This window comes from Melitaea cinxia, chromosome 27, assembly GCF_905220565.1.
Source record: "Melitaea cinxia chromosome 27, ilMelCinx1.1, whole genome shotgun sequence".
NCBI classification, from domain to species: domain Eukaryota; kingdom Metazoa; phylum Arthropoda; class Insecta; order Lepidoptera; family Nymphalidae; genus Melitaea; species Melitaea cinxia.
Genome location: NC_059420.1, coordinates 6,919,056 through 6,991,144, shown reverse-complemented (window position 1 = coordinate 6,991,144; position 72,089 = coordinate 6,919,056). Strand labels below are relative to the sequence as shown.

The 72,089-nt window shown below is 38.2% G+C and overlaps 1 protein-coding gene across 1 annotated transcript; it reads right to left on the bottom strand.

Moving 5' to 3' along the window:
* Window positions 1-12,355: 12,355 nt before the first annotated feature.
* Window positions 12,356-70,615, bottom strand: LOC123666932. Its single transcript, XM_045600945.1, has 29 exons — window positions 70,545-70,615; window positions 70,007-70,050; window positions 69,464-69,654; window positions 66,603-66,695; window positions 64,169-64,291; window positions 63,088-63,231; window positions 62,163-62,284; window positions 61,173-61,329; window positions 60,490-60,584; window positions 55,438-55,606; window positions 54,286-54,532; window positions 51,127-51,290; window positions 50,315-50,535; window positions 49,428-49,614; window positions 48,844-48,981; window positions 48,054-48,147; window positions 47,697-47,798; window positions 41,187-41,301; window positions 28,416-28,562; window positions 26,955-27,075; window positions 26,296-26,387; window positions 25,398-25,592; window positions 25,034-25,178; window positions 21,570-21,806; window positions 21,150-21,254; window positions 17,233-17,359; window positions 14,897-15,011; window positions 13,915-14,013; window positions 12,356-12,542 (listed from the first exon to the last, which is right to left on the bottom strand). The coding sequence occupies exons 2-29, from the start codon at window positions 70,035-70,037 to the stop codon at window positions 12,386-12,388; spliced, it is 3,933 nt and encodes a 1,310-aa protein (XP_045456901.1). The 5' UTR covers window positions 70,038-70,050; window positions 70,545-70,615; the 3' UTR covers window positions 12,356-12,385.
* Between the last annotated feature and the right edge of the window lie 1,474 nt (window positions 70,616-72,089).

Sequence of the window (72,089 nt, the reverse complement as noted above, 5' to 3'; positions counted from 1 at the left end):
AATCAATCTTTTCGGATTTTATCGAGGTAGGATTATCCTCCCGTGACCATGGTTGCTGTAAAGTATCCGAAACAACGGGCGTGTAAAAAACCTAATAAACCGCGATAAAATCCAAAAAAGTTGTTTTCATTTTTATATCACTAGGTCGGCAAACAAGCGTACGGCTCACCTGATGGTAAGCGATTACCGTAGCTTATGACGCCTGCAACACCAGAAGCATCGCAAACGCGTTGCCTACCCAATCCCCAATCCCCCCAGGAGCTCTGGTCACCTTACTCACCAACAGGAACACAATACTGCTTGAAAACAGTATTATTTAGCTGTGATCTTTTGTAAGGTCGAGGTACTACCCCAGTCGGGCTGCTCCAGATTTTGAGCAGGAAATTCCTGCTGTGCCCTACCTCAGTTGTTTCATTATAATTAATGAAAACTTTTATGTCTTAATCTCCAGTCTCGGTTGACGTCGCTTATTGCTTTGCCCAACAGGGATAGTATTTTGGGGAGCTGAGGATCAGGGTGTGATCACGTCGGGGTCACCAATTTGAGGGGTACGAAGAATAGGTCGTGAAGTTCCTCATCCGCCATCGCAAAAGGAGGATCCTCCAACCAGACGGGTGTTGAGTCTCGTGGGCTACTGCCCCGACGGTTGTTGTCGGGTTCTTGTATATATACTCAATCGGTCTGATAATTTTGATATCGCTATGTAGGATAAATCAGTTATTCTAGTTCCGTAGTTCGTATGTTGCTCGATGGATGTCGCTACAATATAATTATGAGTGTATCTACTCATAGCTTAGAGGATTTAGTTCAGAATAAAATAGATCCATTAAACTATGAGTAGGTAGATTTGCTGATAATTTTGTTTGCTGGCAAACGAAAAAAACCGACTTCAACTACATCGACAAGTAATACAATGTAAGTAGACAAAAAAAGTTAACAAACGCACTAGTCGTCACTACGATTTTCGAGAGCTTCCCTCGATTCCTCTGGAATTCCATCATCAGACCATGGTTTCCTTATCATGGTACCACACTTGGGATATCTCCTTTCCAACAAAAAATTATTATCAAAATCGGTTCATAAACGACGAGTTTATCGAATCGGTCGAATTGAGTAACCTCCTCCTTTTTTGAAGTCGTTTAAAAAAATATTTAGAAATTGAATTTAGTTCCATTTTGTACCGTAAAAGGATTAACAGGTCGATTGATTGAATTTTCGTTTTTCCGTATAAAATAAAGTCGAACTTTTCGAAACGAAATGAACTATTTTAAATATTTTCAAATGTTCAGAGCTTTTTGTTCTGAGGGTCTGTGATTTTCGTTCTATTAGATATTTATTGGAACTTTATTGGTAACCAATCTGAAAATGTAAAGCCAGTAACTATGTAAAACTTAACACTGGAGATGTTTTCATCGCTATTTCTTCATCATTACCGAATCGGTGGTAGCTTCACTTCAAAAATAAACACGTGAACTAAACCCTGGTTAATATCTCAGAGACCTTTGAGTCATCGTCGGAAGAATATATATGAAGCTGTATTAGAGCAGCGTGTTGGATCAACAACCAACCAATCTTCAACCGTTTTATTATTTGGAAAAAAAGCCTTCCGCGACCGAACTTCTCGAAACACTGCACTAAAAAAGCCGGTCTTGGCTGTTTCTCTCCCGTTAAAATATAGCCTATGTCACTTATTGATTCATCACATTTTCCTAGTTTTTTATCCACATTCGTGTTACTTGGCTGTGTTGACACATGAGCCAGATGGGATTTTCAAAATTTTTGGACTTAAGCAGGAGGAATTTCCAGTTACTAGTCGGCCAGTGGTCGAAATTCAGCCATAATTAATTTAATTTATAAGTTTGATCATTATTAAGGTTCTGTTGTCAAAGACTATACTTCTATAACAATAAACAAAAGAGTATATATGCGTGTGTGTGTCAAATGCAAGGTAGTGTGTGTAATGTTCTTATGCATAATTAAAAAAAAATTAGCATTCTGCACTCCATCTCTATATAAACTATAAGTGTACGAAATTTCATACTCCTCCGTCCGCGTAACTTTCGTAAAAAGAGGTACAAAGCTTAGGCTTCACGTATGAAAGGTTCTTCGAAATGACTCCATTATTTGATGGGTTTCTTCGTTACAAGCATCAATTCACAATATTAATTTATATAATTCAAAGCAGGAACATTAATAAGAAAAATCATATTCATTTGAAACAAACATAAAAGCGCTAATAATGGACCCACGTCACGTTGTCATAACGGGAACGCTTTGTCGGCCATAATGACATTTTCTGCAGTCTCCTGGGCACTGGTTATCTGATTTTTAAACATAAAGCCATATGTGTTATGTGCATCTGAACATGTTTCGACATGCTGTGTACATATTTTTCGTTGTATAATCCCGCTGTCGCTTATTTGTATCGCTTATTTTACGCTTTTTTTACAACTAGGTTGACAAACTGATGGTAAGCGATTACTGTAGCTTATAGACGCCTGCAATACCAGAAGCATCGCTAGCACGTTGCCGACCCTACCCCTCATCCCACCCAGGAGCTCTGGTCACCTTACTCACCACACGAACAACACTGCTTGAAAGCAGTATTATTTCGACACCAGCAATTTATACTAAGCTAACTCTTAAAAGTGAACTTTACAATAGAGGCTTATAAAAGGGAAAAACGTGATACCTTTTATATTAATTAAGAAACCTTTTTGAAATTTTGGTATCTTTAATGGTTAATTTATTCATTGCAATTTCACATTTTTTTATTACATATAAAAACACATTTTATCAATTTCGCATTAAAAAAACAAACTTATCGAAAAGTCGAATTGGCGTAGTATAAATTGTTGGTGTCGATTTAGCTGTGATCTTCTGTAAGCATGAGGTCTCAAGGCCGACTGCTTCAGGTTTTGAGCAGGATTACTGCTGCAGATTTCCTGCTGTCCCCTACCTCAGTTTGCATATCAGGTTTATTAAACTCTGTGACGTGAAATATTAAATTTTCAAGTTTTTTTTTCTGCCAAACCTTTATTGGATTTAAAAGCCATAATGGCTATTAAGGCTAGTGGCTACTATATTTAACTACGGAGATTGATTATTATTATGATATGATTAGATTATATTATTATTATGATTATTATTTGACTAGCCCGTTGGCGCAGTTTGTAGTGACCCTGCTTTCTGCTCCGGGAGTTGTATGTTCGATACCCACCCCGATTCTGGGCGTTATATATATATTTATTTATATATTTATATATGTATTATTTATAAGTATGTTTATCGAAAAAAAATGTAGCTATACCAGTCGGCTGTTATCTATGACACAAGCATTAAGTTGCTTACTTTAGGAACAGACGACCGTGTGTGTGTTGTGTTGATATTATTTATTTAACTGGAGGATTAAGTATGGCTTTCAATAGACTTAAACAACGATTCTTAATTATATGACGTAAACGCTATGGAGCTTGCAACTCTCATTCATTCTGGTGTAATGGTGCGAGTAGTCATCTAAAACTCTGACGGTTTGTTGGTTCGATTCCCGCTCGGGATGCATGTTTGTATTTGTACAAATATTTCTTTCCGATTTCGATGTCTGTCCTTGTGGGTCTCCCCACTGTGCCTCGGAGAGCACGTTAAGCCGTCGGTCCCGGTTGTTATCATAAATACCAGATAGCGATCAATTACTTATTTTAGGGAACATATCCGCCAACCCGAAGAGGAGCTGCGTGGTGGATTATGCTGCTAATTTTTTCAAATGGAAAAAAGGCTTATGACCAATAGTGGAATGTTACTGTGGAGTTTAGTGACCCTTCGGCGTAGTAGCAGTGTTTTTATTTTCACTCAAAGATTATGGGTTCATTTCATACTCCAAGTTTAGGTGTAAAATAATAAATAATAAATGATAATAAATAAATAAATATCTTATAACATACACACACAATAACATAAAAATAATACATATATAAATATAGGAATACACATATTTTACCCAGACTTAGGCGGGAATCGAATTTGCAACCCGAGGAACGGAAAGCAGGGCCACAACAAACTGTGCCAACGGGATATATAGAATAAGATTCATAGAATAAGCAAGAAACGCAAACTCAGCGTCTGGTCGGACTGTAGAAGTTAAGTCAGCGACATTAAAGCCTCCAAATCGTTACGTGTCTTTCATTTTGTTTTTAATTTCAATTCAGTAGCTTATATGTTAGTATATATAAATAGTTTTCAAAACGCTCCGAAACCAAAAGTGGCTAGTGAATATATTTAATAAGTATGTATTTATTTAAACCATTGGTTGCCCTGTGGTCGAAATTCGGCCATAATTAATTTAAATTATAAGTTTGAAAATTATTAAGGTTCTGTTGTCACAGACTATACTTCTATAACAATAAACAAAAGAGTATATATATGCTTGTGTGTGTATGCGTGTGTATTTTTATTGATTTTATGTATTTTTGTGCATAATTAAAACATATTAGCATTCTGTACTCCTTCTCTATCATCATCATCATATCAGTACTTTTTAAGTTACCTTTAATAATACGTATTTACTTGACCATTTTTTCGTCTACCCACGTCGTATTACTGGTATTTAAAGTTCTTTTTTTTTTTGTTTGTGAGCGTGTCAATTACCTCTGTCTATCAGATTCATAATTTATAATAACTGTTTAAAAAAAATTGAAATTAATTAAGCTGTGGGTGTCTCACCGACACGCTTGATGCAACGGTAAGGTTCTTATATAAATATATACTATTCACCTGCGGATGTCTCACCGTTGTTAAGACTCGCTTGATGCTGCGCTAAGATTCTTATATAAATATATACTATCCGTATGAAAGTCAATAGTAAATACCGATGTTATAAATACGTTTGCTCGCAAACGAAGGAAACTGACTTCAATTCCATCGACAAGTATCACAACGTAAGTAAATACGCGCTATTAGAGGGTAGTCATCAGATCTCAATCAAAATACAAAAAAAGCATCAGCTTTCGATTAAAATAATAATTATCAAAATCGGTACCCCCAGTGAAAAGTTGTGCGTTATAATATGACATGTTGTATGTGTTGTGATTTTTATTTAAAAAGATTGTATTATTTCATTAAAACTTATAATTATTTTTATTTAGTATTAAATATTGTAAGAATCTGGCAACTAAATTAATTTTCGTTTTAACCAATTGGAATCGATTACAGTGTATGTTAAGTGGGGATAATTTGTTGGCAAGCTAGAAGAAGGAACGAAGGATTCATTCTGGTTGCTGGATTTGAAGCGAGCACTAGTTCTATCATCGGTTACTTAATCGTAAACTGTATATCCAATCAATTGAATTAAAAAACCAGTCAGTCAGAAAATGTGTTTAATTTCTTCACGATAATAACTAAAAAATAGTCAAATAAATACAATTATTAAATATAGCTCGAAAAGTAGTCGTTAGATCTCAAATAAATTTAAATTGCACCACGACACGCATTACCTTTCGATTAAAAAAATCATCGAAATCGGTCCACCCAGTCAAAAGTTCTGAAGTAGCATACATAAAAAAAAAAATTACAATCGAAGAAGTCGATGAACAGACCTGAAGAGTTTCTTCGTTTGTTTAAACGCGCTAATATCAGGATCAACTGATTCGAATTAAAAAATCGTTTTGTTTTAAATATAGCCTATAGGCTATATAGAATTTTACCACGTTTTTTTCTCAAACTAACGCGTATGAAACCGCGGAGCTCGTGTAGTTTGTAAATAATCAAAACCAATCGAACAATTATCACAAATCGTTGGATATCAAAGTGGAAGGGGGTCGGGAGATAATCCTATTTAATTTACAAGGAACATTTCAGTCGTGAAATTTGTGTGGATTCGATCCGATTAGCCCTTAGCCTGGTGTTGTGATGTCATTTCTACTCGGTCACCGTTACGATTCTTTACTAAATAAATAGTAAATAAATAAATACGTTCCATGGTGGAAAACGGAAAAGAGGACGGCAACATCTCAGATGGGTAGATGACATCGAATCCTTGGCAGGAACTACATGGCAGCGAAAGGCCATAGACAGGAAAATATGGAAGGGAATGGAGGAGGCCTATGTCAGAAGACACACTGGGGATTGAGAACGGCTACCGACGACGGGTGCTTATATTATCCTTCAGTAAATAAAGGCTTATTATTATTATTATTATAAATAAATACGTTAAAAATATATACATGGTTATTTATTTTCCAATAAAGACGTTATGTTTGACACGAATAACAGCCAACTGGTACAGGTACATTTTTGGAGTAAACTTTTAGGCACGCTTGATTTGGGAGCTGGTGAATTCGTGACGAGGTCGTTACGAAAAGTGTGATCGGGCGAGCCGAACGGAAGTTGAGAGGGAGATATAAGTTAATGAAGATAGAAAGACAGAGAGTTACGTTTCGTAAGTTTTACTTCAGTCGTGTGGTCTAAAGCACACTCGTTTTTTTTTTTATAAATATAAATTATAAACCAATAAATAATTATACATTGAGCCTCTTAATGTCAAAATAAGTTGTCATCTAATATATACATATGGCTAGTTCAAACGGAAATCGAACCTGACTACTGATAATGTAAAATTTATAAAAATAATAAAACCAAAAAAAAACTTATAATTAAACTATAGCTATATCAATACTTTTTTATTCTCACTTAATTTCCCGGTAAAAATATCACATCAAAAACACATTAACCCATTGTCCATAAAAATTATAATATAAACCAACCGTAAATGAACAAGCCTTTGTAAGAAAAGCCTAACGAACCGTAAGAATGATCAAAGTCTACGGCCGGGGAATTACCTGACCGATCGGTTACGCCCACCGCGTTCCATATTTAAAATAAACATCCAATCGACCGTTCTACGTCGTGCGGAGCGGACCTCTCTTTTGATCACTGAAGTGTCGCTCCGTTTAAAAATAATATTTAAAATCCTTTATCGTGTAGCGTTAATATTCCGACCTGATTAGTTACTGTAGCGTTTTCTTTGTTCAGTGGCTTATAGAAGTTTAGTTATTATATTTTCTTTATGTATAGAATTTTTATTGTACATTAGCTATATTCTATATTAATGTTATAAAAAGGAAAGGATTTCTGTTTAAATAAAACTTAAAAACTACTGAACTACTATTAGGAACTCTTTTGCCATTAGAATGACGTACGTGATTACATTTTGAATGCTTAGATACGAGTATATACTGTATTTGAATTAAAAATTAGCACTCATAATAATTCTTGTTAAAAGTATATATATATTGCGATTCTAAAGAAGATATTTTAAAATATCTACAGAAAAAAAATATGTTTTTTCTATAGTCCATACATTTTTGTAACTGTTTTTTTTTTTTTTTAAATTTTAAAAATAAACAGGGTCATCTATCTAAGGTCAACTTAATACCTGTCATTTAGGTAATAAGCCTCTTATATAATATTGTTTTCTTTAGTATACAATGTATAATCGTTATATTTATTGGTTCACAAAAAATAAAAAATAGGTAAAAAAGCTTTTTAAGTTAAACGGTTTTATGTTAAACATACATTGCAATGTTTAAGATAAATGTACTAAAAACCAAAAAATAATAAAATAGATACAGTCGTGGGAATTATAAACATATGCATAGACTAGACTAAAATAAAACCATGGGGCACGTCAATTGTCTACAATCGTTGATTAAAATGTTTGTTTTGTAATGTTACACTATAATTAGGCAGTTGTTCAACCGACAACGATGGACGTGTGATAAGTAGGGCTAGAATGTGGAAACAAGCTAGCAAGCTCGATTATAAGCGAGTTTTAGGGTTTCATAGTGGTGAGCGAGTAGTACTTTTATCATATGTTTTGTCTATCAAAGACAAACTACGAGCAGTGAAACGATTCCTCGCCAGCCAGCAGTGTGAATGTCCAACGATAAACTAGTTGAAACATCTCTTTTATTTACATGGAGTGTATAACTATTGGAATTTCCATGAGCAAGAAAATAGTAAGTAATTTCCTCACCGTCTGCGGGCCAACTGCCTATTTTAACGACGAATTAAACGATTCTTCTATCGCACATTAAGTCGATAATTTGTAGACAATTGACGTGCCCCACGGTTTTATTTTAGTCTAGTCTATGCATATGTTTATAATTCCCACGACTGTATCTATTTTATTATTTTTTGGTTTTTAGTACATTTATCTTAAACATTGCAATGTGTGTTTAACATAAAACCGTTTAACTTAAAAAGTTTTTTTACCTATTTTTATTTTCTAGTTTTTAGTTTTTATTTCGCATTCTGTTTAATTCATTTAGTGCTTCATTATTGCAAGGCCCATCTTAAATATTGAGGTTGTATAGTGCACTGTATTCTTCTTGTCAAGCCCTTTTATTTGATACCCATATTGGTGGGATTGATAAAAAATTGTTATCAGACATTTGGTAGCGGCGGCCAGCTTAGATTTCAATTTTGCATAGTAAATTGTATTCTACTTGTTGAGACCTTTCATTTGATACCCATGTTGATGGGATTGATAAAACCTAAGTTATCCGCCATTTTGTAGAGGCCGCCATCTTGGATTTTAATTTTATATAGTACATTGATTATACTGGTTGAGCACTTTCATTTGATACCCATATTGATGGGATCGATAAAACCTACGTTATCCGCCATTTTGTAGCGGCCGCCATCTTGTATTTCAATTTTTTATAGTATATTGTATTCTGCTTGTTGAGCCCTTTCATTTGATACCCATATTGATGGGATTGATAAAACCTACGTTATCCGCCATTTTGTAGCGGCCGCCATCTTGGATTTCAATTTTTTATAGTATATTGTATTCTGCTTGTTGAGCCCTTTCATTTGATACCCATATTGATGGGATTAATAAAACATAAATTATCCGCCATTTTGTAGCTGCGGCCATCTTGAATTTATAATGATAATGAATAAACATAATTGTATTGTCACCAAAATCCAAAGTGTATACAAAATTTCAGATTAATCGGTTGACAGGAAGAGGGTGAAATTTGAATTACTAAATTTGACCCAAGAATAATAAATAAAACAAACGGGGTGAGCTAAATAAAACCGTTTAAAAATAAATAAAAAAGTAAAGCTTACCATTCATATTCACCACTATCGGCGTCAGCTCCGAACACTTATTGCTTTCTTTTCATCTACATAACGAGGCGTTTTGAAATGTTGTTTTGATTTAAAAACACACGTAAAAGATTTAGTTTTAGTACCTACAAAATTTTTGCGTAAGTGCAATTTCAGGACGTGGTGGCTCCATAGCTTTCACCTCGACGCGCATTTCAAGTCTTTTCACTTCAATACAAAATACACTGTATTGTTTCATTTTTAACACAAAATGTCGCGCACAAACGTTTTTAAATACTTATTTAAAAGAATAATTGTATTTGCTCGCAAACGAAAAAGCCTACTTCAATTACATCGACACGTTATACAACGTAGGTAGACGAAAAAATAGTCAAGTATATACGCGTTATCAAAGATTATCTACTTGAAGAGTTGTAATTAAATCTCGATGAAATTTAAATGTGTTAATGTGTTTTGATGAAATTTTAATGACCACATGATAAACATCAGCTTTTGATTAAATCATCAAAATCGGTACACCCAGGAAAAAGTTATGCGGTATAATACACCATAGGTCGACGAAAAAATAGTCAAGTAAAAACGCATTATTAGATATAACTCAAAAGTAATTGTTCGATCTCAAATAAATTTAAATTGGACCAAATGACACGTACCGCCTTTCGATTATTTATTTTTTTTATCGAAATCGGTCCACTCACTCAAAAGTTCTGAAGTAATATATATAAAAAAATTACAGTCGATTTGAGAACCTCCTCCTTTTTTGGAAGTCGGTTAAAAAGAATACCATACCAAATGGTAAATAAACTACTCAAATAACGCCATCTATTTATCTAATATGGCATTAAAAGTAAACGTTACGCAATCAATCAGAACCTATCTGATTTCGATAGATGGCGTTTCAAGCAACCGAATGAGGTCAATCGTTCGTATATTTTACTACTTGTATTTTTTTCATACCGGGGTCCAACTACTCCAAAAGATCAAAATCGGTACACCCAGTAAAAAGTTATATGGTGTAATACAACGTAGGGTGACGAAAATAACTTTGTTTGTCAGCTCCCACGCGTGACTGGAGTTAACTCCTTCAGATCGACTATCTAAATAGGCACAAAAAATGCTTAATAACTAGTAAGCCTTTTTTAAGAAAAATATTAATACTGTATCAAACGGTAAATGTATCCAATAACACCATCTATCGGAACTGGATGGCGTTATTAGAAAACGTCTGAACGCCATAACGCTAACAAGAACGTAACGAGATCATTCGTTCAGTAGATTTTACTGTTCACATTTTCTTATTCCTTATATAAAGAACGATTCTTTGGGAGTGAACTTCAAAAACAGTCAAGTACAATTTTCTCAATAAATGTGCTATCTAACACTGAAAGATTTTTTCAAATCCGACCAGTAGTTCCTAAGATTAGCGCGTTCAAACAAACAAACTCTTCCGTTTTTTTTTTGTGTATGTTCTCAGTATTTTAGCCGACTTAAAAAAAGAGGTTACTCTCACCTCGACTGTTTATTTTTCTTTCATTTTTGTATGTTTTTACTCGTAACTTTATACTGGTGAACAGATTGCCTAGTGCGAGTTTTGGTTAATCCGCCTCGCAATAACGGGCGTAAATTTTAACTTCACTTTGTATGGGAAATTCGGCATTTCAACCTAGTTCTCGCGTTCGCCGCTAGATGGCTCTGTATCGATTGTATCGTATACTATTCTTTATCGTCTAGATTGCAGTGTTAAATTCCCATGCAAAATAATATTCACGTATAAACGCGTTTCTCTCATGTTTCTGTGAATAAAACTCGCACTAAGCACTGAGATTCGTTTCGTGATGTAGTCTCATTTAAATATCAGTGACACATGACGAGTAGTTTTTGAGTTATTCCCAACAATGCGTGTCTATTTGACAAGTTTTTTGACCACCTACGTTCATTATGTTTTCATTTATTACTTGTCGATGTGAAATGAAGTTAGTTTTCATTGCTAGTCTTTAGATTAAGACCCGTCGTATTCATTTTGTAATAATGTAATAAATTATGTCAATAAACGGTAAAATTTTGAGCTTAAATAGGTTAGCTTCATTTTTTTTTTAATTCGACAGGGTTAATCTAAAGACACCGTATTATTATTTAACATAATAATAATAATAATTGTTTATTTGCAAGGACATGGAGTTGAAGTTGTACAAGGTTAACATTAGTATAGTCCAAACATGTTCTACCTTACGGTGTGCAAATATTAAACATCAATGTGGTTTGATACAATATTTTTAACATTAACTGTAGATTATTTATCATTGAAATATTTATACATTATTAAATTATTTATAGTAATATAATGTAATATAATATATAATGTAATATATAACAACAGTATTATTTAACAACAATTATTATAAATAACTTCTTTTTACACCTACTCTTTTTCAGTTAAAGCTGTGCTTCTTTGGAACGCTCTGCTCCTTCTACAAGACGTGCCCAATCCTTTACTTCAAAAAATACCTCAAGGCGCACTATTTGTCATTTATTACGTCATAATTGTTTTTAATATCTCTGCATATTAACATTTATGTATATTATCCATATTACACTAGCATTTATCCATATTACACTAGCTGACCCCACAAGCGTTGTTTTGTAATATCACTATCACTACATAGTATAAAACAAAGTTGCTCTCTCTGTCCCTATGTATGCTTAAATCTTTAAAACTACGCAACGGATTTTGATGCGGTTTTTTTAATTGATAGAGTTATTGAAGAGGAAGGTTTATATGTATAATACATGCATAATATAATAGAGGAACACTGATAGTTCTTGCAACCGTGCGAAGCCTCGCGGGTCGCTAGTAACGTATAAATAATTAATCCTCTTGCCAAGTAATGTTGTATGTACTAAAACTATTTAGTATGTAGATAATTAAAAATTAATCACGAAAATATATATTTTATGGTTGATGTTAGGTTTGTATAGAATAAAATAAAAAAAAGTGTGTCTGCTATTCACAGACAGCAGAACTGAAACTTCTGAAAAGTCGTAGGAAGTGCAAAACTCGTCGATTACGCGTTTTATATGTCCTTTCTCTATCGTGACGCACTTTCGTTTCATCGAATTTCAAATCACAATAATTCTTTAGAAGTTTCACTTCAAATAAAAAAAAAATCTTTATTATCACAAAAAAAATGGCGGACCGAAGTTTCGAAAACCAAATAAAACAGCGTTTTTACTTATAAGTATATATTTTTATATATCAACAGTTATTGTAATCCCCACTACCCGCGCACTCCCCGCACACAGATGGCAGGTAGGAAGACGGGATCAGTATTACCGTTTCATTGTAACGTCTGTATATAATAACGCCTGTTGAGTTTGATATCACCTTAGCGCCGTCGTCCGTTGGTATCAGACTGGAAGTAATTATATGTTTTATTAATAATTAATAGTAATAAACACTTAACACTCAACGGATCCCCCATTAGGATGTTGGGGGTCCGGAAACAAACACAACGCCCAGACTACGATTAACATCTATATGGTCGATATAAATGTCTGTCGTGAGAAGGAAACGAACCCGCGACCGCCAGCGCAACATGGCATATTTCTTTTCACTTCACTTTTTCTCTTTCTTCTTCTATTGTTGCTCAGAAAGTTAGTGCATATAAATAGCTAATAACTATAAATTACACACGGTCGTCTGTTCCTACGGTAAGCGACTTAATGCTTGTGTTATAGCTAACAGCCGACTGTTATAGCTAAATAGTTTTTATTTTGATAAATGTACACAGAAATGATACATAAATTATTAATAAATACAAATATTACACCCAGATTTAGACGGGAACCTGCAACCCGCGGAGCAGAAAGCAGGCCACTACAAACTGCGCCAATGGGCTAGTCAAATATAATATATACTAGCTGACCTGGCAAACTTCGTATCGCCTTATTTTTTTTCTTAAATATAATAATAACATAATATATCAAAACAAAATATAACCTATCTTTCAAGTTGGATCAAACTGCACACGGTGTGCAAATTTGATTAAAATCGGTTAAGTAGTTTAAGAATTCATCGCGGACAAACATTGTGACACGAGATTTATATATATTAAGATTTTTTGTTACAATGCTTATCTGTAAGTAATGTAGGAGAGAATACTGCCTATCAGCAATTAATTTGCCACATTTGAGTTATTATATAAAAAGCTTAATTATAAGCTCTTAACGCCCCCTAAGCTTTGTCTTAACTTATAACAAGAACTCCGTCGTTTATGAACCGATTTTGGTAATTCTTTTTTTGTTGGAAAGGAGATATCCATAGTTTGGTACCATGATAAGGAAACCAGGATCTGATGATGGGATCCCAGAGAAATTGAAGGAAACTCACGAAAATACGCATAACTTTTTACTGGGTGTATGGATATCCACTAGTGCCTGGATGACTGGATGATTTTTAATTTAATCGAAAGCCGATGTTTATCATGTGGTTACATTTAAATTTCATCGAGATCTGATTACAACTTTTGGAGTAATCTTTGATAACGCGTATTCACTTGACTATTATTTCGTCTACCTACGTTGTATTACTTGTCGATATAATCGAAGTCGATTTTTCTTCGTTTACCTGCAAACACAATTATACAAAATATCTTATGAATATTACGTAGTTTGAGATTTAATTCAACGCCTCTGGGTTTCATTCGCTCTTAATAGTCACATACATAATAGGTACATAATTACATATATATAATAATTTATTTAATCATACAATAATAAACTTACGCCGTATTTTTGTTGGCTTTCGAAGCGTCGCTGTTGTAGGACGCGTGTTCGCCGTCATACATGATGATACCGCCATCTTGTTTACGCAATATTACAAAACTGTAACAAAAATAAATAATTATTAAAGCAAAACTGCCCGAACGATTGACTTGGGGAGTAATGCGTGACGAGAGCGTTACGAAAAGTGTGAGAGCACACGTTTTCTTTCCCTCTTTCTCTTATAGCCAGTTACGTCTCGTGTATCCCCCGCCGGCGGGGGCGGTGTGTGTGTGTCCTTTGTGTGGTGGTGTGTATGGCGTTAAGCGCCGTGATCCTATCGTCAGGGTTGGTTAACACATTACACTTTCAAAGTTATAGAGCAGGGATTTCTTGATTAGATATCAAGAAATATGTTTACTACCGCGTTGGCGCAACGGTCACAGCCATGGATTATACCTATTGTGCTAATGGTTGCGGGTTAGATCCACGCACATGACAAACATTTGTATTGGCCATACGGGCGTTTGCCGTGGTCTGGGTGTTTGTGCAGTCCTTGTGGGTCTCCCCACCGTGCCTCGGAGAGCACGTTAAGCCGTCGGTCCCGGTTGTTATCATGTACACCTGATAGCGATCGTTACTCATAGTAGGGAATATATCCGCCAACCCGCATTGGAGCAGCGTGGTGGATTAAGCTCTGATCCTTCTCCTACATGGGGAAAGAGGCCTATGCCCAGTTGTGGGATATAACAGGCTGAAGCAGATGTTTATCGCGCTTATCTCAAAACCACCATTTGCAAGTACTGGGTTTGCAATGAAGAGGGCAGCCCTATTGATGGTGATTATTGTAGGTACTATACTTGTCAATATAAATTGAAGTAATTTTTTTCTTGATTGATAGCAAGCACAATTATACCACGCCAACGGGTCAATCAAGTATTAAAATAGCCTTAGAAAATAGCCTTAAAATGGTATAGCCTTAATTCTAGCCTAGCCTAAATCTTACCTAGGTGTCTCAGAGCAGTCAGCAAGTACCAGGCTCTCAGAACACTGCAGGAGCTGTAGCTGGTCCACGTTACCGGAGAGTGTCTGAACGGTTGACTCTTGAAGACGACATTCGCCTAGAAAAAAATGTTTGTTATTAATTAGTTTACTTACTACGAAACTATATAAGAACCGCGGTATAAGAAAATATGGATAGTAATATTGTCTGAAACAGCTGACGCTAGCACTCAGTGACGCTGAGATTGACGGTTTTGCAGCGCGAGGACGGCAAGCGTCAGTTTGCGTTTCGATTTTAGTGTTTTTTTATTAAACGGTTTTATTTAGCTCACCCCGTTTGTTTTATTTTTTATTCTTGGGTCAAATTTAGTAATTCAAATTTCACCCTCTTCCTGTCAACCAATTAATCTGAAATTGTGTATACACTTTGGATTTTGGTGACAATACAATTATGTTTATTCATTATCATTATAAATTCAAGATGGCCGCCGCTACAAAATGGCGGATAATTTATGTTTTATTAATCCCATCAATATGGGTATCAAATGAAAGGGCTCAACAAGCAGAATACAATATACTATAAAAAATTGAAATCCAAGATGGCGGCCGCTACAAAATGGCGGATAACGTAGGTTTTATCAATCCCATCAATATGGGTATCAAATGAAAGGGCTCAACAAGCAGAATACAATATACTATAAAAAATTGAAATACAAGATGGCGGCCGCTACAAAATGGCGGATAACGTAGGTTTTATCGATCCCATCAATATGGGTATCAAATGAAAGTGCTCAACAAGTAGAATACAATTTACTATGCAAAATTGAAATCTAAGCTGGCCGCCGCTACCAAATGTCTGATAACAATTTTTTATCAATCCCACCAATATGGGTATCAAATAAAAGGGCTTGACAAGAAGAATACAGTGCACTAAACAACCTCAATATTTAAGATGGGCCTTGCAATAATGAAGCACTAAATGAATTAAACAGAATGCGAAATAAAAACTAAAAACTAGAAAATAAAAATAGGTAAAAAAACTTTTTAAGTTAAACGGTTTTATGTTAAACATACATTGCAATGTTTAAGATAAATGTACTAAAAACCAAAAAATAATAAAATAGATACAGTCGTGGGAATTATAAGCATATGCATAGACTAGACTAAAATAAAACCGTGGGGCACGTCAATTGTCTACAAATTATCGACTTAATGTGCGATAGAAGAATCGTTTAATTCGTCGTTAAAATAGGCAATTGGCCCGCAGACGGTGAGAAAATTACTTACTATTTTCTTGCTCATGGAAATTCCAATAGTTATACACTCCATGTAAATAAAAGAGATGTTTCAACTAGTTTATCGTTGGACATTCACACTGCTGGCTGGCGAGGAATCGTTTCACTGCTCGTAGTTTGTCTTTAATCGACAAAACATATGATAAAAGTACTACTCGCTCACCACTACGAAACCCTAAAACTCGCTTATAATCGAGCTTGCTAGCTTGTTTCCACATTCTAGCCCTACTTATCACACGTCCATCGTTGTCGGTTGAACAACTGCCTAATTATAGTGTAACATTACAAAACAAACATTTTAATCAACGATTGTAGACAATTGACGTGCCCCACGGTTTTATTTTAGTCTAGTCTATGCATATGTTTATAAATCCCACGACTGTATCTATTTTATTATTTTTTGGTTTTTAGTACATTTATCTTAAACATTGCAATGTATGTTTAACATAAAACCGTTTAACTTAAAAAGTTTTTTTACCTATTTTTATCTTATTTTAGTAAGTTATAATTTAATTTATTTAATAAAATATTTTAATTTTTAAATATCACGACCCAACGACAGTATAAACGTCGTTTTTTTTTGGTCAACCTTCCATAAATTGCATTAATTGTGTGGTGAGGAAGGTGAGCTTCTGGGGTGTGGGGGTTAGGATCAGCAACGCAATTGCGACGTTTCTAGCGCTGCTGCCCATCTTCGGCCTGTGTATTTCAATCCAGCAGTTGGATGGTTATCCCGCCACCGCTCGCCTTTATAAGTTCCAATGTGGTAGTGGAACTGTGTTATCCCTTTGTCGCCTCTTACGACACCCACGGCGAAAGAGGGGGCAGCTCCCTTAATGCCCTAACCACACAGCTTAGGGTAGTTAAATACCTGTCTGTAATGCACCAAATGTTACTCACCAACAGGAACACAACACTGCTTGGAAGTAGTATTATTTAGCTATGATCTTCTGTAAGGTACTTCTCCAGTCGAGCCGCTGCAGATTTTGAGCAGAAAATTTCTTGCTATGTCCTACCTCAGTAGTTGTAAATAAAACCTACTCACGGTATACGCCAAATCTTTTCATCAGCTGCATAGCTGTCCAGCTGTCAAGGAGCCAAGCGAAACTGTCTGATTCAAATTGGATCTCCGCGCCTTTATTCACAGCTACCGACGCTATACCATCTTTTTCCTGGAATAACATATAAATAAATAAACTCCTCACGCCTGGGGCTCACACAGGGGCTGTTGAGCCCCCAGTAAGACTTTTCCTCTGTGTCGGGGGTCCGAAAACACAATACACAAGCACAAACGTCCAGACCACAGCTAACATCTGTATGGCCAATACAAATGTTTGTCATTTGCGGGGATCGAACCCGCAACTGCTGGCACAACAACCAGTGCTGTGACCGCTGAGTAATAATTAAGTATTTGTTACTAAAGCAACAATATTTGCCGAGAATGAGTGCAGAAAAATAGATATTGGCCCTACTAGATCGTTCAATAAGTCCCGAGACTAACCTGGAAATGGCGCATATATTAAAAACTCTTTTGATTTTTAAAAAGTACTGGCTATCAATACAAGAATATGTGTCAAATTTTTAAAAATGGAACAATAAAATTATTGATTTTGAAACATTTAAGTGACGCTACGGTTGTAATTTCGATACAATGGAAAAAAACGAGTTTCGCGTGTTGATAAAACATAGTTTCTTAATGGGAAAAAATACCGTTGACGCACAGCAATGGCTTATAAAATGTTATGCAGGATCAGCTCCCTCTAAAGCAACCATTTGTCGGTGGTATGCCACTTCAAACGCGGTCGCATGGACACCAATGATGGGGAACGCTCAGGTCGTCCAAATGAAGCAGTGACTCAACAAAATATTAACCAAGTCCTCAAAATCGTATTGGAAGATCGGAAGGTAAAAGTGCGAGAGATAGCCGAGATAGGGAAGATTTCAGCTGGTAGTGTTTTCACTATTTTACATAAAAATTTGGCCATGAAAAAGCTTTTTTCTAAGTGGGTGCCGCGTTTGCTTACAACTAATCAAAAGGATCAACGTATCAATGATTCAGAGCGATGTTTGGCGCTGATGAATCATAATAAAAAGGATTTTTTACGTCGGTATGTAACAATGGATGAAACCTGGATATACCATTTCACTCCGGAATCCAATCGGCAGGCAGCGGAGTGGAGAGCGGCTGGTGAAAGCCGCCCGAAGCGTCCAAAGACTCAGAAATCGGCTGGTAAGGTTATGGCGTCTATATTTTGGGATGCGCATGGAATACTTTTCATCGACTACCTTGAAAAGGGGCAAAATATAAATAGTGACTATTACATGTGCTTATTGGAGCGATTGAAGTACGAAATTGCGGATAAACGGCCTCACATGAACAAAAATAAAGTGGTGTTTCACAGGGACAACGCGCCTTGTCACAAGTCCGTGAGAACGATGGCCAAAATTAACGAATTGGGCTTCGAATTGCTTCCTCATCCCCCTTATTCGCCAGACTTGGCCCCCAGCGATTACTGGCTGTTTGCAGACCTCAAAAAAATGCTTCAGGGTAAGAAATTTGACTCAAATAGTGAAGTTATCGCAGCAACGGAGGCTTATTTTGAAGCCAAAGACAAATCGTTCTACACACATGGGATAGAAAAGTTAGAAAAGCGTTGGAGGGACTGTATCGCTCTTGGAGGAGACTATGTTGATGAATAAAAATTAATTTTATAAAAAAGACCTTTTTTTAGTACTTAGTCTCGGGACTTATTGAACCACGTGTTATAGTTATCGCTTGGACACAAAATGGGAATCGCTTTGTACATCGTACATCGTGGGTCGCAAATAGAAAATATTTTTGAATAGTACAGATATTAAATTAAATAAAATGTAAAAGAACTGTATTTATCAAATAACTATATCCATAAAATTATGAAGTAAGTAAAATTAATTTTGGTACCTAATCTTTTTTTTGAGTTTAAAGTGAACGTCTAAATTATAAATATTTTTTTATGATTTTCCACAAAAGCAGCGCCATCTATTACTTTACTCTAAAGTTACGAAGTCGCCTTCGTAAAATTCAAATGTTTGTACTAACGCCATCTAGTAGTGAATACTAAAACCACGTTATGTTTTTAAAGTTATACTTCTAGATACTGTTTTTGTTGCTTATCACTAGCTAGCGCCAATTCTGATTCTAGTCTTTATTTTTATTTTTCTTATTTTTTTTATTATTATTGTAGTTCTATCTACAAATATATATTTTTTTATTTAAAAAATATTTAATTAAATGACAGTTAGCCGTTTATAAATAATTACAATAAGTCTACTAATTGTAAGTTATTAATTCTGTATCTCCTGTGATGAGTTGTACAAGTTGAGTTATAATTATAACCCTTTTTATGATTTTACCATGGGTATTATCAGAAAAAAAAATATTGGTTTAATTCACGTTGTTCTATATGCTATAGGTTACGAAAATAAATTAATTGCAATGTGATATAACTTTCTTTTTTACTCAAAAGAGATTTCGAACCAAGTCTATTTAGTTCACGAACAATAATTTATTGAAACCTTGTTTTTTCTTTCCTATTAAATTATAATTTTCGACTTTGACTGGAGCCACAGAACTAAGGACTTTTCGTTCGATAAAATATACGTGATAGCGCCATCTTGTCAAAAAAACCTAAGACTATCTTATACTTGTACATTACACTCTAGATGGCGCTTTCACCATTCAACACTAGATGAAGCTTATTTAACATTTAAACCTCAAAATCAAAGCTTATTTTTAGTTTACTGCCCTACTAACTGTAATGCTATTTTTTAAAGTTTTGTATAGGTATGTAATATACTATATCTGCTTATGATACTATATATATATATTTCTATAATAAAGTTAATTACTCGTTTAGTTAACATTGTTAAATTACTCGGATAAGCCCAAGCGCTTTAATTTTGAGACACTATGCGTGAGACGTCAAGTTAGTGACCTTCTGATGTTATAAAAATTGGTTAATTCCAAAATCGACATCACTATTTTGAACCATTTTTCGCTGAAGTTCACTAGTAGGTCTAATCGAAAGCAACTCCTCTTTATTGTACCTTCTGCAAAAAATAATTTGTCATATAACGATCCTCTAGTGCGCTTTTGTAGGCAATATAGGTAATTTGTTATCTAAAAAACTAGATATATTCGACAGAGTCCCAACTCATTTGCAAGAACATGGATTAAGGGGCTACCCTACCTCAGCTCGAATTCAGATTTCACCCATACTAAAAACACATGAGAATTGAGAGCGCTTGGTTGTTCATCGCGCGAATTACATGTATTTTCTCCCCACAAACATTATCAATAGTTATTTTTTAAAAATCGCAACATATAAAATGTTCGTCATACTTATTTCAATTACCATGCTTAATCTCAAGTCCATAACTTCTATATTTACTGAGATATTAAGGTTTTAATACAAAAATAGAGGTAACTTTGCGATTTTTTTCTATCGAGAAAATTTTCTGGAATCGTGTTTTCGAAACATATGAAAGATAGTTTATGTCCTGAACTTTACCATACATAAATTTCAAACTTAAATATTCAGTACTTTGGAAGATATGGACATCCTGCCGAGTGGAAAATAAGCAATTTGAGGTAGCATACACTCTTAATGGTTTGCAACACTTTCATACAATATAACATTATTGTTTTGTGTCTCGATTTATTTTTATTTTGTATAATATTTAATTAGCTATATATATTCTTTAAATTTAAATTTTTATTTGCATGTTGTGCATAGTTGTTATAGAGATGCAAATTTATATATTTTCTTTTGTAATTTATTCTTATAACAAATGTCACGATTTATATCGTGTAACTGTGCCAAATAATAAATAAATAAATAAAATTTATTTAATGATATTAATATAAAATAAAAAGCTACCGCCACCTAGTAGTGATTTGAGTGTGTAAAACTCAGAACATACCCTGATAATCGCTGAAGTGTTAATAACATCCACCGTTCCGAGGAGTTGCGCGATAGGTGTACCTGGACCTAAGCCCAGCAGTGGGAGGAGATCGAATTCGTGAAGCTGAAAGAAATGGCAAAAAATATATACATTTTAATTCATAGAAGCATATTTTTAGTTACACTAGTTTTTTTATTAATTTGTCATTTCATTCAAAATTTTTATTATTCTTGAAATTTTTAATGAAGATTATTTTTTTGAGGTTTTCGAAGTACAAACTGTAGTTATACATTCTGATATCTTTAAAAAAGGTCAATAATTTTCTGAAAACCTTTAACGTACGTTGAAAAACACGCTTACAAAATGTGAAATATCGTATATTTCCCGTGATAACTAATTTTTACCATTCAATAGTAGTTAACTTCGTTTCCAACTTACGTTCTGTCCCTTGATATCGACTTCAACGTATCTTTCAACGTTTCCATAACTGTACTTGGGCGTCCCACGGTATTCTACGGTAAGGCGGCTATCCCCAGTGGTAGCAGTGGTGGTACAGAGCTGGTGGTTCGGTGAGGAGCGGTAGGCGATAGTGGTGACGCCGTGGTAGGCTGCGGGGTGGGTGTTTAAATCCTGGTCTGCGGCAGCGTGGCTGGTATCATCTTCGAAGTAGCACAGCTGGAATTTATATCTTATATATGAAAATGAATCATCGAATTGAATCATTCTTTTTTTAACCGACTTCCAAAAAAGGAGGCGGTTCTCAATTCGACTGTATTTTTTTTTAATGTATGTTACATCAGAAATTTTGACCGGGAGGACCGATTTCGACAGTTTTTTTTTTTGATCGAAAGGTAGTGTGTGTCAATTGGTCCCATTTAAATTTATATGAGATCTAACAATTACTTTTCGAGTTATATCTAATAATGCGTTTTTACTTGACGCTTTTTTCGTCGACCTACGTTGTATTATACCGCATAACTTTCTACTGGATGTACCAATTTTGATAATTCTTTTTTTGATGGAAAGAAGATATCCCTAGTTTATTACCATGATAAGGAAACCAGGATCTGATGATGGGATCCCAGAGAAATCGAGGGAAACTCTTGAAAATCCGCAATAACTTTTTACTAGGTGTACCGATTTTGATAGATTTTAATTTTATCGAAAGCTGATGTTTATCATGTGGTCACATTGAAAGTTTATCGAGATCTGATAACTACTTTTTGAATGATCTTTGATAACGCGTAGTTACTTGACTATTTTTTCGTCGATCTACGCTGTATTACTCGTCGATGTAATTGAAGTCGGTTTTTTTTCGTTTGCAAGCAAACACAATTATTATTTATTTTAAAGTGTAAATTTTATTCTATCGCCTCAAACTTTTTTCGTTCATCTATCGCATGTCGCATGTCGCATTACAGCTGAGCGCCTAGTGCGACTTTTGTTCACAGAAACGCGTTTATACGTGAAGATTATTCCGTATAAGAATTTAAACAGTGCAGCCTAGACGATAAAGAATGGAATACGATACAATAGATACAGAGTCATCTAGCGTCAAACGCGAGAACTAGGTTGTAATGCTTATTCCTTCATCCCTCATTCCTAATTTCCCATACAAAATAAAGTTAAAATTTACGCCCGTTATTGCGAGGCAGATTAAACAAAACTCGCACTAGGCACTCTGACCGCGGAGTAGGCATAATGTGAAAAGCGCATGGCAGAGCAGCCGCGACCAATATGGCGGCGCCCATAGCGCATCAGCTGACCGTATATCATTTATATTCTCACTTAATCGTGCAAATGTAATAATGTAAATATTTTTATTCAATAAAGTTTCATTGCATCGTGGTGTCATTAAATCACAAAAATCCTTTTTTTTATTCGTTATTTTCCCGAATAAAGTCCTCGTTTCCATTGAGGAAAAGGTTTAGAATAATTTGCAGTAAATTTCGTTTCAGGTAGTTCTTTATTATTTCTATAGTTTTTCATGTTAATTATTTTTATTTTCATAATTTTCTGTTTTTTTTGTCTACTAACTCCATTTTTAATTTTTTTTAAATTGTTTAAATTTTTTGAGTTTTGAATTTTTGAATTTTTTGATTTTTGATTTTATTTTACTTTATTTAATTTTATTTTTACTTATACATTTTTTAATTTAATTTTGTTTTGTTTTTTATTCTAAATGTTGTTTTGTTGTACTAACACAATATGGACTGAAAATCTAGTCTGAAATAAAGTATTATTATTATTATTATTTATAAGTTCTGCAAATTGACTTATGAAAATCTTTTAAGCTGTAGTACAGGCTCGGCGCGTGCTAGGCTTTTGGCCGTGGGTACGCATGAGGCCGGCTACTGGCTTCACGCGTACCCTTCGACAAATACAGGAACATTTCTTGAGCCTGACACGCTCCGAATCGCAACCTGTCTACGGCTTGGGGTTCCGGTCTGCGCTCCTCATAAATGTCCCTGTGGCAGTGATGTCGAGCTAGGACATCACGGTCTGTCATGCCTAAAAAGTGCAGGCCGCTTCTCGAGACATGCCGCACTTAACGATATCATACGCCGGTCCCTTGCCACCGTCAACGTGCCAAGTCTACTTGAGCCGACTGGTATTGCAAGAGACGATGGCAAGAGACCGGACGGTATGAGTTTGATTCCATGGAAGATGGGCCGGGTGCTGGTATGGGATGCAACCTGTTCAGACACGCTGGCCCCTTCCCATCTACATGGAACCAACAACAGAGCTGGCGCGGCTTGTGAAGCGGCGGAAAAAACAAAAGCAGACAAATACAGGGGTCTAGGCTCCGAATATGATTTTGTCCCATTCGGTGTCGAGACCCTTGGTCCGTGGGGTCCTAGTGCTATAACCCTTTTTAAGGAAATATCGAAAAGGTTATTCGACGTCACAGGAGACCGAAGAGCTGGCAGCTACTTCGGACAAAGAATTAGTCTAGCTATTCAAAGGGGGAACGCTGCCAGTATCTTCGGAACCTTGCCTAAAGGGACTCCCTTTAATAATATTTTTTAATTATTATATTATGTATATATATATATATATATATATACTTAAGGTTTTTTAGTTTAATGTTATTTATCTAATTATTATTATTATATTATAAGTTGCTAATAAAATTTAAATTTTGAAATTAAGTCATTTTTAATATTTGTTGCCATTTGTAAGAGGCGCGTGAAATGAAAGTACAATGTTTACAAATAAAAGGTATAATATAATAATAAACACCATAAGTGGCTTCACAGCGGACGATGGGTTCAAAGTGACTCTTATACACTGACATTTTAGTTGTAGATAATAAACTAGCTGACCCGGCGAACTTCGCATCGCCTAACACAACCTTTATCGTATGGTATTAAAGTTCAAATTGACTTTTAAGTATTATCACAAATCTTTTGTATGGGAGTATAGAAAAGTGTTGTTTTTAGACTTTTTCAGGAAATTTAAATTTTTTTTTTTTTTTAGAATTTTTCTCTCCGTAAGAACCATCCTCGTACTTCAAGGAACATTTTAAAAAAAGAATTAGCGAAATCGGTCCAACCGTTCTCGAGTTTTGCGCTTAGCAACACATTTTGCGATTCATTTTTATATATAAGATATTCTGTGAAAATTTCGGGACTAATTTTATTATGCTTCTAAAGTACAGATTCGTGTAGGTACAACAGATTCCAGTACCTGTATCAATAGTAGAATCTGGATAAGAGGGTTCCGTTAACAACCTTTGGGTACCTTCATCATCATCATTATCATTTCAGCCTATCGCTGTCCACTGTTGGACATAAGCCTCCACAAGTTCGCGCTAAAAATGGCGTGAATCAATGTGTCGCCAATAGTCACCACGCTGGACAGGCGGGTTGGTGACCTTACAGTAAACAAAAATATTGTACCTTCCAAAACCGCTTATCCGGGTTATCCCGCAAGGGCTGGTTCACGTACAGGAAGGACTGTACCGTAACATTTCGCCCGCTGTACTCGACCTTCGCATCTGCGTCAACCTTCAAATACATCTCACGATCGCTGTCGTTCTTGTTTCTGGTAAAGACACAAAAAATCGAGTGTGCTTTTGACCACACGACTGAAGTAAAACTTCTTTAGCTCAACCCAAACTCGGGACGGGAATCGAATCCACAACCCCCGGAGCAGAAAGGAACTGAAAGCCATGCAAACTGCGCCAACAAGCTGGTCAAAGTTGATAGTTGAAAGAAACTGCGCTATTTTTCTTGCGCTGTTGTCACGTATACTGGAACTTACTTATAATAACGCAGAGCAGTATTAATTATTAACTCCATTTTGTCAAACTCCACAGTATTGCTCAAGTTGAAGGCGACGTGAAGTATCTCGTTGATTCCCCTGGGAGGTCGGGTGGGGGGGATGACCAGGCCACAGCCGGATGACGTCATGAAGCGCTCCACTGCGTTTAATATTGTTTGCTGTGATGGAAGCGTACTGAAAATGTAAAAATTGGTTGAATCAAAATAGTCATTTGAATAATTGTGTTTGCTTGCAAACGAAAAAGCCAACTTCGATTACATCGACAATTAATACAACGTAGAAGATAAAATAGTTCATTAAAATAATAATAATAATAATATATTCTTTATTGTACACGAAAATATAAACAAACAGTAGTAATTAAAAGAAATATGTACAAAGGCGAATTTATCGCTGAAGAGCGATTTCTTCCAGATAACTTGGGCACAGAACACGATATAGTAGTGACGGATAGGAAGTGTACAATATTCTTAAGGGTGAATAATAATAGTGTATGATAGATTCATTAACACACACACACACACTTCAGCCTATCGCAGTCCACTGCTGGACATAGGCTTCCACAAGTTCGCGCCAATAATGGCGTGAACTCATGTGTGTTGCCCATAGTCACCACGCTGGGCAGGCGGGTTGGTGACCGCAGGGCTGGCTTTGTCGCACCGAAGACGCTACTGCCCGTCTTCGGCCTGTGTATTTCAAAGCCAGCAGTTGGTTGGTCATCCCGTCATCAGTCGGCTTTATAAGTTCCAAGGTGGTAGTGGAACTGTGTTATCCCTTAGTCGCCTCTTACGACAGCCACGGGGAGAGAGGGGGTGGCTATACTCTTTAGCCGTAACGACACAGCCTAAAAAGTAACATGTAAATATAATTAACTTACTCATAAGTTATAAACTTCGACATAATATATTTTTCCACCACCTCAGCTCCAGACATTTTGCGTTCACAGTCGAAGAACACTCCGCTGTCATCCTGAAAGAATCATCATCGATCGATCACAATTCAGCCTGTGACATCCTACTACTGGGTGTAACTGATCCACGCTGCTCACTGCAGGTTGACGGATATATTCCTATGAGTAACAATCGCTATCAGGTGTATATAATAACAACCGAGACCGACAGCTTAACGTGCTATCCGAGGCACGGTGGGAAGACCCACAAGGTCTAACAACCAAACCGAAAACAAATATTTGTACAAAACGCAAATCGCCGGTATGTTGGTGCCGACACGGTGCACGCATCACTACATCTGAGCGGTTATTAAAATAATCATTGTACTTTAATGATATGAGTCAAAAAGTATTTTTATTTATTTATTTTTTGATTTTTGTTATACATAATTATAATATTTAATTAATTTCTCGTTTTCATAAGAACATACTTTTAACCTATAATTATAATAGGTATAGTAAACTGTCGTAACGCTCTCGTCACGCATTCACCAGCTCACTCCCCAAGTCAAGCGTGGCTAGAGAAGTTTTACTTCATTAAATATGTGTTATTATTTTTAAAAATGTCGAAATTATAGAATACCAACTTCTCCACCGCTAGAAGGAACCGAGAAGACTTCTACGCCCTTCTGCGAATCCATTTCTATTTGCACACGTGAATGTATCGCTATGCCAGCGTGTTGTCCGAACGGGTCTGGCCATGTTAGACTGAAAAGATAGGCAGGGAATATTTGTTAAGATAATTTAAGTAACCAATTTTCATTTAAAACTAACGTTATAAAAAAAATTATACGCTCGTGCCTTTAATATCCCACTGCTGGGCATAGGCCTCTTTCCACATGGATGGATCAGATGGAAGGATCAGGACTTAATCTATCACGCTTCGTCAATGCGGGTTGGCAGATATATTCTCTCCTATGAGTAACAATCGCTATCAGGTGTACATGATAACAACTGGGACCGACGGCTTAACGTGCTGTCCGAGGCACGGTGTGTAGACCCACAAGGACTACACAAACAATCTCAATCAATCGCACCAGTTTGAACTAAATTAGCTTGTAAAGCTTGTGGGAAATGAATTAACATTAACCCACTATGCTTCTCAACTGCAGGTTGGCTAATGTTTTCCTTATGAATCCCTACTATAGTAAAAATGACATCGTCCAAGTTAACAAAACTGAGGTAGGGCACAGCAGGAATATCCTGCTCAAAATCTGGAGCAGCCCGAGCGGGGTAGTACCTCGACCTTACAGAAGATCACAGCTACATAATACTGATTTCAAGCAGTATTGTGTTCCTGTTGGTGAGTAAGGTGACCAGAGCTCCTGGGGGGATTGGGGATTGGGTCGGCAACGCGTTTGCGATGCTTCTGGTGTTGCAGGTGTCTATAAGCTACGGTAATCGCTTACCATCAGGTGAGCCGTACGCTTGTTTGCCGAACTAATGATATAAAAAAAACAAATCTCAGCGTAATCGGTGTACATACATAAAAAATACCAACCGAATTGGTAACCTTAATTTTGGAATCGATTAATGAAATTCTCTTAAAAAGCGTAATTACAATCCATTCATCATCATCATCATCATCATCACCATCACTTCAGTCTATCGCAGTCCACTGCTAGACATAGGCTTCTATAAGTTCGCGCCATAAATGGCGTGAACTAATGTGTTTTACCCATAGTCACCACGCTAGTGACACAATACAATCCATTGCTAGAAAAATAAAAATTATTCCCAAATTTCATTTATCAAACGCGTTCTTACAATACATTTTTCGAAGTTCAACTACTTCTGACAAATAAATAAATAAAGGCTACACACTCAACGACCCGCAGTAGGATTTTTTCCTGTGTCGGGGGTCCGGAAACACACGCACACACACACACAATACAGATGCACAAACGCCCAACCAACAAACATCTATATGGCCAATACAAATATCTGTGAGCGGGGATCGAATCGCTGCGCCAACGCGCCGTCATACATTCATTATATATTTATCACAGATATTCTGAAATTGAAAAAAAATATTAGCAATAACTAACGTAATCCTCTTATGCTTCACCGGTTCAACGCCAATCTTGAACTTAATGGGTAGGTGGGTGACAAGAGAGCGCTGCAGACGTACACTATGAAGAGATTGCAGCAGTGGTGCTGATGTTGATAATGACGTCACACTTGTTGCTTGATATCTGAAATGAAATTAAAATTACCATTGCATATAAGGGTGAATTTCTGATTCACTGTAAAAGTTCATTTTACCCACGGTCTTCTACACAGGTCTTGCAACGATAGTAGTGAACGTATGTCGGCTCAATGGTTGCGCTTTTCTTTTCAATTTACGGCTGCCAGAGGCACGACGATAGACGGGTGTACTGAATTGCGTTCTGTCTATTTTTCTATCACACTAAACGCATTTATGTTTTAAAATATAACCTCTGCCATTTTCAAACTATGTATCTTCCAGAGATTTACTAATATTATAAAGAGGAAAGATTTGATTGTTTGTTTGTTTTTTTTTTTTTTTTTATAACGATATATATCCACGGGCTTATAATGCCCGTGCTCTTGTTATTCCAATTATTTGTTTGTTACTCTCGATACCTTGGCACCTACATATGCAACTTAGAGACTAATTAAACTAAGCTTAGTATCACTAATCCTACGTGAGTCCACCGACCAAAATTTAAAGTTATGCTATCTTAATTTACTTATATATATAATTACTACTATTTATTATTACTTTTTCCTTTTCGTCACTTTTATCTTACAATTGTCCAGGGGTAGAAGCTGTGTACATTTCTTGAAATTTTTGTATTTATACTTGTTTAGGCCAAATCGCGCCTTAGAGCGGTTGCCTTAGGGTTTAGTTTAACCGTGGCTCTGTCATTTATTACTTATGATTTTGTAATACCATTTCGCTGCGTTAGCGACGCTTTTTTCTGTATGGGCTTCATCGGTGATATCGCCAGGTGGCACGACCCCCCGCCGTCGCCGTCGCCCGCGCCGCTTAGCGGCGAACAGTCTCGATTCCGCTCTCACGGAAGCGGACGTATCGCTGCTCGATACGGCGAATAAAGTCTCGCGTCCGCTCTGCAAGGTGTGGCCGTATCGCTGCTCGACGGCCGGCCAGTTCCTATTGTTGGACTTATTGTTTTGCGCGTGCCTCGTGGTTTATTAACTGCTTACTTACTTACTTTACTGATATCGTTTTAATTGCTGTACTTATAACTTAACTGTAAAAGTCTCGCGTTCGCTCTGCACGGTAGTGGTCGTATCGCTTCTCGATATGGCGAAGTGTCTCGAATTCGCTCTGCACGAACGCAATTTTCTGTGTAGCTTTATGAGAACCCCAATGTTGGGTTTGGACTCTTTGCTGGCGTGACCGCACGCAGTCCTGTGAATATATCTAACGATTTATTTGGTAACTGTAAATATTTAATTGCTGTGCTTATAACTTAACTGTAAATATTTGTTGTTGTGCTTGAGACTGTAACTGCTTGTGTATTGACTGAGTTATTTATTTCGTTATAATCAATTCTGTGACGTGTCTGCTGGCGAGTGACTGGGGGTGTCTACTCACTGTCGAAGTCTGGGGGCCTGGGGCCTCCTTCTCGAGGACTGTCAGGACACCTATTTTACACTTAACGTCACACTACACCACACGACCTACACACGTTCCCTGGCGATCTTCGACCCCAATAGACCCTAGCTGCCCTTCGAAGGTAAGTGCAATTTCCTTCTTATTTTTCAACCCCTTTTTTTGTATTCATTGCTCACGCCGCATATCCTGATAGCCATAGGTATTCCGTACCCGACCCTAGGCAGTCCGCCGGGAGGTCGCTGATGGGCCCCGACCTCTGAGGCTCTGCTGGACTGGCTAGGGCCGTAACATTTTGGTAGCAGAGCGTGGTTGCCGTAACATTTTGGTAGCAGAGCCCCCCACGCCTTGAGCTGCGTGAGTTTAACTGATAGGGGTTATATTTGTTTAGGGTATTTGTATTTGAGTAGCTTCGGGTAGGTTTAGCCTGTGTGGCACATCCCTGTTTATATTTTTTTACTGTTTATATTTTCTTACTGTTATTACTGTAATTATTGCTGTGATTTGTATCTGTATTTTTTATTGTTGTATTGGTTGTTGGAATTTATATCACTGCATTTGTTTATCGTTATATATGATGCCGTCTCACAAGCAACCCAAGGCACCTGCACTGATAATTCAGGAGCAGCTGCGCTGGGCGGCGCATGCCCACACACTGATCGGGCGCGCCGACCGAGTGTATAATTTAGCGCAGCGGGCGGATCAGGTTCGGGATCGACTGGCCTTGGTCGAGAGCGCATACACTGAGCTTTTGTCTGCGGATGTGGAGAGCGGAGTCAAGGACTCCGCTCGTCGGGATTATGAGCAATTCGTCGACTTCACGGACGACTTGGTTGAGGCAAGGGGCAGGCTGGCGCATGAGGCGCGTGAGAGCCAGATGGAGGGTCTGGCGAAACTGGAGTCTCCGCGGCGGAATCCAGCTCAAGCTGAGCTATTAGGTAAGTTGCCCACATTGGACTTGCCCAAGTTCTCGGGTGCTATTGGTGAGTGGCTGGCCTTCATAGGCCTCTTTGATAACTTAGTCCACGCCCGGGGGGACTTGTCCCTCGGTCAAAAAATGGCGTACCTGGTCTCTTCTCTTGAAGGGGAGGCCCTTGCGGTCGTTGGTCACTTGAAGTTGGCCGACGACTCCTACTTGATCGCAAGAGACCTCCTAGAGAGGAGGTACGCAAACACCCGGCTGCTGGCTGACGAATATGCCCGACAGCTTCTGAATCTCCCGCTACTGACTGACAGGACGAGGCTACGTCAGGATATTATTAATCCTGTCGTAGTCGCGTGCAATTCGCTGAGGCGTCTGGAGCTTCCGGTCGACGAAGGGGCCGGAGGATCTTTTTTGTTGCTCCACCTCGTACTGTCCCGCCTACCCCTCAATCTGCGGATCCATTTTGAGGAGAGGTATGGCGGGGACGGAGCGGATCATATCCCGTCTTTTAGAGACCTGCTGCTCTTTTTAGAGCAACGGTGTAGGCAGGTCGCAAACGCGGCGGGCGCTGCTGGCACCTCCAGGGCATCTGAGGGGCTCAACCCGCCCGGGAGGTCATCGCCGACACCGCGGAAGGCAGCTGGAGCTCCTTCCGGAGGGCGCCGCCCTCTCCCTACATATACAGGCCTAGTGGCCAGGGAATCTCCTCCTCCTCCTACTAACTGCAACTACTGCCGCGGGTCGGAGCACCGGGCCGCGGCTTGCCCTAAGCTGCGGGCTAAGCCCGCCAAGGCGAGGCGGAACATAGCTCGCGATCGCCGCTGGTGCTTCTCTTGTTTGGAGCGGCACTTGCAAAGGGACTGTCCGCACCAGCGGCCCTGTCCGCACTGCTCGGGTCCTCATCATGAGGTCTTGTGCCTGGGCCCGTTCAGAGCTCCTCCTCGCGCCCCTTCCGACCGCGCCGCTGCCACGGGTGGGGGCGCTAGTCAGCCCCCTCTGGCGCGTGACGCTTCTCGTTCGCCCACCAACCACTGCGCCCCAGGTTTGAACAGGGGACATTCCCCTGAGCAGTTGGGGGGTCACCATGCCAGGGGCGGGGGGGTCTGCAACCCCCCTCCTCAGCGGGTCGAGAGAGAGTTCGCCGCCACTCAGCTGTCGTCAAGACCACTGTCTCCTCCCTTAGCTAAGTGGCCGCGATTGGAGCGCCACCCTCCCCCCCTTGGTCGGAGTCGGCGACCTTACCAGGTCCCTAGGACCTCTTATCTGTCCCGGCCCGCTAGGCCGGGGCCCTCTGAGTTCCGGGCCTCTCCGCTTAGCGCTACCTTGCCGCCGGTGGTCGAGTTGTCACCTGACTGCCGCTACGAGGACCCCCGGCGCGAGGACTGGTCCGATGGAGGCAGCTCCAACTAGGTAGCTGCCGCCCTATCTCCCACCACGGCCACCTCCACTGAGCCTTTAAGCTGTCAAACTGTCCTTTTGCAGACAGCCTCAGTGCAGGTGTACAACCCGAAGGGCGACTGTCTAACATCTCGCGCCTTGTTGGACTCGGGTTCACAACATTGTGTGGCCTCTATTTGGTTGGTGGGAAGACTAGGGCTCCCCTGGAGCTCTGAATCACGTCGAATGTTTGGCATCGGAGGCCTGGAGCCTCCCGCTCCTAGGGGAAGAGCTGAATTAATTTGCTGGCCCTGTCTTAGGGCCGACGCACCATCCGGAGCGTCATCTTTAAATGTATCCCGTGCTACAAACTGAAGGCCGCCATTTCTCACCCTATGATGGGCGACTTGCCAGCCGATCGCGTCACTGCCATCCGACCATTCGCTGGAGTCGGAACTAATTTCGCTGGCCCTGTCTTAGTCAAGTCGTCCTGCTTTCGTAACGCGTGCTCACATGGAGCCTACCTGTGCGTGTTCGTGTGTCTCTCCACTAAGGCCGTTCATCTGAAACTTGTAAGTGCCCTCAGCACTGAAGCCTTTGTGGCCGCACTTAGCTGTTTTGTTTTTGCCGTGGGGTCCCTGACCTGATCCGATCCGACCCTGTTTCGTTTACCGATTTGCTCGCGGACATAATGCCCTTCTGTCCGGGACGGGGGATTGTTTAGGCCAAATCGCGCCTTAGAGCGGTTGCCTTAGGGTTTAGTTTAACCGTGGCTCTGTCATTTATTACTTATGATTTTGTAATACCATTTCGCTGCGTTAGCGACGCTTTTTTCTGTATGGGCTTCATCGGTGATATCGCCAGGTGGCACGACCCCCCGCCGTCGCCGTCGCCCGCGCCGCTTAGCGGCGAACAGTCTCGATTCCGCTCTCACGGAAGCGGACGTATCGCTGCTCGATACGGCGAATAAAGTCTCGCGTCCGCTCTGCAAGGTGTGGCCGTATCGCTGCTCGACGGCCGGCCAGTTCCTATTGTTGGACTTATTGTTTTGCGCGTGCCTCGTGGTTTATTAACTGCTTACTTACTTACTTTACTGATATCGTTTTAATTGCTGTACTTATAACTTAACTGTAAAAGTCTCGCGTTCGCTCTGCACGGTAGTGGTCGTATCGCTTCTCGATATGGCGAAGTGTCTCGAATTCGCTCTGCACGAACGCAATTTTCTGTGTAGCTTTATGAGAACCCCAATGTTGGGTTTGGACTCTTTGCTGGCGTGACCGCACGCAGTCCTGTGAATATATCTAACGATTTATTTGGTAACTGTAAATATTTAATTGCTGTGCTTATAACTTAACTGTAAATATTTGTTGTTGTGCTTGAGACTGTAACTGCTTGTGTATTGACTGAGTTATTTATTTCGTTATAATCAATTCTGTGACGTGTCTGCTGGCGAGTGACTGGGGGTGTCTACTCACTGTCGAAGTCTGGGGGCCTGGGGCCTCCTTCTCGAGGACTGTCAGGACACCTATTTTACACTTAACGTCACACTACACCACACGACCTACACACGTTCCCTGGCGATCTTCGACCCCAATAGACCCTAGCTGCCCTTCGAAGGTAAGTGCAATTTCCTTCTTATTTTTCAACCCCTTTTTTTGTATTCATTGCTCACGCCGCATATCCTGATAGCCATAGGTATTCCGTACCCGACCCTAGGCAGTCCGCCGGGAGGTCGCTGATGGGCCCCGACCTCTGAGGCTCTGCTGGACTGGCTAGGGCCGTAACAATACTGTTATTTTTATTATCTAAGTTTATATTTACACTTATATGCTAGTTATCATATATTTACACTTATTTCCTAGTTACCTTATATATACACTTATGGCCTACTGGCCTACTTACAATATACACTTAGCCTAGGTTACTGTTAGTAAGTTTTTTTTTTTTTTTTCGTTTTTTGTTTCTTTTTTATATATATTCTTATATATTTATCACCATATATGTATTTTTTTTTAAATTAATATTATATAATTAATCTTAATTAATTTGTTACACATGTTAAGTATAAATAATTTGTACACGTTATGTTATATGTAATTAATCCTATTTAATTTAGTAATTATTATTTATATTTATATAATTAATCGTATTTAATTTAGCACTTAGTACTTATGTTTATATACACACTATTTATTTATTCAACAAGTGTCTTCACACGTCAATAGTTTTCAACATGTCGAGCACACTCTCAGTGACGGCGGCATCTCTGTGATGAATCGCCATCTTGAGACTGTGCTCGAGTATTTTCTTATCCGCGGTCTCCGCTGCCCTCGCCACAAAGCGACCAATTGCGTCGTCACGGTCGTCGGTGTAATAGACACAGGTGTTGGTGTGTCTAGTCACCGCGACTACAGCGTGCGAAACGCTGTCGTGGATCCTGAGCCTCCTCGCCTTCGTCTGGAGGACAATGACGTCCTCGTAGGTCTGGCCCTGCGCCTCGTGGATGGTTAAGACGCGCGATCCCTCCCCGGATCCGTATCCCTGGTCAGTCAGCAACCTCTTCTCCTCTTGCGTAAAGACCAGGTATAAGGTTCGGTCTCTTCTTGCAGGAATACGCGCGCCCGTGAGGCTCTCCACTCGCAAAGATCGGATCTTTGGGCTTGAGCTGTATACGTCTTTATAAACTTCGCTGATGGCAAGGGCTACATCTTTGGGATTTCGATGCGTGCATGACAACTCGCACGAGATGGTTGTTATCCGGGTTGGTCTGCAGTACCGCATTTCGAACAGGTTGTCCCTGTCGATGTACGGCAGCTGGTTTATGTCTCCGATAAGGACTACCTTCTGAGCTCCCGATAGTCGGGCGGCCATTACTATGGCTCCGAAGTGATTCATGAGGGCCTCGTCCACCGTTAGGCGGTTGATTTTTGAACCCTCGTTGAACCCATTAACTAGAACGGAGGCCATAGTGCGCACCTTTTGCTTGGCTTTGTTGCCGTAGCGGTGCGCCAGTTTTTCTTTTAAGTCTTTGGCCGCCTCGACTGTGGTCGTAATCACGACCTCCGTGTCCTCATCGAAGTCCCCGACTATGCGAGTTGTCTTGCCGCATCCCGGTACCCCGTTTATCCACTCCAGTGATGGTAGTTCCCAGGGCACGGTCGGTAAGCCGTCCCGGTCGCCCGAGATGGTTTTCGCTATCCGTAGCATCCGGTCCCCCAGCATTACTTTCGTGCATCTGGCCACTACCACCACTGGGTCCCCTTCAGGTGTTTCGAAGGTTTGTGGCTCCTCGTCATTCCCCTCCGACTCGACTGCGCTCACGAAGCCTGCTGTGCTGTTATATGCTGCCATATACCTACCCGACATCTTGCCCTTGAGTATTTGTCGGGTTTCACTGTTGTATATGGCCGCTTCGGCTTCCTCGAGTTCCACCTCCAGTAATCTTTGGTGATCGTACTGGTAGGCCTGCATGATCTTTTTGCAGGTGGCCAGGCTTACCTCGCGGTTTGCCTTTATTATCGCCAGGAACTCGATTAGGGCGTTCTCCGCATGTTGTAGCGGTGTGGAGGCAGGTCGAAGTCTCGGCGGTGTTACATGTCCCATGTCGGCCTTAGTACGAGCGGCCGGTGACGCCTCCGGGTGCCTCGGACTATTGTCTCTGGTGAACCTGCTCAGCGCCGCCGATTGCCGCTCACCCTGTCCAGCCTTTTTGGGAGAGAGGTGATGCGGGAGCTTGCCTGGTTTTGGGGAGATGGTTGCGTGGATAAAGGTCGCCAATGGCATCGAGCTCGGCTTAGGTTCAGGTGTGGCCTTTGCCTTAATTCGCTCTGCCTTCTGGGTCTCGATCCGTTGTTGTAGGCGCTCCGAGCCGCAGAGCGTGGACTCGTCGTCGGCCGGAGATGCAGGAGGTGTTGGTGTTATGGATTTCGGTCTTAGATATCCGAGATCCTCCCCCCTGTCTTCGTAGACTATGACCTCACTGTACTTGGAGGCCATTAGGCAACCGTACCTATCAGATACGTCACCTCTATCATATCCGACCCTCATCGAATCCACGCTAATTCTTTTGGGGATTCCACCGGGGGTCTCGCTCAACCGGCGTAGCCACACACTAGACTGCGTAAAGGGGGACGTCTCTCCCCACTCGAACAGCACGATGGATTTGTTATTCAAACGCACCAGACGGTAGGTCGAGTCGCCCTTCTGTTCTTGCGATAGCGCTGTGATTTTAGTGCGCTTTATACTTGTCTTTTGCGTGCTACCCTTTAACAGTAAAGCGAGCCCCGGCGAAATCGCCAGCCGATCGCGTCCTTCGGAACGACAGAAACTTATTCCCATCCTCTCTACTTCGCTGTCCATGAACAGAGCCACGCATCTGGTTTTAATTCCCACTACTTCGCTTCCGTTCCCTTCGCTAAGCGAGGATTGTGTCATCCCGCTGTGGGTCGGTTGCGGAGGTGCGTTTTGGTCGGCTCTATTCCTGAACAGTTTCTGCAGCGAGGAGGCCATGACCTTTGTTATTTGACCCAGAAGGGTGCGGCCAGGAGAAATCCGCGGAGCCGTTGAGCTGTTTCTCTGAGTGGCTTGTTGGACACAGTTTTGTTGTGTTTGTAGTTGTGCGTTGTGTGTTTGGGTGTGTGTTGCGTGGAAGACGGTGTTAGCGCTCTGCGTGGGTATTACAGCAGGTGGTGGAGCGGTCGTGCTGTTCCTTTTTACGGCTATATTGACGGCCTTTCTCGCGAATGTGAGGAAGGCAGTTCTGTTTTTTTCACTCTCCAGGATGGTATGGAGCGATGTCTGCTCAAGTTTGATCTGGAGTTTGAGTTCTAGATCTAGCCTATCCTTACTGAATCTCGGGCAGTCCAGTATAACATGCAGAACTGTCTCCTCACAATTCGGATCGCAGATACATGAAGGACTATCAGTGAGGTGGAATCTGTGGAGATACGCCGCAAATCCTCCGTGGCCGGTCAGAATTTTTGTGTCGACAGCTGTTGGTGCCGATTTCCTTACCAGCCTGCAAGCGGTCTTTACATCCGGTAGGAATATTTTCGTGACCGAGCCCGTCTCCGAAGAATTATATCTTTCCTGCCACATCCTGACAGTCTCTTCCCTGATCTGCCTTCTGACATACGAGATGGGTACTCTGTCGTAGTCAGGTGCCGTCTTTTTTGTTAAGGCCGCCTTTTTGGCCAACCCGTCCGCTCTCTCATTGCCCGGTGTTCCAACATGGGCCCTCAACCAAAAGAACCGCACTGTCTTATTCTCCTCCCGGAGCTGTCTGATTCGACTCTTCATTTCCAGGGCCAGAGGGTGAGTCACTGAGGGGCTCCTCAGCAGATCTAAAGATGACCTCGAGTCGCTCAAGATGTTAATGGAGCATGACTTTGAGGTTTTTGCCATGTCCACGGCTCTGAAGAGTGCGTACATCTCCGATTGAAAGACAGTGTTGTGCGGCTCTAACCGGAAAGTAGAGTATCTTACTTCCCTGCCTTGGTCCCAGCATGTGAGGGCGGCTCCTACTTTACCCTCTATTTTGCTTCCGTCGGTAAAGATGAAAGGCCCGACGATGTTGTGTTCTTCAAGGACTTCGGGGTTCAGATTCTCTAAGCGCTCGTACTCTGTTGTCATGAGTAGGGAAGGGTGGGGATTTTGCATTGGTCCCACCCTGCGCTCTAGCTCTCTTCCCGGTGGAAGAAGATCCGTGCTGTGACCTTTTTTGGTTTTGAATAGTATGGCCGCCTCTCGGACGCGAAGGTCTAACGGGAGCAAGCCAGTGAGGACTAGTGCCGATGTCAGAGACACCGTTCTGTACGCCCTGCACATTTTTTGTGCAAAACCTCTCTGCAGTGAGTCTAGCTGCTTTCTTATCGACAGTTTCTCTGCTGCAGGGGACCATACGCTCGCTGCGTACAGAACGATGGGCTCTATCACCGCCACATATATGATCCGTACGATCTCCCCATTCAGACCCCAACTCACTCTCGCCGCGCGCGCGAGCTGTTTATAGATGTCCGCCGCTTTTTTACACACGGCGGATACGTGCGCGTTGAAAGTGAGCTTCGAGTCCAAAATGAGCCCCAGCAGTTTTATTTCATCTACAAGCCTCAGTCGAGTGCCGGACATATGGATTATGGGGGTGTCGTATTTGAGTTTTTTAGTGAGCACCATCGCGTTGGTTTTGTGCGCGGCGAAGCTCAGCTTGTTACGTATACCCCACTCTTGTACGGCCGCTAAGGTGGTTTCGGCTGAGGTCTGTAGGTTGCTGGTTTTTTGGCTGGAGAAAACGAGGACAACGTCGTCCGCAAAGGCCTGGCAGTATACCCCCATCGCGCTGATCTCTCTCAGAAGCGAATCCAGTATGAGGTTCCAGAAGGTCGGCCCGCCAATGGATCCTTGGACACAACCCTTCGTGGTCTCCTTTTCACTGGTCGCTCTGGCGTAATTTACGATGACCTTTCGGTCCTGGAGGTATGAGGCGACCATAGCGTATAGGTTTCTCGGGCAATGCTTGTCCACTAGCTGTTTTTTGAGAGCCGGCCACCATGCATTGTCGAAAGCGCCCTCTATGTCAAGCGATACCAGAAGTACTATCTTCTTGGACTTAATTTCCTGCCTGATATGCTCGACGAGATCGTAGAGGGCGTCTTCCGTTCCCCTCTGTGGCATGAATCCGTACTGGCTTCGGTGCAGCGTGGGGAAGAGTCTCCACTGAAGTCTACCTATAAGCATTTTCTCAACTGTCTTTCCTAGGATTGACAGGAGTCCTATAGGTCTATAGGACTTCGGGTGGGTGTAGTCCTCTTTGGCTGGTTTGCGGAGGATGCGTACGTGGGCGACTTTCCACAGCTTGGGGAAGTGGGACAGCGATAGGCATTTGTTCGCCAACGCTAGGAATAACTCCCTGTTGCAGTTTATTGCCGCCGCGCATATATCCGACGTTAACCCGTCTGGGCCTGGAGCTTTTTTGGGATTTTGGCTCAAAAGAACCTGTTCCAGCTCCGCGGCCGTAAACGGCGGGTCGTCATCGGACAGATCTTCTAACTCCGCGGGAGTTCTGCCTTCTACGGCCTCTCGGATCTGTTTGTGATGGGCGGTTTCGGTCTCTACAGAGTCATCAGGGTAGAACGTTTTTGCTAGGAGTTTTGCCGACTGTTCTGGTGACAGTGTTTCGCCTGATTCGTTCCTTAGCAATGCGTCCTCGTGTCTACGAGAGGTCTTCCTGATGACTCTGTAGATACCGTCCCACACGCTTTCGCGGTCCTGTGCCGTGCAGAACTCTTTCCAGCTCTGAGTGGCTGCTTTGTCTGCCGCTTGTTTATATTTTTCCTTGGCCCGTACGTATTCTTCGATGACGCCAGCCCTTCTGCAGGGTGCAGCATTTCTGATGCGACGTTTGGCTCTTAGTTGTTCCCTTTTCAGGGAATCTAGCTCTACCGACCACCAGGGCGGTCGGGGGTCGCCTTTCCATGGTTTTATCTTCGGGATGGTACTCTCGCATGTGCGGTGAATAATCGCGACGTATTTTGCGATTATGCCATCGAGATCGTCCTTGTTCGAGACATTTCGGACGGCTTCCAGAGTGATGCTTTCTTCCGTGAGGCCGGTTGTTAGGGTAGCGGAGAAATCTGTCCATCGTCTGTCCAAATGTTTGTTTGTTTGCATTGAATAGGCTCCGAAACTAATGAACCGATTTGAGAAATTCTTTCACTGTTGAGAAGCTACACTATCCGATGGCATAGGATATGTTATATTTTCAAAGAAATCAGTGAGCAAAATTTTTTGATATTTTTTGGGACCACGTGATAAACACCAGCTTTAGAATAAAAAAATCATCGAAATTTGTTCACACAGTAAAAAGTTATGAAACAACACAGACAATAAATGTGTCTGCCCGCAAACGAAAAAAACCGATTTCAATTACATCGACAAGTAATACAGCGTGATTAGACAAAAAAAAATAACAAACGCACTAGTCGCCACTACGATTTTCGAGGGTTCCTCTCGATTTCTCAGGGATTACAACATCAGATCCTGGTTTCCTTATCATGGTAGCATATTTCGGATATCTACTTTGCAATAAAAAAAGAATTATCAAAATCGGTTCAAAAACGACGAAGTTAACCCCGAAAATATATAAAAAAATATATATACATCTACCTTTATATATATATGGTCGAATTAAGTAACATCCTCCTTTTTTGAACTCAATTAAAAATGTTAATATATTTTGTAATATTTAAATGCTATGTGTGAGCTCACGAACTTGCTATAAGATTGTGGTGATGTGTGATCTGGTTTTATGTAGCTAATCAATTGTGCAACTGGTGAAATATGTAGCACTGTATATACTCCCGGGTGAGATGATGGGTCAGATGTGAAAGACATGAGCTAAGCTAAACCAAGGGTAAAGCTGACCTGAAACCGCGATCAAATCTGAAAAAGTGTCACTAACTGAGGTAGGGCACGGCAGGAATTTCCTGCTGAAATATGAAGAAATGCAGCCCGACTGGGTTAGTACCTCGACCTTACAGAAGATCACAGCAAAATAATACTGTTTTCAAGCAGTATTTGTGTTCCTTTTGGTGAGTAAGGTGACCAGAGCTCCTGGGGGGATTGGGGATTGGGTCGGCAACGCGCTTGCGATGCTTCTGGTATTGCAGGCGTCTATAAGCTACGGTAATCGCTTACCATCAGGTGAGCCGTACGCTTATTTACCGACCTAGTGACATAAAAAAAAAGCTGTTTCATTATAATACTATGTGTATTAACTAAAGCCTTACGCTCACCGCTCCTCAGCAAGACGTAACCCTGGTTTAGAAATCTAGGTTAAATTCAAAACCTCTGCCGTTTATAAAATCGATTAAAACCATGTTTCAGCTGAAGTAAACGCGAGGGTGATTCAAAACTCACCGTATATGTAGGTCGTTCTTCCAGTACAACATGTCAGCGGGCTCGACGGGGGCCGTGATGTTCCCTCTTATCGATGTGAACGTAGCCACTGATGACTGTAGACGGATTGGTGTACCTGTATTCATATTTATTATCACTCTAGCTATGGCCTACGGTTTTATTTATATTATAAAAAGGATTTTCGCAAGTTAACTAAGGTTTAAATTTAAGGTTGTTATTTGTATTGTTTTTGGTTGTACAATAAAGTATATTTGTATTGTATTGTATTGTTTAAAATTCTCGTGTCGCGGTGTTTGTAGTTAAACTCCTCCGAAACGGCTTTGACCGATTCTCATGAAATTTTGTGTGCATTTTGAGTAGGTCTGAGAATCGAACAACATCTATTTTTCATCCCCATAAATGTTAAGGGTAGTCCACCCCTAATATTCTTTTAATTTTTAGATAAATTATTTATTATTTATTTCATTATGATTTGGTGTTGAAAAATATATACAACCCTAAATCGTCACCACCAACCCCTTTTTTAAATAGCGCTTAGCGGCAAGACAACGTTTGCCGAGTCAGCTAGTCTTGATATAATATTGACAAGAAACATACACGCACGCACACACGGGTATGTATATGTCGGCGATACGCCAGAGTTTCCTCGTTCGGAGTCCATTAAAGTGAAAAACACACTAAGATTTTCTCGTTTATTAACGCACAGTTGCTCGTATAGAACAACCTGATCTTTTCATAAATCGACTGCTTTTATAGTTATCATACAATCAAATACAACTCCTTTTAAAATTAACAAATAAATTAGATACTGTAAAATAATTCTTGAAATACATCTTAATATTTATAATAAATGTTTTAACGATTTTAAATAAGTTAAAATGATTTATATAATATAAAGGTTACTTAATTTAATCTGAACAAACATTAATTTGAACAAACATTAGCAATGTAAAGATGGCGCTGCAAGCAAGATTCGAAATGAAATGAAAAAAAGACTTATTGCATAAAATAATAAAATTCAGTACAAAATAATTATATTAATTAAAATAGATATTAATTTGAATATTTACACAGTAAATTGAGTATTTTAACAATAAATGAAACATTAAAAGTCTTCAAAGCATTCAAACAGTCAAAACAGTGTCTATTAAATATCAGATCTCAATAAGTAACGGTTTTATGTTTACAAAGTAACTATTTAAATCTTATACATTTTAGATATTCCTATAATATATTCACTTTAACAATAAACTAAAACATAAATATCAATAGTTTCCAATTATTGCCGATAGTCGGCGATTTGCGCCCATACGGCCATACTGACTCCAGCGCGTCCCTTGCGCTGCTTTTATGACATAATTTCAGGTGAGACCTTGCCCATACTAGGATCTAGTCAACACATAAGGCATCACCCATCCTGGGATCTAGCCGACACACAAGGCATCACCCATCCTGGGATCTAGCCAACACACAAGGCATCACCCCTCCAGGGAATTAGCCAATAAGACCAGGTTTAAAAGGATACGCATGGTGGCCAGCCAGCGTTTTAGGAAGGATACTGGATAGGAAAAATAAATTTCACACACACATTAATAATTACAATGAATCACAAATCATATAAATTATCAACACATATGCAATTATACAGTATCAAAATTGCCCGCAAGGGAAGTGGAGGCACCCTCGGTCTCCACTGATTTCTCTGCCCATACGGTCAATTCGTCTGAGTTGTCAGAATCATTGAAAGGGTCTGATTGAGCTATGGGAGCAGGACGTAAGGCATCGTGACTTGCAATCTTTTCTGAACAGCCACGAATATTAACATGCTTAAGTTTATATCGATCATTTGGTAATATTTCTAAAATTTCCATTGGACCTTCATATTTAGAGCCTAACTTAGTAGTGTGTCGTTCATGGCGTCGCATTAAGACGAAGTCACCGACTTTAAATGGATGGATTGTGGCTTTACCTTTATCAAAACGAGTTTTATCGCTAAGGGACCGCTCGTCCATCCGTTTTTTAGCAATTAATCTAACTTCCTCTAAGTCGTCTGTAAGTATGTCATCGTCAATTTGTAATATTTTAATGGCAGGTGGGGAACATCTTTTTCCTAATAATAATTCCATAGGACTTTTACCTGTACTTTTTGATATTGTACAGTTTATAGCTAATTGTAATTCTTGTAAAGCTGTGTGCCATGGCCGACTTAGTTCTACAACAGACATATTATCTTTTATAACTTTCATTAATCGTTCAACCTGACCATTAGCCCTACTCGCTCCCTTTGCTACTACGTGGTGTTGAATGCCATATCGTTCGCAAAAGTTTTTAAACTCTGTAGAAGTCATACTTTTATCTTGGTCGGTAATTAATCGTGATGGAGAGCCGAATATTGAAATTAGATTTTGAAAACATTTAATAGCAGTTTCGCTTGTACGATCATTTGTGTAAATCATATGGACATACTTCGTGAAGCCGTCAATAAACACAAAAGCATATTCTGGTTCATTGCGTTTTCCGTTCATTCTTCCAGTTATATCTGCATGCACGGTATGGAAAGGAACAGTTATTTTGTCAATGGGATGTAAAGTCACCTGTCTAGCACCAGATGCTCCTTTTCTTACTCTACACATGACGCAATTTTCTACAAATTTTCTAACTAATCTGGTCATATTAGGGAACCAATACTGCTCTCGTAATTTTTCAAGGATCTTTTCCCAGCCAAAATGTTGAAGGTTATCATGATAATGAGATATAAGATTCCATCTATAATTACGTGGGACTATAATTAACTTATGAGTCTTGTTATTAATCTGTACTTTACGTCTTAGTAATTTATCCTGAAGTATAACGTAAGTATCGGAGATATTTTTGGGAATCGAATCACTTTTCAATTGCTCAACAATACTAGCCAGAGTTGAATCGCGTTTTTGTTCTATAAGGAGCCAGTTGTGGTCAAGAGTAGAGGTATTAACGGTCCATATTAAGGGTCTTGATTTTTTAAATTCTAAACACTGGTTTAATCGACGTTCGTTAGAATTTTCAACTGGGTTACGACTGAAGAAGTCAGCATGGGCAAGTTTATCGCCCTTGCGGTATTCAATTTCAAATTGGAAATTTTGTAAGAAGGCCCACCACCTATGCACTCTGGGGGTTAGGTCGCGTTTGTGCCTTGAAGCTTTTAAGGAATTACAGTCTGTGACTACTTTAAATGACCTGCCATGAAGGAAGTGGCGAAAATGTTTTATAGCTTTCACAACTGCAAGAGTCTCTAATTCGTACGAGTGATATTTACTCTCTGTATCTGAAGTTCTCATACTAAAGTAAGCTACTACTAAAGGATTCCCGTCTTGTCTCTGAATCAATACGGCGCCATAACCAATTGAGCTGGCATCTGTATGTAGCTCCGTTGGCAGTTTCGGATCAAATATAGTTAAAACTGGGGAAGATGTGAGAATGGTAATTACTTCTCGTCGAGCAAGTTCATGTTGTTCAGTCCATTTAAAGGAAACATTTGCTTTAGTTAGATTGTATAAAGGAGCCATGATTTTAGAGAAATTGGGTACAAATTTTCGGAAATAACCAGCTAAGCCGTTAAATTGCCTAACTTCTTTTACATTTTTAGGCGTGGAAGAGTCAGTAAGAGCCTGGATTTTTTTCGGGCTTGGCCTAACAGTGCCATTTTCAATAATGTTACCAAGATACTCAATTTTAGTTTTGAGGAAAGAACATTTGGCAATATTTAGAGAAAACCCAGCCTGAGTTAACCTAGTCAAAACAAGATTCAAATTTATCAAACCCGGCTGTACAGATTCAGATACAACCAAAATATCGTCAACATAAACTAAAGCAATATTATCTTTATAATCACCTAAGGCGGCATTTATCGCGCGTTGGTATACTGAAGGGGCATTGCATAGACCAAAGGGCATTCGAAGATATTCAAACTGCCCATCCGGCGTCACAAAGGCTGTCTTCTCGATAGAGTCTTCTGCTATAGGAATACCGTGGAAACCGGAAGCCATGTCTAAACAACTATAATATCGAGCTTTGCCTAATCTATCAATTTGGTCTGCTATAAGGGGTAAAGGATAATTATCTCTAACAGTATTTGAATTTAACTCTCGGAAATCAACGCAAAGTCGGTCCGTGCCGTCCTTTTTCTTAACTAATAATATAGGGCTGCTGAACGGGGATGAGCTATCTCTTATTATACCATTTTCTTTTAAGTCCTTAATAATATCCCGGACTTTCTCACGTTCCATAGGGGACAAACGATATGGTCGGCGTTGCACGATCTTATCGGGATTTTTTAATCTAATTTTTAGCTCCCCGGTGGTCACCTGTGACACGCGGTTCCCAGATGTGAAACTATCCCTGAACTTATTGATAATACGATAGATTTCTTTAACTTGAGTTGAGTCAGTAATGTCAGTATCTAATTCAAAAGAGGGTGTCAAATTTAAACATTCATTGATAAAAAACTCGCGATTAATAGATATATTTTCCTCGGTAAGGGTAACGCTAAGGCCGGGTATTTTTAGAAGATTAAAACCTATTAAAATATCAAATTGAGTTTCATTATTACCTATTACATAAAACTCGAGCTCTAAGCGAACGTTATCAATTTCAACAATAGTCGTAATGCTTTGTTTTGAAATAACTGTTTGACCCCCAATACCGATAAACTTCACATTAACTTGCTTACGTTTTCCGGCAACAGAGCCAGCTATTTTCTCTCGAATTAATGAACAGTCGGCTCCAGTATCAAAAAGACAGTTATAACTTTTATTACCAATAATTACATTAAAAGTGCTACGCTTAATAGATGAACAATAGTTAACAGTTTTATTTGAGGTGTTACGTTCATCACTCTGACGGCGGTAACAATTTTTCTCCAAGTGACCCTTACGATGACAGTATTCACACTCAATAACCTTAGTGTTATTAAGACTGCCACGGTAATTAGAATTATTATTTGATTGGGGTAAAACAGGGTTGGTTTTAGAGGTACTTTTGCAGTCTCGCGAGAAATGACCTGGCTTATTGCAATTAAAACATATGACTTGATCCTTTGAAGGTCCCGTGAAACGTGGTTTCTTAACATCATTATATTTACTCTCTCTATTTTCAATTTTACGTTTTCGGAATGTTTTTAATACCGATACTAATTTGGGGAGTGAACTGGGGGTATTTCTCAACAACTCAGAACGAATAAACTCAGGATAAATACCTGTGATCAGTGCTTCCACTACCTCTGCATCGGCAGCTTCTGGTCGAACCCTCCTGAAGAGCGTCCAAGCCATTGTAGCATATTCAGCGTAGCTGCTCGCTTGATCCGAAGTGTAGCTCCGCCATTTCTGCACGTCGTCCGCGTACCGGAACTCAGTACCAAACGTATGAATCAGCTCTTCCTTCACTTGTTCCCACGTGGTTGAATGTAGTGACCAGGTGTCAGCCCATGTCTTTGCTCGTCCTCTCAATTGCAAGATGGCCTTCATTCGAGCTTCATGGGGCGAAATATTCAATTTCGTAATTGTTTCGTCCACGTTAGCACACCAGTCCCTGATGTCATGCGATCTTTCATCAGGGTTGAACGGCGGTAGATAAAAGTCATGGTGCCGCCGTAAGGGTGCAGTCTCCGTAGATAACGTCGCTCTCGCAGCGCTTGTCGCAGCAGTTTTCGTTATGGAGGTTAGGAGACCCATCACTTGTTCCATAGTAAAGGTTGTTTCATCTGGAGGCCCTGTGAAGTCTTGGGGCTGTGATCCCACCGCTGCTGTCGGCGATACGCCAGAGTTTCCTCGTTCGGAGTCCATTAAAGTGAAAAACACACTAAGATTTTCTCGTTTATTAACGCACAGTTGCTCGTATAGAACAACCTGATCTTTTCATAAATCGACTGCTTTTATAGTTATCATACAATCAAATACAACTCCTTTTAAAATTAACAAATAAATTAGATACTGTAAAATAATTCTTGAAATACATCTTAATATTTATAATAAATGTTTTAACGATTTTAAATAAGTTAAAATGATTTATATAATATAAAGGTTACTTAATTTAATCTGAACAAACATTAATTTGAACAAACATTAGCAATGTAAAGATGGCGCTGCAAGCAAGATTCGAAATGAAATGAAAAAAAGACTTATTGCATAAAATAATAAAATTCAGTACAAAATAATTATATTAATTAAAATAGATATTAATTTGAATATTTACACAGTAAATTGAGTATTTTAACAATAAATGAAACATTAAAAGTCTTCAAAGCATTCAAACAGTCAAAACAGTGTCTATTAAATATCAGATCTCAATAAGTAACGGTTTTATGTTTACAAAGTAACTATTTAAATCTTATACATTTTAGATATTCCTATAATATATTCACTTTAACAATAAACTAAAACATAAATATCAATAGTTTCCAATTATTGCCGATAGTCGGCGATTTGCGCCCATATATACATATATTTTTTTGTAATAAATATATATATTTTTTACCTAACTCAGTCGGTAAGAAAACGTCCATTTGAATAGGATAATAAGCGAGCTGCTGGTTTATGTGACTTCCAAAACGCAAGAACTCCATGACGGATTTTTTAACTGTAAAAAAAAAAATACTTTTTAGAACAAAGAAGCTATTAAAAATAATTATGAAAGTAAGACTTTCCAGTAAGAATATGTTATGTAAAAAGTATTATTATAATAACACTAGCAGTTCCCGCGACTTTGCGAGGTACGGTGGAGAGACCCACAAGGACTGAACAAACACCCAGACGATTGTTTGCCACGTGCGAGGATCGAACCCACAACCGCCAGCGCAACAGCCACAAAAATAATCTAGTAAATAGTACATACTATCCTCCTCATTCCAACTGTCGAATCTTGACTGATTGACATGTGTAGCGTAGACTGTCTTGTCGTGAATCTTGACGACAATGTCGATGTGTATCTGAAATTAGACGATTTTTTTTTAAATAAAGCCAAAAAAGTGTGTGTGTGTACTTATGTGTGTGTGTGTGTGTATGTGTGTAAGAAGTTATACTTCATTGGCTAGCTAACTTGACGTTGCTAACTTCATCATTGACTAGCTAACTTCAGGGTGTCAATTTTTTGTAACGGTGTGCGTGCGCATCGTAAAAATTTACTCACATCATTTTTCCCTATCGCGTCAAAAGAAGTATAACTTCGAAAATTATTTCATTACAAAAGCACTCTTGAATCTGAACAGATAATCTTTACGTATTGTCGACTCATTGATTAACAAACAACATACCCGAATTTATACGTCTGGGGGCAACAAAGAAGCCTTCCTATTATTTTTCAAATAGTGAACCATTTTTTCACACGAATTTTCAATAAATGGCGAATCGTTTTTTTATATTTAAGAACAATATAATCATGTTTATATAAAGTATTATAGGTGAAGCTAAAACAGCAGAAAAGGATGCCATACGAAAAATAGTTTTCTAGTTTTTACTCGTCGGAATTTAAACGATTTTTTCTACAAAGTCTCTGTTGTGAAAGTCTCTTTGTGGAGGCGCCGGAGCTGTAGCCCCGAACACCCTCTCCTAAATCGGTCGCTACAAAATAACATCAAACCTCAGAACTTAAGACGAAAAATATTCTAGAAAAATAAGTTACTCACCTCTTCTGGTGTTTTCAAACTCATAACTTTCATTTTTTCCAAAACTTTGACCAACTTTTCAACGTTGTCGTTTCTCGAGTTCAACTTGTACATTTTCTTGAACAGATTCGATGCAACACCCTCTGCTATTATATATACCTACAATACATATAATATTGCATTACTAGATGTTTTTCTTGGTATCACTTGTGTTTACAATATTTGGAATACCTGTGTTCTAAGCTAAATTACTTAGCAAAATTACGTATAAGAAAGTAACTTTATACTATGATCTAAGCCTTGATATGCACCTCTGAACTTTTGTTGAAACTAACTCAAATTTATTATGTATCATATCAATAATAATGATATACACCTTGCATGTATTGTTTGCATTGTGTTGCATGCACCTTGGATGCTATATCCAAGCAAGATAAGATCCTGTATCAGGGGTCCATAAACATAAATACGGTATCTCAGACTACTACAGACATAACTTATCTCAATCAAGCTATATTTATTACAAATAGAACCAAACTAATGATCGATTGCGTAAACACTCCCTGTGAATACTAACATTTTAAATGAATCTGTATAATACTCACCGACGCTACATAGGGCCTTGCACCTCCCGAAGACAAAGTAAGGGCAGCAAAGCTGGGCGCTGGCTCGGCACCGACGCTCATCAACTGCAACCAGGGACCCCCACTGACCGCTATATAGTTATTAGTAGCCCAGTAAGTCGTATCCGGATTCCGCACCTCTTTAGCCACGAATGGTACGTAGTCAGCTCTGAAAAAACAAATCTAAATTTTTTTTAATCGAATAGGCTTCAGAGGTAGTTTTGAATTATCTTTTTACAAAATTTAAGTTTTAAATAAAGTGTGGTTAATGTAAAGCCAGTAGACATGTCCTGGAATGAAGACAGAAGTTGGACAACGCAGTGTGGGACGTCTTCCGGCCCGCTGGACCGATAATCTACGTAAGATTGTCGGTGGTGGCTGGATGAGGATAGCGGGAAACTGGGTGTTTTATCGCGAACTTGGTGAGGCCTATGTACAGCAGTGGACTGCGATAGGCTGAAGTGATTAATGTAAAGCTGTTGGCAAAAAACACAACTAACTCTTTTAAAAATTTATTCTGTGGTAGTGCATGAGATTTTTGGTATGCAAAAATATTTATTTAATCAGGCTAATCTCATAGACAAGAGTTTAAAAACAAAAACTTCATTTTATAATTCTAATGTTGGCAATGGCTATATCTAATCATATTTTACTAATACATTATAATACAAAATAACTGCATTAAATTCGCCTCGTAAGTATGGTAGGCTTTTTAAAAATTTTGATCCAAAAGTACTGAAGGGCAAGGCAATAAGGGCAATTGTACGAAAATTTTGTGATATTTAAAAACATAGATTTTAGAAATATGCATATGCCTAAAAACGTAGAAAAGCAGAAAATAGAAGACATTAAAAAAAAGTTAAACTTACACATTCCTGTATTGGCTGAAGTACTTATTACTATCCAAACTCTTCACTGTAGTATACCAGAACCTTTGCAGCTCTTTACTTCTAGAACTTAAGATAAAATTGTGGATAAAGAGGAAGTCACTTTCTCTCATACCGGAGCTGAGGATATCGTGCAAGGCTGCGATCCTTAGTTTAAGATCTTCTTCCTCATCCAAAAGAATTGGTAATGATGTTTCCAATGCCTGAAAATTACAAGGGTATTCCTTAATACTCTGTTTAATTTAACGGTATTTTAATTATTCTATGATTGACTGTAAAATGTTTGAAAATAGTCGAATGTCCATTCAAATAATAACTCGATTACTACACATGATTTTATAGAGTTATTTTTTAAAAAGGGTTTCCACTAACATCTATTTAATGCTCTAGTTAACACACCATTCGTTCTTGTAATCACTACACAAAGACGTCCAAAAATTAATATAAATAGGGTTGCCTGGAAGAAACGGCTAATCAGCCTTAAGCCCGTCCATGGTACTTCACTGTCTGTAACTGTCTTTATGTTTGTAATATATTTGTGGTGTACAATAAAGTATAAAAGTAAAAATAAAAAATAAATACCATTATACATTGCTCAAAACGCTATGCATACTAGTATTTTGGATAGTAATAAAGTCTTCTTACTCTCCACCTGCAATACTCTGAGGGCAGTTGGTATTATTTGGACTTTTTAAAGTTGACCTACTTCCCTTGTTAGATGGTCTACTAAAATTTCTTGCTGTCCCCTACCTCGTTAACCAAATATACTATTTATGTGGATTTTAGAATAGTACCGCATATCCTCGATTCTCGTGCCCACAGGCCAGTGATGCCCAAAGTCTTTCGTGTCTGTTCCTCGTCTTATCACCATATATCGTGCGTATGTATGATTCGGCTGTATACCCCAAACTGCAGAGCCCTTGTAACCAGACCATACGGTCTAAATATTGAGGACAATCTGTAAGAAATGTTTAAGTATTTCAGGACAAATTAGAGGACGTGACAGTCCGGCAACATTGTACGTGTACCAAATAAAGTAGAATAATTGTGTTTGCTCGCAAACGAAAAAAAAAACGACTTCAATTACATCGACGAGTAATACAACGTAGATCGACGAAAAAATAGTCAAGTAAATACGCGTTATCAAAGATTACTCAAAAAGTAGTTATCAGATCTCAATAAAATTTATATGTGACCACATGACAAACATCAGCTTTCGATTATATTAAAAATTATTAAAATCGGTACATCCAGTAAAAAGTTATTGCGGATTTTCAAGAAGTTCCTTCGATTTCTCTGGGATCCCATCATCAGATCCTGGTTTCCTTATTATGGTACCAAACTAGGGATATCTCCTTTCCAACAAAAAAAATATCAACCATACTAAACCAAGGATATCTTCTTTCCAACAAAAAAAAAATTATCAAAATTGGTACACCCAGCAAAAGTCATTGCGGATTTTCAAGACCTCATCATCAGATCCTAGTTTCCTTATTATAGTACTAAACTAGGGATATCTCCTTTCCAACGAAAAAAAAAATTATCAAAATCGGTACATCCAGTAGAAAGTTATGCGTTATAATACAACGTAGGTCGACGAAAAAAGCGTCAAGTAAAAACGCATTATTAGATATAGCTCGAAAAGTAGTTGTTAGATCTCAAATAAATTTAAATGGGACCAATTGACACACACTAGGTGGTGATGGTCGATGAAAAAAATTTTTGTCGAAATCGGTCCACACGGTCAAAAGTTCTAATGTAATATACATAAAAAAAGAAAAATACAGTCGAATTGAGAACCTCCTCCTTTTTTTGAAGTCGGTTAAAAAATGCCGTCTATGCTAATATTATAAACTGAGAACATTTGATTGTTTGTTTGCATTGAATAGGCTCCGAAACTACTGAACCGATTTCAAAAATTCTTTCACTGTTGGGAAGCTACACTATCCCTGGGTGACATAGGCTATATTATAAATTTTAATTTTGCCTGAGCAAGTCGCTAGTTTCGTATAAATAAAATCAAACCACTTGTAAAAAAACAAATCGAAGGCACTCCAACAACGAAAGCGCGCTGATGTTATTAAATTAAAAGAATAACAAGACGATGTAGATCCAATGAAAATTAATAAATGTTTTCTAGATATTCCTGGCAGTGATTATGTGTCAGCGAGAACCCTTCACTTCTACGAAAATGATAAGTATTGCACATCAACTTTCTCACTTAAACGTACAGTCTTGAGAATTTTAAAATCCCTGAAATCGAATGCAGTAGGGGTGGACGGTATCTCGCTTGATATGTTGCTGTCAACGCTGCCTAACAGTCTTGATGTCGTAACAGGAATAGTCAACAAATCCTTGACTACGTATACGTTTCCAAAAATTTGGAAAATTGCCATTGTAAAGCCTGTGCCTAAGAAAGATAACGTCACTGACATAAAAGACCTATGCCCGATTAGTATTTTGCCGTGTCTTTCAAAAATATTGGAAAAAAATAGTATGCGATCAGACGACTGAATATCTTGATGCGAATAATGTATTGCCCATTACTCAGTCCGGCTTCCGTAGGCGGCACAGTACTACAACGGCACTTGCGGATGTATTTGACAATGTGATGTCTGCTCAGGATGAGGGTCAGGGTACTATTTGTTTGTGTGTTGCTATGTGTTTACTACTTGTTTTATTGGATTATTTGCGTGCGTTTGATACGATTAACGCAACACTCCTACTGTCAAAACTCAAGTATTATGATTTTTGCCCTGACACTATATCCTGGTTTGACAGTTACCTCAGCGAACGTGCTCAGGTGGTTGAAGTAAAAAATCATGATGGTACTACGGTATGTTCTGACCCTGGCCCTACATATAGAGGTGTTCCGCAGGGTTCCAATATTGGTCCATTGATATTTGCACTTTATTGTGCTGATATTACCAGGAACATTGAACACTGCAAGTACCACATATATGCAGATGACATACAGCTCTATATATCTTGTAGGCCTGCTGATATACGCATAGCTGTCGAAAAGTTAAATGAAGATCTTGCCCGTATTGCTAAGTGGTCTCAGGCTAATGCACTGTCGTTGAATCCCAATAAGACTAAATACATGTTGCTAGGCACCCGATCTCAAGTACAAAAAAATGTCGTACACATCTACCGTCATTCAAATATTAAACGAGCAAATAGAACGAGTAGCTGAGGCGCGTAATTTAGGCATCCTCATTGATGAAGGCTTAAAATTTGAAAAACACGTCATACAAACCGCAAGCAATTGCTACTACAGACTGAAAGTGTTGTATAAAATACGAAATTCTTTATCTGTTGACCTTCGCTTAAAGCTATATGAGTCTACGTAGTGAACTACGAAGATGCCGCGATAGGATCTTGTCTACTCTCTCGATCAAAAAAAAAAAAAAAAAAAAAAATACAAAAAGTACAGAACGCATGTGCTCGATTTTGTTTTCATGTGCCTTTCCGTGCGCATGTGTCGCCCTTCCTCAACGAGGCCAAGATCCTTCGTATGGACAAAAAGAATGGAACTACACTTTGCTACACTTCTATTTGGCATAATTCGTTACAGAACGCCGCCTTACCTATATGATAAACTGCAATGAGCAAGTGATAGGCAGCTTAATCATAACACTAGAGGATCGGCGTACATGCTCACGACCCGTGCACAGAGAACAGCAGCATTACGGGGTAGTTTTAGGTACATGGCGACAAAGTGCTTTTTGAACAGTTGTCTTGTATTTTTTTTGTCTAGTCTTTAAGTTGTCTGTGTATCGATGTATGTATGTGAGTGTGAATAAACGATTATTATTATTATTATTATTTAAGTTTAATCAGGAATTGCAAAAATCAACAGCATTGCAATTTCATTCTTAAGAAGAGTATCGTACATCACATATAAAAATCAAGACATTATAATACTATAATTAAAATATTAACCCTCTTACCGCTGTACATCCTAAAGTACTTGACGACAATATTATCAAAGTAATCCTGCTTCACCATCCTCGCTTCAGCCGTCTTGGACACCAACACAGCGAAGGACAGAATACCAGCATGCCTGATGTCTGATGGAAAGTCCAGACCCAATTTGGTGAAGATCTCTAACTCCTCGAGAAGATTTTGACTGTGATTGGCAACGTTAAAGGGAAGTTTGCGGATTAACGAAAGAAGTGTTGCATCTTCGATTTTTTCCTGCAATAAACATGTCCAAATTATGAAATTATTATAATCAAGGAATATAGAATTTTTGTTTGATAATTTGAACATGGGATCAACTAAAATTATTAAAAATTAATAATTAATAATAAACGCTTCACACTCAACGGATCCCCCAGTAGGTTTTCTCCTGTGGGGGGGGGAGGGGGTCCGGAAACACACACAATACACAAACACAACGCCCAGACCACGACTAACATCTATATGTTCGTTACAAATGTCTGTTGTGAGCGGGAATCGAACCCACGACCGCCAGCGGAACAGCCAGTGCTATTACCGCTGCGCCAACGCGTCTTCGTTTATTATGTGTACGCAGCTTATTAGATTATAGGAAAGTCATCTAAAATGTAGGTAATTTCTTGTTTATGTTGTTTTAATAAAAACAATGTTAGTATGTTAATTTTTTCAGAAATATTTAAATATTTGTGTGATATACAGAACCAGAACTACGTATACAGAATTTTTTGTGAATGCTCCAAGAAACGGTTAGCCAGTTCTTCGGTAAAAATTACTAATTAAATAAGGTAGTAGTAGTAGTTCAACGCCATAGCCTTCTAAACATCTGATTTCTCTGATACAAACTCCTAAAATCTTTCAGTTAAATTGTGGACCTTATTTAGAATCCAAAATCCTAGTTCCTTGGTTTAGTAGTTTTTGGCTGTAACTGACCATATATACCATTGTTTTGTACCGTATTTTCTTTTTTAATGAAAATATTATATTGGGCTATGATTTCCTATAAATGAAAAAACTTTCTGTAATTGATTTGCAGGGATTTCCAAAACCCGATTCTTATTAGGTGTAATGATCTTTTTATTTAGAAATACTACAAATTGAGCAATGGGCTCTCTTTCCATCTAAAAAAATCATAATTTGCTTACCTTTTCTTCCACAACTAAATATTTGATAAATCTTGCACAGGCATCGCTTCTGCCATGAGGTACGACCTCTAGAAATATATTTCTAGCTGTTTCGAGGTCATAGCTTGTACCTAGGACTAGATCTTTGAACAACTTCACCAGGGATGAGTAGGACAACTTTGTAACTGTGCTGAAAAAATATATATTTCACTATAAATAAATAAGTTTCGTCATATATTTCCGAGCGTGTGGTGCCCGACGAGTAGAATAGTACCTCCCTAATAACCTTGGGATATAACTGATTGTAATTTTTTTAAACATGTTGTACGGGTCAACGCACATTGAGCAATATGATTGTTTTGCTAATTAGTAACCTCTTTAATTTAGCTGATTTATTACGAAATTGTTATTTTTCTTATGCAGATTTCTAATGAAATTGATATTTGTTTGCTACGAATGACGTCAAATGACGTCTGTACTTCTGCCTATATATACACAAAATAATCTTAATAAATTTAGTGTTAGATCGACTTTCATTGGGTTTGGTTTCCCTCATAACCTTCCCTCACATGTCATCTCTCACTCAACCATAGACTGTACCATACAGTTTTTTGGTCCTTCGAGAATACAGCCTTGCTGCTGACAAGCTGCGCAGTCATTCTGAACCTGCAAGCTAGAAGACAACAGTCTTACTTCGAGGATACATACAGTCGTGTTGATCCTTCGAAAAAAAAAAAAAAAAAAAACAAATATTTCTTCGAGAAATCACTCAAGAAAACAGTCAATCAAGACTATAAACTCTACGGATTTCCATCGACATTTGGAAAATCCACATACAGTGGCCACAACGCTCACGTGGAATTTGTGTGACTGCGAATCGGTTGACTGGCTTCCCAGAAGCGGGTTCCACCAGTTAAATTGAGAAGGCGCAATCAAGGTCGCACTATCCACTGAGAGATTGGCCTGGACCCCTGAAGACGGTCCTATCAATTTTACATCAACGTCAGCATTAAAAAATAAATAAATATGGAAAGTATCCTGCAACGACAACAAGAAATTGTCGAAGCAATAAAAAAGATAGAGAGGAACTTCAACAAAGATTCCGTATCCCGGAAGACCCGTAAATACTTGGACGAGCGACTCGACGTCCTTGACAAATTATGGGCTGAGTTCCAAGGTAACGACCAACGGTTGTCGCTCTACCATAACGATACTGATCCTTATTTTAAAGAAAATCAATACGTACAGGCAAGAGAGTACTTTGATTCTGTACGCATCAAGGTAGCGTCATTTTCGCCAGCAAGGGAGACTTCTGTGTCACCGACACCAGGAGCTGGCAAACCACTGGAATCACCTGCGATTCCGACAACACCAAAGCTGCAGCCAAGACTCACATTGCCAACAAGTTCAAATGCCACTAAGATCTCAACGTCGGATCGAGGTCAGGCAACAGAATTGATGTCACTGCAAAGAACAAACTTCCGAGCTTTTCATCGACAAATAAATCGCTTGAAAGTAGATGAAATCCAAGACAAATGGGAGCTGGAAGACGAGTTACGCAACATACAAACGCGCTGGAACGCAATAGACGCTTTGCACTTGCAAATAGATAATATCCTACAAGGATCGGATACCCAGTACGATAGTGAGTTTTACGCCTACGAAGATTCATATAAGTCAATCAAAAGGGCGTTGAATCTTAAACTCACATCGACCATTCATCATGAAAAATCGACACCACAGATCGACTTGCCTACATTTACAGGCAAATATACGCAATGGCCTACGTTTTATGACTTATACGTAGAAAGTATTCATAATAACAATTTGATTACAAAAACTCAGAAGATGCAACACCTAAAGAGCAAATTACGAGGAGATGCTGAACGAATCATCCAACATCTAACTATCTCAGCGGACAACTACGACACAGCGTGGGAATTGTTGACACACAGATATAACAATCCACAATTGTTATTTACTAAACAAATCGAAATCTTTATTAATCAGCCAGCCGCTCAAAAACAATCCGCGTACGAGATTAGACGTATTTACGACACGTCAATGGAATGTATCTACGCTATTAAAAACCTGGGTATCGATACAAGTACCTGGGACCCATTACTAGTTCATATTATTACAAAAAAGCTGGATACAGTCACCTATAACGACTACAAGGAAGCCCGGAAAATGCCACGAGAATTACCTTCACTCTCGGAGCTAATGGACTTCTTAGAGAGCAAATTCATCGCTTTAGAACCAAGCGGCATAAGAGATAGAGAAATGTTGTCATCATTCAAAAAATATAATCAACAAAAATCAGTTAATAACAAGACTTACAAGCCTCAATTTCAAAAGGAACATCGGTATGGAAAATTAATAAACAAAGAATATCAAAGCGTTGCGACATACATGTCAAATTGCCCGATTTGTGACAAGAAACATCCCTTATACAAATGCGAAAGGTTTATCAAATTAACACCGGGCGAACGTTATCGAATTATCGAAGATTTTAATCTTTGTCATAATTGCTTGTACACACATAACAAGAATTTATGTACGTCAATGAAAAAATGCAAACTATGTAAAAAGAGTCATAACACAATGTTACATGACGCCTATACTATAAACATTAATAAGCAGTCTACAAACTCGCTGACTGACATGTCTAGTGGGTCATCAACCCAACTGAATACTCAAACTCCGCAAAAATATCAAGTGTCCTCCTGTGTCCTGAATAGACAGGATAGTACTAAGACTACTAAGAAATATGTGAAAAGTAATAAAAAATATGAAAAGAACAAAACCAAATTTTCTGTAAACGAGGACCTTCTACGAGCCTTATTAAAAAATCAAACAAGTATCATAGAAGCGCAATATAACATTCTTCAGAGGAATGAAGTTATATTAAACAAGCAATTCGGAATACTACAGAAATGTCTAACGAATCTTTCTTTTGCTAGTAATCGAACTGAGAAGATAGCTAACAATGAATTACGCATTTTGTCATCCTCAGTCTCAGCTATGATTATATCAAACCTACGACACTTGCAAGAAAGCGTTATAAACACTTTAACAAGCCTCGCAAACGGTCATTTAGACGATCATTTTTGCTGCCTGAACAATTGGAAGAACAATTAAATATCATATACCGACATATACCGAATGACCTGACTTTGCCTGCCGATAAAAACGATTTTAAAGAACTTTATAAGCTAATGAAGGTTAACGGCGACATTGGTTCTTCTTATTTGATAATCGAAATCAAGATCCCTTTGGTAATTAAGGAAAATTTTGAACTGGATAGAGTAATAACCCTTCCTCAGCAGCATTATAACGTAGAATTTATCGCACCATACATTGCATTCAATCTACAAAAGGACTTACTACTCATCTTGACAGAATCAGATGTAGAAAATTGTGTCCACATACAGACAAACAAATTATTATGCGCTCTCGATAAGCCGATATACGAATTACAAATAACCAGCGGAATGTGTAACTTGAGTATACACAATACAACAATATGTAAAACAAAGGAGGCACCATGTCGCGTGCGCTGGGTCAAGTTACATAACAATAACATGTGGCTTTATTCCTGCTGTGGGAAATGCACAGTGCGCATATTTTGCATTGACACTGGAGTTGTATTGACAACACTGACCGGGAATGGCTTTTTACAAATCGGTCAAGGTTGTACAATAAAAGGTGACACCTTCTCTATATTCACTCAAAATAGTTATATGAGCCAAGTTAAGGTCCAAGAAAACATACCGATCCCAGCCGATTATTCAATATTAAATTCCATAATAAATACTTCGGATTTCCAACTGTTTACACCCGAGGATCATGAAGACTTGTGGCGCGGGATGAAGTCTCAGATCATTAACCTCAAGGAGCAGGAAAACGCATCACTCAGTATACACGATATACATCAGTACTCTGTCTTGTATATAATCTTAGGGTTTATCATTGTTGCGGGATGTCTCTACGGTACCATGCGATATCGCAGAAACAAAATTATACAGAGCAGTGCTGTGAAAGACGTCTCCACGACCGCAGTTCCAGTTGCAGCAGATAAGAACGAAGACCAGGAGGCCCCTGCTCCCCCGAGCGCGCGACCGCGATTCGTTCGACTGGACATACCAATTAAAGAGTAGTGCAGTGATGATTATTATATAAGTTATTTAAATCTAGGTACTTAAATTTTAATTGTATTGTTATTATTGTTATTGTAGATTTTAATATCAAAATTATCTTTCTTCTTTGAGTCGGCAGGATGTACGGGTCAACGCACATTGAGCAATATGATTGTTTTGCTAATTAGTAACCTCTTTAATTTAGCTGATTTATTACGAAATTGTTATTTTTCTTATGCAGATTTCTAATGAAATTGATATTTGTTTGCTACGAATGACGTCAAATGACGTCTGTACTTCTGCCTATATATACACAAAATAATCTTAATAAATTTAGTGTTAGATCGACTTTCATTGGGTTTGGTTTCCCTCATAACCTTCCCTCACATGTCATCTCTCACTCAACCATAGACTGTACCATACACATGTAATTTAGTTGGTGGTTCTTACTAAATAAATAAATAGACAATAACAGTAGGGCACAGCAGGAATTTCCTGCTCAAAATCTGGAGCAGCCCGACTGGGGTAGTACCTCAACCTTACAGAAGATCACAGCTAAATAATACTGTTTTCAAGCAGTGTTGTGTTCCTGTTGGTGAGTGAAGTGACCAGAGCTCATGGGGGGATTGGGGATTGGATTGGCAACGCGCTTGCGATGCTTCTGATGTTGCAGGCGTATATAAGCTACGACAATCGCTTACCATCAGGTGAGCCGTACGCTTGTTTGCTAATCTACTGATATAAACAAAAGTATTATCACTAATCAGTGCTATTAAGCTGTCATCTTCTGTAAGGTACAGTCTCTAGTCGGGCAGCTTAAGATTTCGAACGAGACATTTTCTGCTGTGCTATTCTTCAATAACGCAAGTACAAAATTGCAACAAGATTTTTGTTGATTTCTTTAATAATGGCAAAAATATATATATATACTTACTCCAACAACTTCATGAAGTCTAAATTGTGAATCATAGACGCATTTTTGACAATATTATCTGTATCGATTCCTTTTTTCGCTATTTTCAACAAAATCTAAAAAAATATGGAAGAAATTGTAAATACGAGTACTGTATACCGAGTACGGCAAAAGATTTTACTAAAATCAAATTGATATGTTGCTACATTTCTGTGCAGGATTACATAGTTGATGTGAGGACTTAGTGGCGCTGTATTTCATGCAAGGTATTACTAGTTTTTTACTAAAACACAGTTATTAGATTATTTTCAAAAGAGTGACTACGGGGTTTCTTGTCGATTCTTCTCTGCAGAATCTACATTTTGAATCGGTGGTAGCGTGACTTTAGAAGAAACTGCAAGAAGTTTCGCAATCAAACTTCAAAAAAATATAATGTTTTTATACAAATATGGTAATATCTTTTATGAAATACAGCATCACTACACGTAAATCACAATTTTGGTATTTTGTCCGAAATTAAAAAGTTAGTCCGAAATTAAAAAGGAATTTTATAACTGCAAATAAAAATCACTACAATTCATTTCAGTGTCCACTAAATAATCTTGTAATAAAATTTTATTGATAATATCTAGTAAAAAAAATCATTTCATGGAGATCAATAATATAAAGTTTGAGAAACTGGCCAATAAAATTTAAGATCTCACCTCATATGTCCTATTCCGCAACTCGCATTGACGCACTGTTCGTATACCGGTGGTCCAGTCGTCAAAATTGCCGGCTTGATACTGTAAGCTGGTTCGAGTCATGTTCAGTTTCTCTACCGTTGGTGATGGGGACTCAGTGTCGTAGTACAAGGAAATTCTGTAATATTAAGACGTGGTTTGTTGTTAAAAATACTGAAAATAATAACAAAAATAATACTGCTTAAATAGTGTTGTTTCGCTGAGTAAGGTAATCTGGACTTTTGGAGAGGAGATGTAGGTAGCACACTTGATTCTCCTGGCGTTGTAGGCATCCATAGGCTATGATCGATTCAGCCTGATACATGTAGGAGAAAGATCAGAGCTTAATCATCCACGCTATTTTACTGGGGGCTGTTGGATATATTCACCTATGAGAAATGATCGCTATTAGATGTGAATAACAAGTTGATTGACAGCTTAACATGTTCTCTGAGGCAAGGTGGGGAGACCCATAAAGTCAGATACCCAGACCGGAAATAAATATTTGTATAAACATAAATCCGAACGGGAATTGAGCCAATGATTGCTATGTATAGGCGCCAACACGGCATGCGCATCATTACACCAAAGCGGTACCATACGTTTTTATCTCAGACAACCAGACTACGACAAACAATGTCTGTCTACCTCTGCCCACAAGAACGTTCGTCATGCGCGGCTATCAAATTCGCGACCACTTTTGACCAACGTGAGAAAAAATACACTTCCAAATTAAAATCTATATAGCCTCCCAAATAAATCGTAGCGTGATATTTTAAGGCCTATTAAATAATTAAATAAAAATAGTTTGTTTCGCATAACTTTGAGCCATAGAAGTTGTAAGTAGAAATCGCTGTTTCGCGATAAGCTTGCTTTTATACTTTGATCTTTATATGTGTCTGTATTTCGGTGTACATTAAGAATAAATAAATTAATTTAAAAATGAATTATTAATTACTGTTATACACTTACTCAGAATTAACACTGAGAACATGTCCACTGACTCTGTACTGAAACACTCCCATCACGTTCAAAGAGCTGAGACGATTGTCACTGAACTCGTACAATCTTTCGGAAGTTGCAATGTTTTCTGGCTGAAAACATACATTATTAAAAATCATATTTTTTTTTCTTTTAATATCTACACAATACACACACGGTCGTCTGTTCCAACAGTAAGCAACTTAATGTTTGTGTTATAGGTAACAGCCGACTGGTATAGCTACATATATTCCGATAAACATACTTATAAATAATACATATATAAATACACAAACAAATATTTATACTACACCCAGACTCGGAATGGGAATTGAACCCACAACCCTCGGAGCAGAAAGCAGGGTCACTACAAACTGCGCTAACGGGCTAGTCAATGTAATATCATTATTATATAGTATTCATATCATTGACGTAGTGCATACTAGGAAATATCCTATCAACAAACAATCAATCTATCAATGAATAAACCGACACACCAAATAATCTAAAAATCAAAAATCTATAAATTCTACAACCTATAAATCAATAAACCGACAAATCTATAATCTAATGATCACCAACCGAGGTAGGGCACAGCAGGAACTGAGGTAGGGCACAGCAGGAATTTCCTGCTCAAAATATGGAGAAGCACGACTGGGGTAGTACCTCGACCTTACAGAAGATCACAGCTAAATATGTTTTCCCGGTGGTGAGTAAGGTGACCAGAGCTCCTAGAGGGGGATTGGGGATTGGGTCGGCAAAGCACTTGCGATGCTTCTGGTGTTGCAGACGTCTATAAGCTACGGTAATTTCTTACCATCAGGTGAGCCGTACGCTTGTTTGTCGACCTAATCGTGTAAAAAAAATCGATAAATCAATTAATCACTTAATCAATCATGCTATATACTGCGCTCACCGGTCCCCTCCCAATATCTCCTCCCCATGGCACCGAACTCCAACTGGTCTCGGAGACTGTAGAAGCCTTCTGGTAGGAGCTGTATTTTCTTATGGTGTTCCCATTTGCCGTGTACACCATGAGACAGCTTTCATATAGGCATGGCTGGAAATATTAACAAATATTTTAATCTTCTGTGGCCAGACGAACATAACGCCATTTTTTTCATGGACAATTTTTTTTTTTTTTAGAAACAGTCCTGATCTTAACGAACATTAAAAAAAAAACAAAGATTTAATCTGGTGCAGAAGTTCGAAATATTTATTTAGATAATTGTTAATACATAAGGTAATAATAGTAATTTCCTACAGACCATATCCTGAACAAAACTAGTTGAACCGAATAAATGGAAATAATAATAGAGAAAGAGGATGGAATATAATTAATATCTTAGTTATAGAAACCAATAACGTATAGTGTTTGCTCGCAAACGAAATAATTGTGTTTGCAGGCAAACGAAAAAAAACCGACTTCAATTATATCGACAAGTAATACAACGTAGGTAGACGAAAAATTAGTCAAGTAAATATGCATTATCAAAGATTACTCCAAAATTCGTAATCAAATCTCGATGAAATTTAAATGTGACTACATGATAAACATCAGCTTTTGATTAAATTAAGAATTATAAAAATCAGTACACCCAGTAAAAAGTTATGCGGATTTTCGAGTTCCCCTCGATTTCTCTGGGATCCCACCTACAAGTAATATAACGTAAGTAGACGAAAAAAATTAACAAACGCACTAGTCGTAACTAAGATTTTCGAGAGTTTCTCTCGTTTTACCTGGGATTAAATCATCAGACCTTGGTTTCCTTATCACGGTACCCCACTTGGGATATCTACTTTCCAACAAAAAAAGAATTATCGAAATCGGTTCATAAACGAAGAAGTTATCCCCGAACATACATTTTAAAATATATATATATAAATTCAGTAACTGTTAAAAAGTTTTTAACGGTTTAAAAAAAATGATCATTCAAACTACGTATTACTACATTAATGTTCTTACAGTGTTGCTCACGTAAATACAATAGTCTAACCTCCTCATTTGTATAAGACCCTGTGTCCTTCCTCAGCTGAAAGTTATTCGCAATAGCCCTCTTCAAGTTCGTGCACCAAACTGGTTCATCTGACACGTACAAATATCTGATGAAGCCATTTTCCTGGAAAAAAAATGTGTGTCAATGTCACGCGACTGGAGCTCATTCCTTAGAAACGAATAGTGTGATTTTTAAATATATCTTTCTCTCTTTCTTACAAGACACGTTGCACAATTAATATCACGATTTTATTTCCCATATATGATATGTACATAACATGCAGTCGGAGACATGCACAAAGAGAGAATGATTTGATTTATCCTTCAATTCCATGCCTCCGACTGCATATTATCTACGACGTTGCATAAAGTTTCGAAGGACTACCGTATTAATATATTTTAAATATACAGCACAAAATGTTTGATATTGTTTCTATTTATTTCGCTGACTTTGTGTGCATATTGAATTTTTATCTTGTTCCAGCTTTTTCAGTTGATTTTCTATTAGTTGTTCTTCACGCAGGCGGGATTTTTGTTTTTTTTTTAATTATTATTTTATTTATGTCTTTTTATTCAGACAAATTACGTAATCGGTTCAATTCATTAAAACAGTTTACATCATGTGGTTGATTAAGTAATTTTTTAGGGTCAAGAGAACTGATAGCAAGCCCGGAGAAAGATTTCACTCTGCTCAAAGCAACGGAAGCCTGACCTTTAGCAAATAGGTGACTGCTTAAGTCAACAACTATTAGTTTTAATATAATGAAATTATTATTTAAATTACTGGTTTGTATTTGGTATTATGTATTTGTTATTGATTTTATTAATGAAATTGTAAATTGGTGTGACATTTATTAATTTTTATTTGTAATTTTAATTGTATGTTTTTTTAACCATTGTATTTTATTAGAAAGGCACACCCCGAAGTTGATCGTCGCCTAGGAGGCGAGTTTGGCATGGCATAGTCGTGGGAAAGAGCAAAGTCCACATTTTTTAAACTTTAATATTGTATTTCTTTATTAGTATTACGGTAATAATAATCATGATATACCTTTTTAAAATCTTTGTATTGTGCCCTTCAATTTGATACCCATATTGTAGTATTCGAGAAAAATTTTTTTTTTATTAACTACAGTGGCTTCGCGCAGCCACCTTGTTTGTTTTTTTTTAATGTCACCTATCTAAGAACACTTGGGCAGCTAAGACGAACCTAGCGATACCTCAATTATGTAAGTCCGTTCAGTGGTTCTGGAAATATGAGGTAGTAAAGAATATTACATACAAACATACATACAAGAAAAACATAACCCTTCCTTGGCAGTCGGGTAAAAATAATAAAAAAAACCTTTTTTACAATTTTTCAATTTGACTACAGTCTTGACAACCAACAAAAAAAGTATTAGTATATATGTGCGTGTGTGTGTCAAATACATTGTAGTGTGAGTAATGTTTTTTTTATTGATTGAATATATTTTTATGCATAATTTTAAAACAATATATAGCATTCTGTACTCCTTCTCTATATAAACTATAAGTGTGCGAAATTTCATACTCCTCCGTCCGCGCAATTTTCGTAAAAAGGGGTACAAAGATTTTGTTGTACGTGTTAATATATCGATACCCGCTATCCATTGCCTACAGCTGCCTGGAAGAAGGTGTTTTAGCCATATGGCTATCTATCTTTTTATTGTTAAGTAAATTTAATTTGGTGGACAGTAAATATTATAAATATAATAATCTCATACTCTTCTTTCGCCATCTTTATCATTATTATTTTTTGTAATTTTAGGTGTGTGGGTACTTGGAAAATCATTAGTGGTCTCTTAATATTAGCTGCCATGCCAATTTTTTTTGTTAGTAATCAGTAATAGTAGAAATAGATTGAACAGTATTTTAGGAAGATTATTTTCTTGATGAGAACCTTTTTTATCAAAAGCCTAAAGAGAGATTTTTTTTTTGTATTCTGGTCTGGGTCCGGAAACAATCATAATACTTAAACACTAACACTAAGACTATTACGAACACCTGAGTGCCTAGTGCGAGTTTTGTTCACAGAAACGCGTTTATACGTGAAGATTATTTTGTATGGGAATTTAAACAGTGCAGCCTAGACGATAAAGAATAGAATACGATACAATCGATACAGAGCCATCTAGCGGCAAACGCGAGAATTAGGTTGAAATCCCGAATTTCCCATACAAAATGAAGTTAAAATTTATGCCCGTTATTGCGAGGCGGATTAAACAAAACTCGCACTAGGCACTCTGTAACGCCTTTACAAATATTTATCACGGGATCGAATCTGCGAAAATAATTCCAAACTACAGATTGGGGATACCCCAATTCAATAAGAGTGGGGATACATAAGCGTATACAAAAGAGAAATATAAAGTATTATATGTATAGTGTTACGCGTAATAATTGTTATTAATTACCTGGTAATCGACTTCCCAGGGTAAATTGAAATATTTGGTCGCCTCTTCTGATTGGTACGATGAATATCCCGAGTTCTCGCTATACAGAGATGTCTGGAAACAAGTACATATTAATTATTTAATTACAAATTTATACCTTACTAATAGAGTTCTTGAAGTGGGATTCAGAATGAAACACTTTCCTGAGATCTTGAAAAGCTATGATCAAGATCCCGATTATTAGGAAGAACCTGAACTTTACAAAAGATCATTGCCAAATAATACGGTATTTAGAAGTGTTGAGTTTTTGTGGTAAGTAACGTAGCATTTCATTCAAGATATTTCTAATTTTGTACTTAAACACAGTTTATATTTTATTTTCAAAAGAGTAACTGCGGAGTTTCTTGCGGATTCTTCTCTGCAGAATCTATATTCCAAATCGGTGGCAGTTTCACTGTTAAAAATAATAATCAATTTTAAAATTTTGTTTTTTAAAATGACGATTCAAAAGTGCTTTTGAAGCCTGTTTAAATAAAGGTAGGTAATTTTTCTTTTGATTTCTTTGTCTAAGTTTACATCCAGAGAGAGATTGCGTCGAATGATTGCTACAGTAAGGCGTGTATTTTTTTTTGTGTAAAGCTTTATATATTTTTTTTATGTCACTAGGTCGGCAAACAAGCGTACGGCTCACCTGATGGTATGCGATTACCGTAGCTTATAGACGCCTGCAACACCAGAAGCATCGCAAGCGCGTTGCCGACCCAATCCCCAATCTCCCCAGGAGCTCTGGTCACCTTACTCACCAACAGGAACACAATACTGCTTGAAAACAGTATTATTTTGCTGTGATCTTCTGTAAGGTCGACTACCGTACTACCCCAGTCGGGCTGCTCCATATTTTGAGCAGGATATTCCTGCTGTGCCCTACCTCAATTAAAGGTTTTAGTATTAGGATTGAATTTTGTTGAATTTTTTGTTACGTAAGCAGTGTTTTGTTACCAATATTTTTTTATCATTATTATTATTTTTTTTATTTTTTTTACTATTTCTGTTGTACAATGAAGATTATTGTTAGTACGCTTAAAATATTTTTTGTAATTGTGATGTATCTACATATAAATGCGGTACTTTTATATTCCAAAGCTGCTTTAGCTGTACTGTGCTTATATCAAGAGGTCGAAAATCCCAATAGATCAAAATTATAATTATGGTCAATATTGTTTAGTCGATATAAACGAAAAACGAAAACCGCAAAATATCTGAATTGGTTATTAATTTGCATCAAAATGAAATTAACAAATATTATTTTTTAAATATTTGGCTATGTAGTCAAACTTTCCCTCTTGGACAAATGGTTTTAAAATAACTACTTATACTTAAACTTAAGAAATAAAATGAGAAACGTGTTGCCCATTTTGAGGTTGGTATATTTCTGATTCTCATACACTATATATTATTACATTCATGTCTCTTCAAAACAAATCCAAGAATTAATTAGTATCTATGTTTTGTTTCACAGAGTTAATTCTGTGAGCTGCCCGCTGGCGATGCAAAGTCAGGGGAACAGTCACGTACTAATTTAACGCGGAGGTCTGGGGTCTATGTACTTCTGAGGTATCTTCACTTTAAAAAATGGTGTCTCTTGTTCAAAACGTTTTTGGGATTCCTGTTCTAAGCATTCTTAAAGACTATGCGCTAAAGTCGCTATAATAACTGCTTAAGTTCATACTTACTACTCCAGTAATTAAATTACATTGTGCCGTTTATAATTGAAGGACAAATTAATCGCTCGAATTAGATCAATTTAGAGTTCTTAGTATTGAGATGATGTACGCCTGATCTACTCGATGTTGGATTTGAATCTAAAAATATTACTTTCAACCTATTCTGATATTATAAAGCTGATGAAATTGTTTTATTTGTTTAAGCGAGCTAATGTCATACTGGTTCGAACTGATATTTTTTTGGGATTATTCCATTTACCGGGAAAGGCTGTATAAAGAGTACAGACGAACGAAACCACAGGCATAGCTAGTCTTCAATATAGCGAGAACGTTGATCAAGTTGTCTGAACAGTCCAAACGTTTCTTCTGACTCCCTTTGGCTTTTGTCTAAACACGGATAACAGCTACGTTACAATCTTCAACAAAATATTAATTGCTAATTGCAGAGGTAATAACATACGCTGAAATTATCAAATTTAAACTGATTGTTCACGAAACTGTACTTACTGATAAAATTTATGGGAAAGAATATCCACTACGTATCTTTTAAATTACTATGGTGGCTATCAAGCGTACAGTTCTCCCGGTGGTAACCAAATAGCATAGTATATGAACGCTAGCAAATCTAAGAGCATAATAAAACCGTCGCTGTCGATACAGCACATTTCCAGAAACTTTGCCTACCTTAGTCACCATAGGGAGACAAGACGGTTTGAGAGTAGTTTTCATTGGCTCTGAAGTCTAGAGTTGTCTAGGTAAGGTTTTAAGCGGGAATCTGTGATCTTCGTTGAGGTTATTTTTATTACTAGGTCGACAAACACGCGTACGGCTCACTTGACGGTAAGCAATTACTGTACCTTATAGACGTCTGCAATACCAGAACCATTACAAGCGTTTTGCCACCCCTGTACCTAATTCCTCCCCAGGATCTCTGGTTACTTGACTTACCAACAGGAACAAAAGACTTTTTGAAAACAGTATTATTTAGCTGTGATCCTCTGTAAGGTCGAAGTATTGACCCAGTTGGGCTGCTCCATATTTTGAGCTGAAGATCTCCTGCCGATCCCTATCTCAGTTAATTCAGAAGTTGAGATATTTCCCTATCAGGCTACTTTGGGTTTTGAAAAATACATTTTTGAAAAAAAAATTAAAACTTACCTTATAATCTTCTAACTTGAACCTAATTCTTGTAAAGTTGTCGAGCAGAATGATAACTAATCTTGCCTCTAATGTCCAGTAAGAGTCTGAGCTAGGAGTTCCGGCTGACACATTAGTTTTGAGGATGTAGCTGTACTGCTTTAAATCTGGAAACAGAACCTGGATTCCAGCTGATGATGTGAGCGATGCACCTGGAAAATTTCGTGTTATTATCGCTTCAGCCTGTACTATCCCACTGCTGGGCATAGGCCTCTTTCCGCGTGTAGAAGAAGAATCAGAGCTTAATTCACCTCGCTGCTCCAATGCGGATATATTCTCTACTGCGAATAACGATCGCTATCAGGTACATGATAACAACCAGGACCGATGGCTTAACGTGCTTTTCAAGGCACGGTGGGGAGACCCACAAGGACTGCACAAATACAATACTTGTAAGAAGTATTGTTTAGCTGTGATCTTCTGTAAGGTTGAGTTACTTTCCAAGTCAAATAACTGAATTATTTATTTATTTATTTATGAATATTTTTATAAAAATTAACTTACCCACTAATATTAGTAAACAGTTCACAATCATTATGCCCGGTTATCTGTAAAAATAAAAGCAAAATAATTGATTTACGATAATACGAGAATGGGTCTGATGGTGCAGAAAGTTGCCTTAACGCAGCGGTTTCAGGGTTGTTACTCTTTGGGAGCAGATATTGCCTTGGAATTTTTTTTCCGACATTGCTATAAGTTCTTGTGGGTCTTACCGCTAACATATCTCCAAAGTGACGATACTGGATGATACTGATAGTTTGGTGCCCCAAAGCTAGCAATCATAGTCTGACTACCGCTCGCTGTAGATATTAGCACAAATATATGTTTCTGGCCTGGTAAGTTATTGTGGGTCTTGCAACCATATCAATTCAATCAACAATTAAGGGCACGTAATAATTTGAAATTAAACTACTCACACACCACAAAGTATAACTCGCGTTTCTGATATGTATTTTGACTTTATTTGACAAATAAATAAATTTGATTTGTTGTGATTTGGTTTTAATTGTTTGTTAAAATAATAATTATAATTATAACTTACGTTTCATTTATGAGAGGACAACACGACTAGCTCACAACCACATCTCTGCATAATGATAATTGAGACAATTGCCTACTAAAGCGTTGTAACTTCTAAATTATCTTCACTTGGTGATTCACCCGGTGTCATCTCAATTGACTTATCGCAATAATATTAGGATGCTGTTTGTTAGGATAAAGTTTATCAAGCAGATAATTTACTGATATTATCTAATATATCAGAGAAAGATTACAGATAGAGACAGATTTGTGTTATTCGTTTATAAGAAAAGAAAGAAAAAAGTCCTTGAAATTGAGAATATTAAACCTGTTTTATATCAACTAATAAACTACACTTTATTCATTCGTTTAAATAAATTACTTTTGACAAAGATGATTAGATGATGCGGCCCATACAACTTTTTTCTGATTTCTTTTACAATCTTTATTTTCACTAATTGAGAGCTTATTGTCACAGAAAGAAATTGTTATTTAAAAAACTATGTAATAGTGTAATTGTGTTTGCTCGCTATGAAAAAAAAACCGACTTCGATTTTAATCGACACGTAATACCCCCCAATCTTCCCGTGGGGATCGTAAAAGGCGACCGAGGGATAAACCTGGCTCAAAATCATCAGGGTCCTGGAGAAGGAAAACTTCATTTGAAACCCGGAATGGGGTCTCCGTCAAACATTCGTGGAATAGCTCTAAAATGCGAAAGACTCCTGCAGCCGAACTGGCTCCACACGTGTCGATTCGTCGTTCCTGTGGGCCTAGCCAGTAAGGTCGAGAGGGTGGCGCAGAGCTTAGGCAAGTCTTCGTTTCCCTGAAAAGTGTCCTAGGCAACACAGTGTCCATCTGGCACTGTCTAAATCGTCTGCAATAGACGGACTAAGGCCGAAGTAGTTATACTTCTTTTGACGCATTAGGGAAAAATGATGAAAGTAAATTCTAATGATGCGCGCGCACACCGTCATAAAAAACCGACAACCTGAAGTTAGCTAGTCAACGAAGCAGAACTTAAGTTGGTTTTGGAAGGAGATCTTCATCATATCTATTTGCACCAGGTAACACAATATTTAGTCGAATTGAGAACCCCTCCCCCCTTTTTAAAGTTAATTATTTTCTTTCTATTGCTGAAAAATCTTTAAAAACGATTTATCAATTCCGAAGTGTTGCTCCTTTAACTTTACTTTTTATAATACATATAAGTATTAAACAAAAATACTGAAAATAATCATAGATTGTAAAAAATAAATTAAAAAGCCTCCAATTTCCTCATAGAAACTACGGCATTTCTACACAGCAAAAACATACATGAAAAAAAAACCGAAATTTAAAAATAAATAAATAAGTATAATTCAACTTTCAAGTTACAACACTTATCTCGGCATTCTTATCGCGAGTTGACAAAGAACTCGCACTATGACCTAAAGAATTAAACACTTATTAATAACTTACCACTTTAATCAGACCTCTGCCCACACACAAATTTTATCTTATTCACAGTTCAAGAGAAATTAACTAAGAAAAACTATATAAATATTCTTAAAATAAACACGATTTC

Excerpts from the sequence above, each read along its gene's own strand:
- LOC123666932 (XM_045600945.1), bottom strand. The coding sequence starts at position 70,037 with ATGATTGTGAACTGTTTACTAATATTAGTGG. Across the intron at positions 62,285-63,087 it reads GAGATATTGGGAGGGGACCG|CCAGAAAACATTGCAACTTC; the intron begins GTGAGCGCAGTA and ends GTATGTTTTCAG. Across the intron at positions 15,012-17,232 it reads GAAAAGATTTGGCGTATACC|GCGAATGTCGTCTTCAAGAG; the intron begins GTGAGTAGGTTT and ends ATTTTTTTCTAG.